The 72,089-nt window shown below is 40.6% G+C and overlaps 1 protein-coding gene across 1 annotated transcript; it reads left to right on the top strand.

Annotated features, from left to right (window-relative positions):
* Positions 1–32,278: 32,278 nt before the first annotated feature.
* Positions 32,279–65,787, top strand: LOC148035545 (uncharacterized). The gene is made up of 5 exons (XM_087677500.1): positions 32,279–32,865; positions 54,980–55,012; positions 55,278–55,528; positions 65,247–65,424; positions 65,624–65,787. Exons 1-5 carry the CDS (start codon positions 32,324–32,326, stop codon positions 65,685–65,687), a joined length of 1,068 nt encoding a protein of 355 aa, XP_087533626.1. The 5' UTR covers positions 32,279–32,323; the 3' UTR covers positions 65,688–65,787.
* The last annotated feature ends 6,302 nt before the right edge of the window (positions 65,788–72,089 follow it).

The raw sequence follows: 72,089 nt of genomic DNA, 5'->3' as shown, positions 1-72,089 counted from the left end.
TTGATGATTATTCACATAAGGTTTGGGCATAACCTATTAAGTAAGGCTAAGATGGCAAAGATCCCTTATGCAGCTGCAATGGGTGATTTGATGTATGCTATGATAGCCACTCACCCTGACATAGTATTTGCAATGGGAGTTGTGATACACTATATGGCTACACTTGACCGATGACATTGGAAAAGTTTAGAACTTGCTCCAAAGCTAGGATATGTGAGAGATGCCCATGAAGTAATTGTCAACTTTGAGCCAACACCCAAGAATCTATGTTAGAGATGCCTAGGAATTGATGATGCTATGCATTAATGGATGTGATTGTCAATGCAGAGCTAAAACTAATGAAATTATGTGAGAGAGAAAGTATATGCATCACTTATTGCCAAGTAAAGCTAACGATGGGATTTTAACTAGTCGTCCATATTTCAAGAATGTGTATTATCCATTTTTTTGTATATGAGTTCATTACATTTTTTTGGAACATCACGATCATAGTGATCATAGAACACTCAAATAATAATCTACCAAGGTACCCAATGATTACTAATAAAAGCCACTCCATATATAAAAAAGTTAAAGTATCAAACTTGATTTGAAAGTACTGTACATCAAATCCATGCCTTATATACACACATATATATGTATAGTAGACCATAAAATCAGTAAATTTGCAATTACACTATAATCAGCATCTCTACCCAACACTTCCCACCATTATATGATGCCAATTATCATTGGTGCATTGTGCATATTTGAGTATTACCAATTAGCATAAGCTAGATCTATAACAACTGAAGACTAAGAACATTAAAATGACAAATTATACATATGCATCAATGATAGTATTAAACAAAAACACAAGTATTGATAGAGGAGCATTAGTTTTCATGAGTAGAATAACTAAAAAGGTAAGGTCAGAGAGACCGCCATACAAACTATGAGGTTAATGATACCAAGGGCTATTTCTAGGTACTATTATCATCATCAATATTTGCCTTCATTCCTAGCGTTCAAAGATGATGATGTCCATAGAAATATGGCTTCAACCTTGGCCATATGCATCAATAGTGAAAGGTCTTCATAATTACAATCATCATTGAAGAGATGATGAACCACTTTGATCACTTAAAAAACATGGGAGTCTCAAGATTGAGCACTCCAAGCAAGCAGGAACATCAAGAATAGTGGGCATATTGATATTGTTCAAAGGTCATACATGGCTATATTTGGCCAAGCTATGATGTCATGATGTGTTCAATCAAAGTAACACAAGTATCTAAAGTCATCAGGATACCTACTTTGTCAATGCTCTTTGTCAATGCATTAATGTTGTTGGTAGGGAGAAGGTCAAAGGAATGTATAGTTTACATAGCAAGTAGGCAGCATTTCAAATTATACATGTGTCATTGTGCCCCAACAATACCACTCTACAATGTGGTCATAATGCAAGTAGGCCATGCATATTAAATAGTTTTGAAGGCATTGCTCAATTAGTCCAGTCATCATCAATTCCAAAGATCTCTCTAATCAATCAAGTCATCAGTTTTGAAGGTATCTCTAATTGGGCTAGTCATCGGATTACTTCAAAAGGATGGTTTGTGTAGCTGTGAGTCTAGCCGACTAAGATAGATCTATAGCCAAATATATGGATTAGTTTAAAAGTATGGTTGTACATAGTTGTGATTCTACATAGCTACAAATCCAACCTACTAAGACAGATATATAGCCAACATATACATACATGTTTTGAAGCACATGTGAGATGCAAGTATATGCAATAACAAGCTTAACAGTGATATTCGAGTGTGAAATCAAGAACTAACTAAATATGATGGTCAACATCATACTAATATGGCATGTGAGTGAGCCATGTCACTAGTTGCTAATACTTACCTAGTTTGCTCATGTCAATACGCACATTCCCAAGTAGTTGTTGGGCTAAACAAAAAAGAGCATGGGTAAGATGGCCATACGGAATGAGACTCTAAGAAAGGGTATCATCTTCGAGATCTATCGCATACTTACCATGATCTACATGGTACAAGTAGCTAAATTGTTCATATACATCTCAAGAGTCTCAAGAGTGTCGTGCTAGGAAGTGCTCCAGGAATCTTGTCATCTGTTCCAATGTATTTTGTACACCTTACACATGCTCCCTAGTTGTCTTAGCAAAACGTTCTTGCATGGCAACCAACTCTCACACCTACACTTGTTGATCCTCAAACCCATGTTGTTGACCACCCTAATCAATGGTCTTGATAAGATTCCTACTAATCTTGCAAAAGTCCTTCTTTATCAAGTTGGTCCTAGTCTCCTAGGCCAGCCCTTTTCTTTGTAGTGCAATTCACATCATTCACTGCACTGCCACCAACAACTCTCACACCAAAAGTGGTTGTTACTATTTTCTTTCCATTTCCATTGAGGGTGTTTGCAAAGAAACAACTAATGTTGTTAGACTTAAATTCATCATTGTAGAAATGATAATATCAAATAATCCAAAGTAAAATCCTATTGCAAAAGTACATACCAATCTTTATTGAGAAGAAGAATCTATGACTGTTGGGTGGACCAAAAACTACAAGGACATCCTCTACAAACCTTTCTTGGATGATATTGAAGAGTTCCTCATCAAAAATATTTGGAAGACCCTTCTCCTCCCTCTCTAGGTGTCCATTTGCACCCATTTGGTACATCCAAACGGTGCCCCCTTGTCCCCATCGTGGATCTTCTTGTACTAGGGAAAGTAGTTCTCCCATTTGTCATGGAATTGCAATGCAGTCTTTTGCACTCCACCTTCCTCGCACCAATATACAATCAATCCACTTCCATTGGTTGTTAAGAGAGAGAGTATTTTGCATCCCCTTCATAGCTACCATCTCATCATCTAGCCTCAACAAGAAACATGAACTGCTCCATCATTCAACAATGCCTGCTCCCAATGGAGATCTCCAATCCTACCAACTCCTTCCATCTAGCTTTCCCACCCACCCACTTTTTGAGCTTGTGGTTGGTGTTTGGGGATGTGGAGGTAACAATGGTACTCGAATGAGTACTAGTAAGTGGGGTCACTTGCACATCATCTAGGGAAGGTGGTACAAGATCTACAAGGGGTGGTGCAGGCCTTGGTTGTCATTGTGAGGTTATTGACCTAGTATGTGGTGCGTATGACTATCCTGCAAGGGAGGTGGGTCTACAATGAGAGGGCACAACAAAAGATGGAAACATAGTAGGAATCGGCAAAGGAGGAGAAGCCATGCCAAAAGATCTAGAAGGTGGTGATATGAAGGATAGTGTGGCACTAAATTACATTGAAGCATGCAATGGAGCATAGGGTTTGAAGGAGTGGGAGAACTATGGTGCTAGAAGTCTATGTGGAGGTGTTTGTGGAACTTGAGTTAGTTGAGACCAACCCCCATCTTCAGGATGTTCATGGTCCTCATCGATGGAGTTGATGAGCAGATCATAGTATGAGACATTATGACCTACCAAAATGATATAAAATTTCAAATGACATCCACCTTGAAATGGTTGTGACCCTTGAAAGTACAAGTACAAGAAAAGCATTATTCAATGCCTTGGATCACATGTGAAAACTTTATGTCCTCATCAATTTCACAAACAAAGTTAACAAGCATGAATATGAAATAGGATAGCCTTTGAAAAGAATAGATCATGGCATTAATACAAATGTCAATGGACCAACTTCATACTACTTAACACTTTGAAATAACACATTATGTCATTGATGCATCAATCCCATTTTCACCAAGTTATTGGTAGTCCATCAGAGTCTTTATTGATGATTTTTGTATTTATAGTTCTAAGGCTCTACATCTAGGGAAGGTGGACGAAGGTTTAAACTACCTCGCACAAATGGGAGGGCAGCTAAACCATGAGAAGTGTCATATTGGCAATTAGCCTTTGCTTACAGGCTTGCTCATGAGAAGCATTTATGAGCTTGCTAGTTTTGAAGCCATCGGAGCACTAGCAACATTAGGTTGAGTTAGTTTAGGGACAGCCAGTTGCGGTTTTGGTTGGTAGACCTGTTGAAGTTCGATAGGTTTGGTTTTTGCCTGGAGAATTTTAGTAGGTTTAGATGGCTCACCAGTCTTTGGAGATGGGCTCGTAGTACGCATAAGAGGGTGGCTTACCAGCCCAAACTTCCTCTGCAACCTGGAAATCCAAACCACTAGAAGGCGATCGGTTTATGACATGCACTGCCGTACTAACTGCCTTAGTCCAAAAGCTCTGTGGTAGGCCTGCATGGCTAAGCATAGAGCACACACGCTCCTGAATAGTCATGTTCATGCGCTCAGCCAAACCATTCTGGGGTGGGGTGTAAGGGGTGGTCAACTGATGCTTAATACACCTGTCATCACACAACTGCTCAAAGGAACGTGAGACATATTCTCCCCCATTGTCAATCCTAAGGCATTTCAACCTATACCCAGTCTGGTTCTCAACAAGAGCAAGCCAACGCTAAAAGACTGCCAAGACATCAGACTTCTGCTTTATGGGATAAGCCCACACTTTCCTAAAAAAATCGTCAATGAAGGTAACAAAGTACTTCACGCCACCCATAAACATATAAGGCATGGGCCCACAAACATCGGAATGCACCAAAGCCAAGGGCTCACTCATGCGTGACCTAAATGATTTCTTATGCTAGACCTATTCTGCTTACCATAAAGACAATGATCACACGAGTCAAAACATGCATAGTCTAAAGGCGGAAGATACTGCAAACTAGAAAGCATTTTCATTCCCTTCAAAGACATATGCCCCAAACAGGCATGCCAAAGTGATACATGTGGGATAGAACCCACTGACAAAACATGATCAACTGTAGGACCATTCACTACAAGAGGATAGAGGCTGCCAGCCTTGGCACCTCTGGCCAGTACAAGTATGCCTCTGGTAATCTTCCAGGCAGAGTCTCCAAAACCAATGTGAAACCCTGCATCATCAAGCTGACCTGTAGACATAAGGCTACGCGTAAGCGCAGGTACATGACATACATCCCTAAGCACAAAAGAACTGCCAGTGGAAAACTACAACTGTATGTCACCACGGCCCACAATAGCCAAAGACTTGTCATCTCCAAGCCTGACTGACCCTGATACAGTGCGGTAGGAGTGGAACCACTCATGATAAGGCATCACATGAAAAGATATGCCTGAATCCAAAAGCCAACACTATGCATATATGCTAGGAGTCTCAGTCAACTGTGAGCTATCAGATGAACTAGCTGCCAGGATAAACTCATCATCGTCAGATAGCTCCTCAGTCTGCATAACATTGATCTCTTTGATCTTTACACTGGACTTCGCAAGTACAATACTGCGATCAGAAGACTTTTCATGCACTTTATCCTTCCCCTTGTCCTTGCACTTCTCATTGTGCAACTCATGACACTGTGGTCTGATATGGCCCTTTTTCCCACAATGATGGCAAGTGACATTAGCGTTGCACCCATGCGACTTACTACGTAACTTTCCATGAGATTTGGACTGAGCCTTCTAAGAGTCACGGCCACGGCCATTCCCATGGTCATTCCTGTCATTCCTACCTGCCTCTTACTATCAAAGCATGAGAAACACGAGAGGCATCCAAGTTCTTCCTATTGATCTCTTCCTGCAGAAGAGCACTCTCTACTTCAGACAATTTCAACTCAGTAGAGCAGGAGCACACAAGGCAGTACGAAAGACATCCCACAACTCTCCAAGAGTCCCAAGAAAAAAGAGTGGGGTCACCTCATCGGGAAATGTGATACCCTGCGATGTCAGATTCTTCAAGATCACATGGAACTGGCTCAAATGAGCAGCCATCATCGCATTCTCCTTCATGCGTAGATCCATGAGCTGCTTGAGCCAATACATCTAACTAGCCAGGCTCTTCTTATCATAAAGATTCTTGATCTTTCCCCATAATTGCCATGTGGTCTGTGCCTCATCCACTACATTGTAATGAACCTGCTCAGTCAAAGAGAGTATAATTATGGACTTACAGTATGCATCCAAGTCAAACCAGTCATCATTGCTCATACTTGCAGGCTATTGCCCGCTCAATCGAAGTGGCTTTACATGGTTCTTCTGCACCAAGACCTGCCAAATCTGGCTCTTCCAATAGCCATAGTTGGTACCATCCAACTTTGTGATATTAAATATGGCATTATCAGTCAAAGACGAAGCCATAATGCAGGTTGTAAATGTAGAGACAGTTCAAAACTGCTTGTTGTTTTCTGCTGCTGTAAATAGCCAAAAAACCACTAAATCCAAGGCAAAATGACTGGGAAACTGACTGAGAAGCTGCTCCCCACCAAGTACGAGGTACAGTACACCAAATCAGGACATTTCAGCACGAAAAATACAGCTCAGTCCACCAATAAATTCTTGCTGTAATAAATTGCAGACCTGCAATAATGAGAGCAAACTGTCCCAGAACTAGATCTAAAGTCAACTAGACAGTGCTAGATCCAAAGCCGGCATGAAAAGGACAAAGCAAAGCCAAATGACAGTGAAAATACATGAGCTTAACACCGAGACATGTCAAATAGTAAGAGGCACACCCCCAGACAATCTAGGCAAGATGTACCTGCAACTGCCAAAATCTGACACAAATAGGTATCTGCCCAAAATGAAAGCAGATCCAAAGCAAGAGACTCAGCTCATAAGCAATCCAGAGACCAAGACATACATCAATGCAACATCCAAATGTCGGAGGGTAATCCCAAAGTCTCCAAAAACATTTACTCAAAGTCGTAAGCTGCTCCAAGACATGAACTGCTCAAAGTCGGTCATGCATACACTATGCTCCCACTGGCACAAACAGCGTACATGCGAGCTAAAGAGCTCAAACAACCCAAGACAAAGTACCAGTGACAAGTGACCAAGTCAATGCGTCAGACACATCCAAGAGAGCATGACATACATGAAGCAATTGTCATAGCAACCACTGAGCAAGACATAATCCCAATGGCAAGATCTCTGTCAAGTCAATACATCCAGTAGCAACCCAAAGTCAATATCCCTGTGAGTCAGAAGTGCTCAAAACATCCAAATCGGAGCTCCAAAATATCTGTCAAGCATGGATGAACTAAGAGGCATCAACCACGGACCAAAGCATGTAATGCATAGAGCTTATCCGTCAAGTACAGACAATAGGCATAAGCGGCCCAAATGCCAATCAAGTCGACCAAACTGCCAATGACAAACCAATAAGAACGGAGCAAATGTGATGCTCAAAAGCATTCCGGAATCACGATCATGAGTTCAAAGTCGATCCCCAAAGTGTAATACATCATGGCATAACCCATAGCATACATCAGGTATCGATAGAGAAGCAATACATGTGACAAATGAGCTTCAGCCTGCTCATGTACAATAGCTCTAAATAGTCCAAAACTGTCAATTTTCAGCCCAACAACAATGCCAAATCATGGGCAAATTGAATGCATACATTCCCAAGACATTCGGGCATCAAGTAGGCCGCATACGAGCATCAAATAGCACAACCGGAATGGAGTGTAAGCAACAAATGCTAATGCCAATGTTGCTGCCCTGTTTTCAGCCTATTATGACAGTTTATGACAGTCCCAAATCTGAAGAAATCAGCCCCGAATGATCAATACTAATGCCCAAAGCTTGAATGACATCAAACATGAAGTCTAATAGCCCTCTTGATCAAGGTAGAGAGCAAGAAGCAATGGCCAAGTGTGGAGCTGAAGTAGACGAGTGCTAATAGCCTGGAAAAATGGCACAATCTGCCCTGTTGGTGTTGAACTTGCTGCTGCTCCATGTGGGCTGAAAGGGGGTAATGGGGGGCTCAAGAAGGGCCTATCAAAGGCCTATGACAAGCCTCTTTGAGCCTTGATAGGTGTAAGGCACAATATGAGGGGAATAAGGTTCAAGGGTTTGAAGCCATGGCTGGCCTTGCTGTTTGCAACTTGTAGACTAAAATAAAACCCTAAAAGAATGATCAAATACCTCAGTACCAATTCCTTGAAGGTGCCTCAATAGGCCGGGAAGGTGCTCGGGAAGCCGGGGAGTGACGGGAGCTCGAGGAGATCGGATATGGCTGCCGGGATGGAGATCCAATGCAAGAAGGGAGTCAGTGCGAAGCTAAGCAAGCACCAAGAAGAGTTTGAGCATTCAAAAGCCAAGCTCTGATACCAGTTGAAAGGGATGAGAGGATCGAAAGACCATGCATGAGCTATGGCAGAGAGCAAGAGCAAGAAAAGAGAGAGAGACAAATGGGAACTCCAACAGTCACAATGTGTGATCGGGCCTTCCTTTATTCACTAGTCACTGAAAGAATAAAGAATAAGTGTGACGGTGACGGGCACCCACCACCTGCAGTGTGCAGTGGCGGGTACTGTCAGTGTAGTAATACACGAGGTGGCACGGCGGAGGCGCCTTTACCCCAACATGCCCACCACCTACAATGTATAGGTGTGCAGATATGCGAGTATTATCAATGTAATTAATATATGTGCAGATAGGCACAGATGCCTTTACCCCTAACACAAAATGTTGCCCCTCCATCAATGCAATGCAAACTAGCTGTGGCCCAAAGATCACATTGCTATTGACCCCACAAAGGTGGTAGCAATCATTCAAGCTATTGTACTAGATTTACCACTTGTAGATCTTTAATTCTTGGGACAAATTTGGTGACATGGACACCACCTACAACTCATTGCATATTTACTAGCTCCCTTGAATCAATTAGCACATGTGGCAAAATTTGTTTTTTGGTGAAATGAGGAGGAAAACCTTGCATTCTAATGCCTTAGGCCTTGAGCCCCCACAGTGATTTCCCCAAATTAAAAAAAACAATTTCATATCTTTGTTGATGCTTCTGATGTGGCTATTGGCAGTGTTCTCATGCAGAAAGATTCCAATGGGTCGTTTTGCCCAATCTTTTATGATGCAAGCCAGAGATTATCCAATGTAGAGAAGAATTACTCCATCACTAAAAGATAATGCTTGTGCATAATTTATTCCATCAAGAAATTTTGGCATTATTTGCTAGGATATGCTTTTACTTCCATGTGGAACACTCAGCCTTGGATTATTTAATTAAGCAACACAATGTGATAAGAAGATTAGCAAGGTGGATTCTATTGTTGCTCTAAGAATCTGAGTACAAAGTGATACATCGATCACAAACTCAACATGTGATTACTGACATTCTTTTCTCCCTATATTTTGGAGAAGTACCAATAGGTGTTGATGATGATTTTCCAAATGCCCACTTATTTGCAGCAGAAGCAAATGAATTAGAGCCCTAAACTGCCTAATCCACCATGGGCATGGTATGAGGAAATGTTGACCTTCCTAGAGACTTGAGTACATCTGGCCCATCTCCAAAAGGTTTAGTCAAAGCAACTAGCTCTCCAAAGCTAGTGTTTTGAGGCCATCATGGGCCAATTGTATCACCACATCCTAACTAAGTATTGCAAAGATTAGTCTTACCAATGGAGCAATTTGCCATTCTAGAGGAAGCTCATCGAGGTGTTTTCGGTGGCCATTTTGCCACTAATATGATCATCTAAAGAATCTAGCAAGATGGCTTGTGGTGGCCAACTATGCATGGCAATGCACGTAAGTGGGTCTGGCAATGTGATTCTACTGGGTCAACCCAATGCTAGAGATCACTTGCTGCTTTAGTTAATCCTCCTCTCGGAGACCTTTCAAAAATGGGGTCTCAACTTTCTTGGTCCCGTCTCCCCAATAATTGCATACACTGAAAGCAAGTACATCTTGACAATAACTAATTATTGTATCAAATGGGTGGAAGCATGGGCTCTTCTAGACAACACCATCAAATTGGTTGCCAAATGCTTATTCAAAGATATCTTTACTTGGTATGGTACTCCCATTAAATTGGTCAGTGTGATTGAGGTAATAAGGTCGTCAAGGAACCGACTTCCTTTTTCTCCTCATCATGCACAAGAAGTCATCGCCTTATTATCCACAAGCTAATGGCTTAGCAAACTTGATAAATAAAGTGCTTTGTAAAGTTTTAACTAAATTGGCATATCAAAATCAAAAACACTAGGATACCAAGCTTTCAACTGCATTATGAACCTATTGCACTTCAAGACCCTACCAAAATGATACCATACAAATTGGCATTTGACCTAGAAAGCATCACACATCCGAAGTATATAGTACCCAATCTATGGATTGCAATACAAGGATGGCTCATCTTGTAGTAATCTCTTCCCTTCCAGATGGAATCCCTCACCCAACTAGAAGAATATCATATATGCAGTGCTTACATCTTATCTAAAGTTTAAGCCTAGCAAAAGCATCAAATTGATAGGCTTTCCAAGAACCAACTCTTCTAGAAGGGCCAACTCGTCCTAGTCTTCAAGATTTGGATTCTTGCAAGCTGAATTTCTAATGGAGTGGTCCCTTCTGGTTGTTTCATGATTCTAATATACTAACTCTTTCTATTTGATAGACTTATAGGAAAATCCACTACCAAATCCTGTGAATGGATTCCGACTATGCCATTATCATGCTAATGGCTTCCAGTGTCCATTTCCCATTGACCAAAAATCCCTTACACCTTCAAACTCCAGTCATTTCACTCCACTAGTTGCCCATTGACTTGGATCTAATAGTCACCCGTATAAGTGACATGGATTCATTGATAGAGTTGAGTCATTTTATGATACCCCGACAACGACATGGTATCTCAAAAAGCTCATCTTTATCATGCCCTTTTATGGCCTATTTTGCTGATATGGTGAACATGCATTGGCCACAGCACATTTCCATTGACTCAACCCTTTTAAGGAAGTTTCTTCCTCTCATCGCTCTTATTTGTCATCTTACACTTATGATCATCACCTTGCTTTGCAGATCTTATTTTCCTTCTTCTATGTTCTCTATGTATCTATCTTCTTGGTCCTCACTTCCATGGCTACCTTCCAACTATGAACGACAAAATAGGAGGAACCCTCCCAAGTAAACAAGCGTCTCACCTCTATGACACTCACAAGTCTCGATGACACCTCCTCTATTACCACCCCTTCCTTTGCAACTCTTTCCTAGCAACTAGTTCTCATCCCTCCGGATTTTAGGTGGGAAATGGTGCACTGGTCCCTGAACTTCATTAACGAGTTCTTGACCCATAACAACAATAGCATCAAGAGCTCACCACCCAAGTGGACCACCCAAAGTAGGCCAACACTACCCTCTCTAAATAGCTCCAATAGAAGGATGTTGCACTCCGTGAACACCAACAAAGGTTGGAGGCATGCTAGTAGGCACTGTTGGCCTTTGCAAATGACATCCGCACCAAAGTGCAGTGAGTGGAGAAGGAAAATATCTTCCTTCATGTGTGTGCAGGGGGAGCAAAGCACCCAGATGGTGCAATGCCACTCAGCCTAGAGACCATTGAGGAGTTCAAGTAGGATTACAACAAGGAGTGACTCGACCATTGAAAAACACTTAAGCGAGAACTCTAGGCCACCATGAAAGACTCATGCTCCCAACTCCCACCCTTGCTTGACAATTTGGATAATTCAGACATGCATATCAAGTCCATCCCTTCTGCCAAACCTCAATCCACCACCACTCCGCACATCCACTAGTAGCAAGGCAAGAGTGCCCCTATTGGTTCTATTGTGTTTCACTAACACTCCACTTCCGGCTCTACTGCCAAGTTCAAACTTGTGGCCCTACCTCGAACCAATCTACCCACTCTCCAAATCCTCATAAATTAGCCACCCAGGGATCAAGGGATAGCATCCAAGCACCTCATGCCTCCGCCATTAGGGAAAGGAAAGGAGCTTGCCATGAAAGAGCCTGACGCCACCATGAGTGATGAGGATGCATCACTGAAGGCTTTGGCTATGGAATTTTTCAACTTCTCCACTTGCATTAGTTCCACATATCCAAAGTGGCAAATGATGGTGGAGCACTACCAAGTACTAGAGCAGCAAACACCGAGGTAGAGGAGCTGATTTAAGTCCTACAAGAGGCAGTGGTGGACTTGAATCAAGACTAAAATGCCAAATCCAACCTTCTTTGGCAACACATTTCAAAGGAATAGTGGGCTAGAGTGGCTTGGGAACTGAAGAAAGCTAGAGTTCCAAGTCCTGATCAAGATTTGGCAGATCCATACCCCACCAAAAATGATGTTGAAGTGCTCACCTCTAGCCACCCAAGAGCCAAAGCTAAGAAAGAGCCGTGCTCGAATCAGGGAGAAGAATCCCCAAATCCTAATGATCCAAGTCAGAAATAAGGAGATCCTAACCTTGATGATCCACCCTCTGAAGACACCTCTATTTCCAACCAAGATATCATGTAGCTAGTGAACATTAACTAGCTCTAGGCCCACCTCATCAAGTCACAAGCCATGTCCCTCAAACATTGGTACCACATCCATGCCCTTTTGAGCATTGAATTCATGCATAGGTAAGAACAGAATGGTACGTAGGCCTACCTTGCTAGAATCACATTTGAGTTTGACTAGCTCCAACAAGAAATCCAATTGGGAGCAATCTACTTGGAAAAGCTTGTAACTAAGCTCATCTTCCACAATGTGTTGTAACCCCCTCTCTAGACCCTATGAATTTTTGGCTGCAAATAGCACCACTTGTAGTATAACCCACTCCCTCCACTATGATCCCAACCACCCAATCCAATAGCACCCCACTTTTGGTCTCCACTAAACCTCAACCCACCCCACCCTTTACTTCCTCCCATCCCTCCTCTAGGTCTGGCACCCATTACCCCATTTTTGCCCTAGGACTAAATATAGCAAAATGACGCACCCTCCACTAAGGGGATGAAGGCAACATCAGCAAATAACTATATGGGTTTGAGTCCATTATGCGTGTCACTATCAAGGCCAATGGCACTTAGCGGCATTTAAAGCAAGGCAACCACCCAGTGGCACATCGATGAGTAGGTAGGTGTAGTAGCAGTTATGGCCATGGGTATGGCACGAGGCTAGAGAGAATATTGTAGCTTGCAACTTGCTATAAAAGGGAAAGATTCACCCAAGCAAAAGAGAGTCATTAGTCTATCTTTTTGGTTAGTCCCTATTAGTTTGTATGTTGGGTCACTTAGCTCATTCTTTGAGTGGCATCCTATGTGCTATGACAATAGCATAGCTGGTCACTCCATATGTCCTAAGTCATGGTCATTTGTAATAGTACTACCATTCTTTGTTGTATTACTACATCCCTAAACATATGCAATTCATCACATATTATCCTTGAGTATTTCAGATACTATCAACCCCATCTCTATTGAGAATATTGTATCGAATTCAAATATTAATATGCACTTTGAAATACTTGTTTGAGTGCATTGTCTCTTTCTCCATATTGTTTTGACTATGTCTATCTTTGTAACTCATATGCTAACTCTAGATTAGGATGTTGATGTCCACCTATGTCAGTTCTGAGTGTGATTGCACTCTACATTATGGTGGTGAAATTACACTCCTCTTCTCTTCTTCTCCTCCTCTCCCTTCTTCTTTTCTTGTTTTGCTCTTCTATCTCCTCCTCCTTCTACTTCACCCCTTCTCCACCTTCTACTCTTCTTCCTCCCTCCCTCTCACTCCCTCTCTTTCTCTCTAGCTCGGTGTGGGCAATGTCTCAATAATGCAAAGGATTACCATTATGGCTTTTAGGTTAAGTCTTATATAGCCTCTTCCCTGCCTTCTTTAGCAATGAAAAAGCACTCTCTCTCTTAGAATAATGCATTAGTGTGTTAACCTTCTAAAAAAACCAATGTTATCTCAATTGTCATAAGTCTTCTTATAGCCTTATGAGAGGCTATTATCCTCTTGTTCCTCCTCACCACGATGATCTCTTGAACTTTCTCTTACTTTCTAGTAATGCTTTCAAGGCAGTTTGCACTCGTCCACTCATGTGGAGGGTAGGAAGCTTCGATGCAATCATCATTGGATTGGAAGAGGGTGGCCCTATCAGATGACTGTGACTTGATTTTTTTCAAAAGTCATTCTTCTTTTTAACAAACTTTGTAAATTATCCCCACCCCCCCTTTAACTCTCATTAGTATTGGTTTATACATGGGGAGGGCAGCAAGGTTATTACAAATGAGGGATGAGATTAAGGATCCTAACTAATTAAGGAAGTATGTTTGCATAGTGCATAGCACATGGGCATTTATAATCAGGCTAGGCTATTCAACATCAGCTGCATTTTCACATGGAGTTGAAGAAGTTTCTATCAGTGTAGATGTGAAAAAGTCTAATAGCAACTATGAATGTAAAGGATTTTAGGAGCAATGGTGGTGGATAGAGTTCCTTGGGGTACTTTTTTGGATCAAATGAATCACCAAAACTACCTACATAGGATGATAAAGAATCGGCATTTTCACCCAAAGCGAGCACACTGTCTTTTGAGGAATCCTTTGCTAGAACCCAAGAAAATTCCTCCTTCAACACTGGCAATGGCAAAAGAATAAGAAAAGAAAGAGATTGGTGAGCATTCAAAAAATGGTACCACCGTAGCATTTTTGTGAAAAATACAAAGTTTTGACCCAATTGTCAAGTTTGAGTGAACAAGGTCCGATGTAGGAACTTGCAATACAAATCATGAAGACTCCAGGCTTTCAAAGAGGCATTCCAAAATGCACAAATTTAATAGAGATCGTGATGGTTTTATTGATAATGATGGATTCCTAGATCAAACATATGATACATGGATAATACATGGTGTTAATGCCTGTTGCGGGTATTTGTGGCTTGTAGCTTTGAAGGCTGCTACTACCATGGCTGAAAGACAAAATTATAGTGGTGAAGCAAAGAGATTTAGAGAAAAGTTTGATCAAGCAAGGGATGTGTGTATGAGAAGCAATTGTGGAATGGTGTCTATTATAACTATGATAATGGTGTGAGCAGTAATAGACACTCAATACAAGCATATCAGCTAGCCGATCATCAATGATGCACATATGCTTTAAGTTTACCACCCTCATTTGAAGAGGGAAGGATCAAAAGTTATTTGGCAAAGTTTTATGAGTTCAACATCATGAAAGTGAGAGGTGGTAGATTTGGTGTTGTAAACAGTATGCATCTAAATGGTAAACTTGATGAGACGCATGCAATCTCATGAGATATGGATTAGTGTGACATATACTACACCTACCACTATGATTCATGTAGGCATGGTAGAATAGGTTTTTACTATTGTTGAAGGAATCTTTCATATTGTCTAGTTAATGCAAGGGGGGAACACAACAACAACAAATGAGAGGGTTGGTTTGGTGGGCTTTCTAGCCAATCTAATAGCATGTTTTAGGGACCTGTCGAAGTTCCTGGTGGACTAGGCTATTGTGTGTTGAAAGGGAGGTCGGTGATTAAGAAGTCACAATTCTGGGCAAAATATAGTCATGGTGAGAAATCATAAATGTGGAGAAGAATTGGCAATGCTTCATGTTAATGGGAGATGTAGTTGTGATGATAATGCAAGATGATGGAAGGTTCTCTACATTTGCAGTGCCAATCAACATGTTTTCTTTGAGAAGTTGGCCCTAGTTTATGCTTATGAGTTTTCTTTGTCCTGTCAAAGGCTTGCATGTCGAGGGGTGGTGGCCTACTTAAAAAATCAAAAGCATGAACAAACAAGAAGAAAAGCCACAAGGCTTTACTGTTTTGGAAAAGCTAAAAAGGTTTTCTTAAAGTGTGTCACTAGTTATGACAAACTATAAAATGAGAGGTTTTTGATTGAAAGGGGTCCCTTCTCTCCACCTAGTGAATGTTCATAAAAGAGTGGAGAGGACAATGTTAAAAAGTCAAAGGAGGGTGGCCTTTGGTTCAATAAGGAGGTGGAGCCAATTGCAAGGTTGAATTCGGAAACTAGAGACAATTATTTGTGGTGAGATAGGAGTTAAATTTGATATTGCTAAAATCATTATAAAAGTGGACTTAAAAAATTCAAGCTCAATACATTCGGTTTTTTTAAAGTGAAAAAGCATGCTCTATTTTTTATAAAGCTACAAGAGACACTATTATTATTTTATGGTTGGTTTGGTTGGGTGATATTTTATTCAAATTTCTTGTTAAGTGTAAGATTATTAGGCACAGTTGTATATTCCTATCGACACTCCTTGTCATCTTATCTTCGGGTTTTGAGGTGCATTTTCATAATTCACCACTCATGTAACAACATAAGCTCCATTTTGGCAATGCAAGTTGAAAAAGAGTTCTAAAATGTAAATAGTGTGTGCAAAGTGAGAGAATGCCCGTCTAGGCTAATGCAATAAGAGGGTATCCAAAAATTTGAGACCATGTATAAAAATTGAAAAGTGAATGAATAAATTCATTCTTTTGGTGTGCAATCTTGAGAGCTCTCATCTTGCTTATTGCATGTGTGTGTGTGTGTGTGAAAGGGAGAGTGTGAGATGGAGTGATAGACTGGTTGGAGAAGCTCTTGCTTTCTCTTCTTCTTCTTCTTTTTCTTCTTCTTCTTCTTCTTCTTCTCCTCACCAAGCTTGCACATCAATCGAAGCAAGGGAGATGGAGCTCACTTGAGTCGCATTGCAAGGATCATGGAACCATCGATGAGCCTTTCATAGATATACTACAACAAGAATATAAATCTAAGAGTTTGCTATATTTGTCCCAATAGTTTATAGTGGTTATGTGAGAGGTAGCCATAGTTGTGTCACTTGAAATGCTTGAAACAATAAGTGTTTTGTTAAGTTTGGCATGTGTGTCTTGTTAAAGCGATGATAATGCATGCAAGTGGTAGATAAAGAAGAGAGTGAGGAGGAGGTTGCAACCACCTCTCTCAACCACTTTCCCCCCAAATTGCATAATTCCCCATTCCCATCTTTTTATATTTCCTTTAAATATTTGTTGTATATGGATTTTTTTTACACATCACAAAAAGGTCTCTTCATTGCAAACCAAAAAACATTATAACCTTCCAATTTTGGATAAGAAACACAAATTTACTATTGTCATGACTTTATAATGTTTAGTCATGCCTTTTACAAGGCTTCATGTAAAATTTTACAACAAGAGTTACAAGATTAAATGATCATAGTCATGAAAATACGTCAATGAAGATCTTATGCTATGCCTAAATTTGCATAAATTTTGAGGGTTATCATTCCTCCTCTTCCAAACTTTTGAGCTCCCACAAACACTTTGAAAGGAAAAATTTTCCTCAAAATTATCCTCATATTAATGAAGAAAGGTACGACTCTTCACTTAACTTCACATTGTATTGGACCACCGCATTTAGTATATGTCAAAGAATGCCATATTCTTCACACAATTCACTTTGCATCTCAACTTCAACTTCCTCAACACTAGCATTCAAAAAAAAATTCCACTTTGACTTTAAAAGAGCAAGGAAAAATACCCTCTAAATGAACACAGGTATTGCCACAATCTTCAGCAACAAAGAAGGCAATCTAAACCACCAACTTAATCATGGAAAATTGTCCCACAAAAAACTATCTTTAAGTACATCCTCGCAAAATGTGTTTTTTTGTATAGCTCCACCAAAAAAAATTATTATGTGCTTTGATTGAAAAGATGAGGAAAAGGGTCTTACTAAGTAAGTAAAACAAAAATCCTAACTACTAAAGGATTATTATATAATTGTAAGCAAAATGAATCATTGGTGAAAAGAGGAAAACTTATAGAATAGATTTAGGTGTCAAGAGCATGAGAACAAACCATATGAAATGTTTCTATGCAAGCTCAATTTGATAATTTTTGTTTTGCAATATTTTCAAAATAAGACTATGCCAAAGAGAGGGAAAAAGGTTACCACATCAAAATAAGAAAGACAAGGACAAGGATGCAACCGTGTGTTACTAGTAACGAAAACTTTCTGATGGTGAATCTGGTCAGGACAAGATGGTAGGTGATGCAAAGATGGAGGATCTATGACACTCTACTTGTAAGAGTTAGAGTAAGCACACTACTACATGGACAAGTTGATGGGGATTAGGCTATGAATAGTGGAAAGTGTTGATGGAGGAATACATGATAAGGAGGAGGAGAAAGACGATAGAAATTGTCTATGTTGGCAATGATAGAAGAGAATAGGAGGATGTTGTACATGTTTAGGACATGGCAACTTTTGGTGTTTGGGCTTGTTCCAAATAGCAATGGAGTTTACTACAAGTGCTTTGTCTCCTCCATTCACACCTTTAGAATCAACTCTCTCAAATAAAAAATCAACAATGATAATTATCTTCTAAGGTAGGTAACCACCTATATTTACCTTGTACTCAGTGCCCACACAAATGTACATTGTAGGTGGCAACTGCTCATCATTGTCAACTTTATTCCTTGTTCTTTATTGTGATAGAATAATAAAGGGAATGTAGGTCACACACTGTGACGTTGGAAGTTTCCACACATCAATCTTGCTCTCTCTTTTGTTCAAACCTCCATAGTTCTTACTCTTGCTTCTAGTGGTGCTCTTCTCTCTCATTCTTACTCACCCTTTCAATTGGTATTAGAGTAGGTATTTGAGGAACTTCAACAATTCCACTTCAATCCAAGAAAGAGAGCTTCAACCCCAACTTCCATGGTAGCCATAATAAAGAGCTTACCTTTCATTGTACGGTAAAATATAAAAAAAATTCCATGTCAAAGTTAATATACTCCAATCATATATGACTTCTAAGTATGACATATGGTCACTCAAGAGGACTCTATTTGTTTATCCAACAAAAATACTTTATCGTGTGCTAAGGGTGATAGTATCAATAACAAAACAAGGCTGCAAAATATACTAATATATGTTATCATGAAGCTTATTATAACATTAAAATTTGAGCCTCAATGTACCTCAACATTGCTAATATTACTTTGTTGTTCATCTCATTATGCACGTCTTGCAAGCTGCTAACTTTTTTGACAAAAATGGAAAATAGAGCACAGAATCCCTAATTAGTATGAGACAATCAAAGGATCCCAAATAAAGTACAAATTTGTTTGCATCTCATAAGATCTCAATTTAGTTTGATGTGTGTATCCTCATCATTTCACTATGCTCTACATCATGGCCCTGACATTCAACATTCTAATGTGTATTTACATTGTGTCTCAACAAAATCACCTATACTTTCACCCTCCTTAAAAGTGTAAGGATGTTACATTATGTTCTTTATTCTTTTATATGTCAATTTGATCAATGCGAGTTCTTATCCATATCCAAAATGCAAAAGTCAAAGAGAGTTCATATCTTTGTGGCTAATTGTAACCTAGTGTGCATGGGCTACAAGGATGCAATTGTCATGGAATAACTCCTTCATTAAATCTTGACTTGTTTATTGTGCGTAATTGAGGGAAAATGCTTGCCATCATTTTGTTATTTCCTACTCTTCAAGGATTCCACAAACCACTATCGAAATGGAAGCTCTGGGATGACATCAAGCATGTCTCTCGCTACTTTCCTCAACACCCTCAAAACTAATATATGTTGATCATGTTAGCACTTCATCCATGACCTCAAAGTTGACATGATTTTTTCTATTGAGAAGAAAGGGCCTTGTTTTTCATCATGGGAGCTATAGGTAGGTGATTCCTATTACATCACTCTGGAGGAAGTTGGTTGCCCTATTATATGTGGATTGTTAGATAGAAACACAATTTTAATTGCAAAAAAAGGACTTCATTATGCTATCATGACACTCCTAAATGGTCTTCTAAGTGTTCCCAAATAGTACAAAGGGAGACCACGCTACAATAGAAACAAACCTACTTCTTGCTATTAGAGTACATATGAATAAAAATATATCTACCCCAATAGTGTAAGGGGATGTCATTGTGCACAAAAAATAGCCCCTCTTGTGTTGCTCAAGCACATGCACTAAAAATACTCCTAGCTAAACATGTGAAGGGCCCTACTCTAATAAACAAATGAAGTCTCCTTGTGCTATTATGACACTATTAATAAATGGTCTTCGGAGTGTGGCGGACAACATGAAGGGAGGCCATGCAACATGAGAAACAATTATCCCTTGCTCTATTAGGACACATATGGGAAAAAACATGCACATCCCAATGGCCGAGGGGATGCTAACATGCATAGGATGGACAACCCCCCATTTCACTAATTAGCCACCATCACAGACATGATAAAAAACCCTTACTTGTGTAAGAAAGGATCTAGAACAAGGTAGGAGCTATGGAGGTTGGAAGGTGAAGACTAAATTCATGTTGACATGGACAATGAGTAGACAACTGTTACACAAGTGAATTAGGTTCCAAGATGGAAGCTTGGATATATGTTCCACTCTCCTCATTGTGCGCATATGGGATTCAAGATATCTCTTCCTGAAGCATACATCATTTGTCTATTTCCCAACACCCCCCTCAAATGATGAGTTCCTACACTTGTTGGCTTGTGCCCCCCCTACATGATGACATGGCCTGGGAGACTAGCTCATAGGCAACCTAGTCAAGTTAAAGCTTGAAACTTTACATCTTTGGCAAGGGTTTTTACAAAGCAAATCCAGTAAGGGAAAAATAGAGATCCACTATGGGGAAAACATATGAAAGATATAATGAAAATTCTTTAGAACAAAATTTCAGAGTTGTTGATGGTAGCAGAAGCTATTGCTTCTTCTTCTTCTTCTTCTTCTTCTTCTTCTTTCGTGAACTAGTGGTGATCATTCTGCATCTATTGTGCTCTTTTCTTTTGGAAACATTCACTGGCTGTATGGCTAGTCTTGCCATAGTAATGACATATAATCCGATCCTTGTTGTTGTTGATGCTGAGTCCTCGACCACGGCCTTTTGATCCTTAAGTGCCCTTGGTGTACAAGAGACTGTTTTTGGTGGTGTATTCCTTTGCATTCTTGCTTTTAACTTTTCTTTCTCCATCAAGTAGTGAATGCTCAATATCTTTAAGTGAGAGACTCGGAACATTACTTAGGTGGACACAAGATTCTCATATGGATCCCTATTTACACTTGCAAGCAATACGCCTATTGCTTCATCTTCATCAATATTCTTTTTAAGAGTTGCAAGTTGGGTTTTTAGGCGCTTGAACTTTTTAATGTGTATGGTCATGGAATTACTATCTTTTACATCCAGTTTATAAAACTGCATGAGTAATTTTACCTTCGAATTCTTTGCTTGGGTACCAAAGATCCTATCAAGTTCCTCCCAAGCAATTCTAACAAGCTTGGACTCATAAAGACAATCTTGTGTATTGGACTGGCAATGACAATGACACCAACTGAAAGAGGAAAGCATCATGATATTGTATTTATCATTATGAAAGTGATAGTCAAGTACAATGTTTTATAGAAGTTGGGTTGTTCCACTCTCCTCATTGTGCATATGGGATTCAGGACATCTCTTCCTAAAGCATACATCATTTGTTTATTTCTCAACAACTTGAACAACACAAAGAATGCCTATTCTAATCTCAAAATCATATCCTCCCATACTTTTGGGGTACTCCTACTTGGTGCTAGATGTGTGCCTAGACAACACAAGGAGAGGCCATGCTGTAAGAGAAACGACCCTCTTTTGTGCCATTATGAAATGCATTGAACACATACTCCTCTACATGAATAGCACCAAATGATCTTATTTTGATTGCAATATGAAGTTTCCTCGTACCACTGGGACATGGAAAATGACTTTTAAAAAACCAAATAGGTATATTTTTTTATTGTGAGAAATAGTATAGTCATTGGTCAATATTGATTTGTCAAAAAACTTAAATGAATTACTATTGGTAGGAAACCAAACAAAGCAAATGGTTTTTTTGAAACTGTGAGAAATTGTATAGTCATTGGTCGATAATGATTTGTAAAATACTTGAATGCATTGCTATTGGTAGGAAACCAAATGATTCAATAGTGGAACACATGCAAGCTAACATTATCACATATATTTTGCCATGCAACATGTGGCATTGGGGATCATTATTGTACTCCAAGGCACTACACTATCATCATCATGATGTGCTATGAATATGCCCCTCATTCTCAATACCCCTAGCCACATGAAGGGGCCTTCTTCTAATCACCAAAATAGTGTCTCCTCACACTAATGGGGTATAGTGCTTAATGTTGGATGTGTGCCTAAATGGCATGAAGGGAGGCCATGCCACAAGAGAAATAACTCTCCCTCACACTATTAGGGCACATATGGAGTACTCATGGAGTATAAACATCTCTATTTTAATAGCATGAGGAGATATCATTACACATGACAAATACCCCCAACACCCCAATGTTATTCATGCGCATACACAATACAAACACATCTTTATCCAAACACTGTAAAGGGACCCTATTCTAATTGCAAAAGAATCCCATTGTGCTATTGGGATATGTAAAACAACTACATAGAAAATAAATAGATTCATATTTTACAGCAAGAAAAAATGTGGTAATGGCACATGAAATACCAGAACGATCAATAGAAAACAAAATGGTGCAATATCGGGACAAATCATCATATGTAGGCCACATGTATGATGACATTGTATGGAGTCATCAATGGAGCATGTGGCACCCTGGATCATCATTGTGCCCACATGACACTATACCATCGTCATCATTATGTGCTATAAATACACCCCTTGGTTGATAACCCTACCCAAATAGTATGAAGGAACCCTATATAAATTGCAAAATGATGTCCTCTCTCACTCTTGGGACATTCCTACTAGGTGCTGGATATGTGTCTAAATGGCATGAAGGGAGGCCATGTCACAAGATAAAGGACCCTCCCTTGTTCTATTAGGGCATAGTGTAAACATCTCTTCTCCAATAGCATGAGGGAATGTCATTGTGCACAATAAATCTCACCTCTTTTATTGTTTAGGCATATGCACAATACAAACACACCTCTATCTAAACAATGCAAAATTGCAAAACCAAGGCACCTCGCACTATTGGGAAATTCTTGCTTGGCATTGGATGTGTGCTTAAATGCCTCGAAGGGAATCCATACTAGAAGAAGCATACCTCCCTCATACTACTATTATGTAAAATTCTCTATCTAAACAATGTAAATAGACAATTTACTTATTGTAAAACTAAGTGACATCACATTTATGATGAGAAAAAATGTAGTCATGCCAATAATGATATGTAAAATACATGAACGAATCACAATTTGTATAACCAAATATTTCAATAGTGGAACTAAAAACCTTGATATTTAGGGCCATGAGATAGATAACAGAGTAGATGCTAATTGAAAAGTTGGAGAGAAATAATAATTGATGTTAGGGGGTAGCTTTTGAAAGGACAAAGCACAACTAGAGATATGGAGGATTTTCCCAATAGAATTATAAGTTCAAAGAAGGAAACAAGGGATGAACAAAAAGCCCTAATTTATTAACCTCAATAAGTGAAGAAGGATGCAAGTTTAAAGCAAAAGCATGCAAACATGAAGTGTCACAATTGCATTATTATTTTTGTAGCATTGATTGAGCTCTAACTCACTCTTGTGCAAATTATAATATATCCCATATTAGGTAGGAAGCCTTGCACGATTGTGAGGTTATGAGCATAAGCCTTATATTCACTTTTAGGTTGATTGGTTTAATTAGCATAAAGTGTCTACATGAATGAAAAGAGAGTGGTCAAAAGCCCATAAGTGGGTAGGGTTCCAAACATATTAGGGCAAACACTAAACTCAAATCCCTATGTATAAAAGCTAAAAAGTGAATAGAAGAGCTCATTCTTATGCGTGCAACTTTGAGAGCAACCATCTTCTTACTTCCATCCAATTTCCTAGTGCACCTTGTTGAGTGTGAGGGAGAGTGAGAGTACAAGTGAAAAGTCTAGAGAGTGAAGTTTCTCTCTTACCTTGCCTTCTTCTCTTCTTCCGCTTAGAGTGTGAGGTTGAGATTTCCATAGCTCCTTCTTCTCTACATTTCCTCTTTTTATTGGAGCCCTTGCAAATTGGATTGGGTGCAATAGAGTAGTGGAGCAAATAAAAGGAGCATCACTTGAATCACGAGGCCACTATCAAACCTTTGAAGGAATTCTTACTATAATGTGCAAAAGGCAAGAAGGTGAGCCTATCATGAACTCTTTGTTGTTTATTTTTTTCTTTGTTAGAAGAGTGAGGAGAGAGTGAGTAGATATGAGATTTGATTGTGAAGCAACCACTTGAGAGATGGTTGAGTTGAAAGGCATTGAAACACTTGAAACAATGCATCATTCCAATGTTCCAACCATTGTGTGCATAGATTGAGATTTTTTGTTCCACTGGCTAGTATTTGGATAGAATAAATCTCTAAGATGCTCACACTCCTGCTATGTTGATAGAATAGGAGGCTTGCTTGTTTGAAATTGGAATTGGGAGGTGAGGAAGTGATCTCCCATTTTCACACTGTGCTTTATTTGAAAGCTTAATCCAAAACTCACATGGCTAGAGTAGGAAATCTAATTAGTGAGAATTGATTTGAAATTATTTGATTGTTTGAGTAGATTACATTAGGTAGGAGTTAAGTGGTCAAGAAAAACTTTGAAAAACCCAAACAAAACAATTATAACCTACCATTAATTGGTGATTACTCTAATTGTTGATTGCTTCAATAGATTAGTCACGCTTCAAAAGTCATTATTTTTTGGCTATTACTGTGTATTAGACAAGGGATGGACAATCAACTTTAATTCTAGAATTCTAGTATGCTCTTTGGATAAAGCTCCCATATTTATGTGATTGCTCCCAAGCAATCCAAGTTGAGTAACTTCACTCAAATACTAACTCTCTACTCAAGTTAATAGCCCTCCACTCAAGTGCACTCAATCAAGTACCAACACTCAAGTCTCCTCATGAATGTAGCTCCCATAGACCCTCAACAATTCTTCTACACTCTACACACCCAAAGTGTTCTATACAAATGCATATCCCATTACTTAGGATATTTGGTGACCAACTTGTAAAGCATTTTCTAGACTAGACCATTGAAAGATTGCATTGGACTATTCCATTGAGGAAGTAGCATATATGTGTTTGATTCTCAACATAGATACTAAGTCTTCTATGATTTACCTTTAAAGTCACCTCTCAAGTCTACGATGATCTCCAATGGAACCCCAAATTTGCAATGATAGGCTCATACATGCACTTGCAAAAATCTTTCTCTCTACAACTTTAGTAGCTTTGGTTTTTTGCCATCTAGACATGTACTCCACTACATAATGATATAGTTTACTATTCCTAGCCCTAGAAATAGAACCAATCACACCTAATCTCTATCTCTCAAAGATTCCCAAGCTCCCTAGATCCATTTTTGCAAATCTTGGCATTTAGCCCAAGACTCGCATTGATGATACACATCACTACTCATGGATGGCTAATACATTCCTTCATGCAATAATTTCATCTTTGTCTTTTCAACTCCAAAAGGACCTGCATAAGCTTCTTCATGAGAAGCCCTCAAATAGTCTTGTGCTTCTTCTTCATGTACAATGCTTCTTAAGATGCCATCAAAGCCTTTGTAATAAAGCACTTGCCACATATCTCATAGCCCTTTGTGCCACTACATGTTTGATTCTTTAGTAGAATTCTTCTCTCAAATCTTGTTTGTAAAGCATATTCTTATTTTGCTAGGCTTTTCTAGCTATATATATTGGTATATAACATGCAGTAGCTCTAACAAGCTTTGAGAAGACAACCTCTTCTACCTCATGAGCCTTATTTATTCTCTTCTCAAGATACATGATATATGGAAAATCTTTTCAATGAGTTATTGATTGGAAAGGACACATAATACCTTCCTTTCTCCCCTTCTAAGTGTCCTAAACCTATTAGCATGGCATCTCCCTTAATCATCAACCTTTTCGACATTCAACCAAGCCCAATACATGGCTATAACATTTCACTTCATTGTTTTTTTGGCCTAAGAATATGAATTGCCATATGTCATAATTATTCTCCATTTTTGTTCCAAAGAAATAAATAGACACTCCAATTTAGATAGATCTTTTATGTGCTTCATCGAAGAAAGGAGTATCTTTTCAATTTTCCAATGTCTGATGTAAGGTAAAAAAAATAACTATCTTTTTCTCCATGTCTTTGAATCTTTCCATGTCAAGAAGGGAACTCATATGAGACAAAATACTATAGAGGAGAGAGAAAATCTACATGAGGAGAGAAAGACTAGAAATGGAGAGAAAAAGAGAAAGAAGCCATGGAAGTTGCAAGAGAAGGTGAGATGAAAGAGATTTCCTTTGTTATTTCTAAATAACAAAAATATGAAAATCTATTACATATTATACCAAGCCACAAGTGTAGTTGGTATCTTATTTTCCCCAAATTATTCATATCTTCCGAGTGCTCTACATCTCATCCCCATCCAAAGGTTTTTGCACTCAAAAACAAAACAAGGACTTGTTACAATGGCTCGAACAATAGGTACTTATTTTAGCATTAGAAACATACAAAAATATTGGGGAATCTCAAGAGTTTTGAATGAAACAAAGACTAAAGAGTGAACCTCTTTTATGTATAGCATTTGGATGTCTTTAAAGTGAGTTCTTGGCCACCGAAATTGCTTGAAAAGATGCCTACAAAGTAGTAGACAACTTGTTGTCTATCATAGATACTCTTAAATAAAATAAGAAATAACTTTTCATAAGCTAGTCCAAATGGAGTGTGCTACAAATCAAAACAAAGCAATTTTGAAGTACTTTCAATCTATATAGATTACACTTCAATGTCATGCTGACCAAGACCATAGGGACTGTGATGCCTATATAGGTGCTATGAGGAACAATTTGATCTTTTGGAAAGAGAAATAGATTGTAGATTGGGTTGATTCCAATCATTTTGAGTACTTGGAAGCCCCTAATTAGAGTTCATATGATAAAGCTATAACTAAAACAAATTGCATCCAAGATCAAGGTCTATACAAAAACAAAAATGAAAATAGGGAAAAGCAAAAAGCAAGGCATAATGTTGAGGCTTGATCATACTTTAAACCTTAGTTTACATCATGAACAAAATGACTTGCAATAATCCTCGCAATTTAAAGATATACTCTATGAGATGATCGACAACTTGTGATGTAATAAATCGAGTCTTGGTGGAAATAAAATGGGCTACCTTGGTGAGTCTATCCACCACCATATATATACCATTCCACCCCTTCTTGGTTCTAGGTAAGCCAACAATGCAATCCATAATTATGTGCATCCATTTGCCCTCAAGGATAGGTACTGGCTACAACAATATCATATGTCTTATGTGTGGTGTGACCTTACTTTGTTGGGATGGCACACACCTAGAAACAAAATCTTTTATGTCCTTCCATAAGCCCTTCCAGTGAAAGCTGTTGGAAATCTTATCCTAAGTGTCTAGATGTGGTGGGTGAAAATTGCATCTCCTCCATAAATTTTACTTGAAATAGGAGGTATAAGGGATAACAATCCTGCCCTACTAAACCAAATGAGATCATTTGTAAAGTGAAAATGAGAGCTTTCATTCATAATTTCTTGCTACAATTTTTGAAATACATGACATAGCTCTTCATCCATAGATAGGCTTCTTACAACTCTTCAATCTAGTCACCATGGAGCATAATAATGGTTGAAACTTTGCATGCCCACATTCTAGGGAGAAAATTAGCCATACATTATCTTTAGCCCACATATGGTAATGTCAAAATCATAGTTTTATAGTGTAGCCATCCACCTATGATGCTTTATGAGTAAGAGTTGACTGGGAGAGAAAATACTTAAGCTATGATCACTTACTTGGAATCTACCACCATACAAATAATCATGTCTTTTATGTATAGCACGAAGGATAGCCAACATTTCTTGGTCACAAATATTCATTGCCATCTTCATTTCTATAAGCTTGCAACTTTCAAATGCAATAACTCCATGCTTCTATAATAATACAATATTTATCACCAAAAGTCACCTATATTGCAGTGTAAAGAGGGATACAAATCAAAAAAATTATCGACTTTCATATATATATTTCTCATGAACCATGTATTTTATGTGTTTTTAACATCTATAAGCAAGTGATTATGTGTGCGTATATGCTTGAAACTTGCTCCAATATATTATGGACATTTTTGAATCATTCGTAAGATTAATGGCAATTGTATTCCATCTCATTAGAAAATATACAACTCTTCTCGTATTATTTTATTAAAACCCTTTAAAGGCAATTCACCTTTTTACTCTAGTTGTTGGATCCACCATAGCTTCAAGAGGATATTGTGGTTTTAATCCTTGAGATTATTCTTGACCATGTATTTTATGTGTTTTTAACATCTATAAGCAAGTGATTATGTGTGTGTATATGCTTGAAACTTGCTCCAAGATATTATGGACATTTTTGAATCATTCATAAGATTAATGGCAATTGTATTCCATCTCATTACCAAATATATAACTCTTCTCATATTAGTTTATTAAAACCCTTTAAAGGCAATTCGCCTTTTTACTCTAGTTGTTGGATCCACCACAGCTTCAAGAGAATATTGTGGTTTTAATCCTTGAGATTATTCTTGACCATGTATTTTATGTGTTTTTAACATCTATAAACAAGTGATTATGTGTGTGTATATGCTTAAAACTTGCTCCAAGATATTATGGAAATTTTTGAATCATTCATAAGATTAATGGCAATTGTATTCAATCTCATTAGCAAATATATAATTCTTCTCATATTAGTTTATTAAAACCCTTTAAAGGCAATTCGCATTTTTACTCTAGTTGTTGGATCCATCACAGCTTCAAGAGGATATTGTGGTTTTAATCCTTGAGAAGCTCAAGTGAGAGCACAAGAAATCAACAGCAATGGAGTAGTAAGCTATGGCAGATGGAGCAACAGAGCTAGAGAGAGAGAGAGAGAGAGAGAGAGAGAGAGAGAGAGAGAGAGAGAGAGAGAGAGAGAGAGAGAGAGAGAGAGAGAGAGAGAGAGAGAGAGAGAGAGAGAGAGAGAGAGACTTAAGATGTGGAAACTCCAATGATCACAATGTGTGACCGGCCTTCCCTTATTCAAATATTACTAAAAGAATAAAGAATGAACTGACAATGATGGGCACCCGCCACCTGCAATGTACAGGTCTTTGGGTACTATCAGTGTAGTGAATACATAAGCGGCATAGGCACAAGTGCCTTTACCCCCAACAACCTCCCACTCAAAGGCAAATGTGTCCCTAGTGAGGAGAGAATAGGAAAAAAGTGACAAAGTACAAATGTACATAAAGTACAATAGGATGAGAAAAGATATCATCTCATCCAACACCCATTGACTTCTTAAGGAAGGCAAAACACTCTACTAAGAGACTTTTAGTGAGCATATCTATAAGATTTTGGTTAGTTGAGATCTTGATAAACTCAATGAACTTTTCCTCAATGACCTCTTTGATAAAGTGATAACATGCCTCGATGTGCTTTGTCTTTGCATGGAAGACCAGATTCTTGGCCAACTGAATAGCACTCATAGAATCCGAATATAGTATAGATACCACATCAATAATATCAAGGTTCGCCACTAGATAGCCTAAAACAGAGCCTCCTTGCAAGTCTTAGTGGCTGCAATATACTATGCCTCTGTAGTAGATAGGGCCATGAATTTTTGCACCTTGGATATCGAAGAAATAGGACCTCCAACAAAGGTGAACACATAGCCATAGGTGGACTTCCTACTATTTGCATGTCTTGCATAATTAGAGTCAATGTACTCCATGACTCCTATATCCTAGCCACCATAATATGTACATATATTTGTATTGTCTTTAAAAAACCTCATGACACCCTTTCTTTACGACATCCCAATGACAAATGCTGGGTGTAGCCTTATGGTGTACCACAACTCCCATTGCAAATGCTATGTTGGGTGCATCCTGTTTTTCTAATGGAATTTGCAAGTATCCTGTAGCCAAATCAAGAGATGTAAATTATTTTGAGTTTCCTAATTCATCCAACAAATCATCCAACCTTGGAAGCGGATAGACATCTCGAATGGTCATTTTGTTTAAAGGTTTATAATCCACACAGAATCGATATTGGCCATTTTCTTTTTTCACTAGATGTGGTTTAGCTGCCCATGGGCTTTTTGATGGCTTGATCACATCTTTGGCTAACATGTCTTTAACTATGTCATTGATTATTTGAATTTCCTTAGGCGATCTCCTACGCATGGGCATCTTGATTGGTGGACGAGGATATGTTGGAATGTCATGAGATATGGGTGCATTGATGGTGGTCTACTTAATTGTTGTTGGTAATATCTAAGAATATCGTCTGACTATTCTTTGTAGTGTAGTTGTTGTTGTGTTGGTACCTCTCCAAGTTGTACCTGTTGAAAATAAATAGTTTTTGGTAATGTGGTGAATGGCATAGGTGCAGAATTAGGGAGTTCTAATTGCTCATCTTGAAAATTTAATATTGCATGATGCTGCCTAAGCCAGTCACAACCTAAGGTAATGGGAAATAACTAATGTGGGAGTAAACATGCGGCATGATACAATGTTTGGCATGCTAAAGGTAATGATGCTATGGCTTGTTGTTGTGTGTGATAGAGATATTGAGTGTCACCAAAAAGTACTGAAATGGGATGTGCTTTTTGTGTTTGAAGTTGTAAATTTTGTGCTAAAACTAATAGAAGAAAATGATGCTCATGAGTCTAATAATACGGTTACTGTGGTGTGTCCTATGTGGAGTGTTATTAGTGCTACTAAACTACTTGTGTTTTGAATTGTAGAGGCTTGCCCATGCCAAGGACCGTGCCCCAACAGCCATTCGCTCAAAGATTTTTCGAGAAACTTGCTAGTGTAGCTACATTGTTGGCTATAAGTTGAACATTTGGACTTGCTGCTGTCTGACTTTAAGATGGTTGCAATACTTTTTCACATGGCCATACTTATTGTAGTAAAAACATTTGGGATGGCTTTGTGAATCTCTGTTTGGTAATGACTGTCGTCAACTATCTGTGCATTTTAAACATCAATTTCCATTGGAGTTGGTCCATCCAATGTGAGTTTTGTCTTCAATTTACTCTCTGGAATTTCAACATCTTTAATAGTTCCTTCTATCCATTGTGCTGTTTGTATGGCATCATGTAGAGTCTGTGGTCCTTGATCTCGCACTTGTCGTGCCACATCTGGTCTTAATTGGGGCCACAAAAAGAAGAGTTTCATGGATTTAGACATTGTAGGATCTGCCCTTGGGATGATTTGATTGAATTTGATTGCAAATTGAGCAATGGTTTCACCTGGTTGTTGTTCTCACTTTCTTAATTGCTTCAAGGCTGATTGTGTGATGTTTTGGTGGGCAAAGTGCCTTATTAAAGATTGTTTAAGCTGTGACCAATTGAGTTTGATGTGTTTTGGTTGTTGTACATACCAGGCAGCGCGAGCAAACTTTGGGATTTGAAGTGGTTATTGGTCGTTGTTCCATAAAGGCCAATAAGGTATGATTTGTAGCACTCATCTATTGTAGCATTGAACTAACAGCATTCATCATTTGATCTAGGTAGGTTGGTTGTTCTTGTTGTTGATACATGGGTTTGTCCTGGTGGACAGATCTCGCGCTATTAGGGTTGAGTGGCGATCTTGGTGTCGTCATCTCGACCAAATGTGACGATCCAAATGAGAGAGAGAGGGAGAGAGGTCTAAACAGCAAGGCGTCAATCTAATTGCCCGCTTCCCTTGATTACTTTCCTTCTTATTGTTTCTTCCATTTAGTTACATCTTTAACCGCATCAATTAACAACCCCGGTTACCACAATATATATATGTTAATATATATAACATTGATATATTGTATGTTTAGTGCTAATATAATACAATATGTTAATTATCGTATTATCATGTGCACACACACATATTATATATAGATATGAATTTACATTATTGTAATAATAATAATAACTACATCATATCATACAATATATTATATATAGACTGTAAGAAAATATCACGGTGCATTGATACAAATTTATATTATTGTATAATAATGCCATCACTTATTAATACGTTCTCGTGGGTCCTCAGTTTATCTATTTTCGAGCTAATGATGTTCTCGGACGTGGACACTTGTGGTATTCATGAGTCCTTACGGGACGATTCTGTCGTCTAAGCCCGTGGGAGCGTAGAGAATGAGAGTCGTCCCACCCCTTCATTTTAGAGTCTCTGATCTCCTGTATCCGCCTTTCTACTTATGGGATAGGAGGAACGCTCACATACGACAGATGTGGGCAAGGTCGAGGACGTGGGAATTGTCAGGGGCTGAAGTTGCGCTGGGGGCCATGTGGCACCCGCCCACCCCGGCCCTGCGTTATTAACTAATAGTAAACAAGATAATAAGTGGCCACAAATGCCGCTAGTTTGAATAAATCAGCATTGGCAACCATGCCTCGTGTTGAGCAGCATTTAGCCTTGTCCACGCAACCAGGACTATGGCACGGGCTAAAACAATGTGCCGCTGCGAATTCATATAGCCCTAGGAATATAGCCCCGACAATGGCTGCATGCTGCCCATCCTCCTTTTTCAACCCGCTCTCCGTGTCCTCTGCTTCTCTATCTTCAGCGCCGAGTTCATGCTCTTCATCGCTGCCGCTCCTTCGCCATGCCAGAGCCCGGCCTGCGCGGCAGCCTCTGCCTGTCATGGCATCATTCCCAGATGAAGAGGAAGATGAACTATCCGCCAAAGTGCAGCAGGCCGACTGGCGCGCCTTTCGAGCGCGCCTTTTACAGAAGACTTCAGCCATGGACGAAGCCGCAGGGGCGGCTGCTGCTGCTGCACAGTCTCAACCCTCCACGAAGAGTCTCGACCTTTGGGCTCACGCTCTCCCCCAACCTGAGCCCGGTTGCTTGTTGCTCGCCAACCCTACCGCATTCTTGATGAGGCAGCAGTATTTCCACCAAGCGGTCATCTTCTTGTTCGCGCACAGGTATTTCAATTGCTATTAGTAACGTGTATTATGCCTCCGATTACATGCCTCATAATGAAAAGCCAATCTCCATTTTATGCATGGTATGTCTTGGTTGTGTCTCAAAGTCGGTTCCATCAAAGCTAAGTTATTGTTTGTTGTTCTGACAGTTTGCCATAAATGCACCTTCATCAGACTCATATATAGCTGGAACTAGACTATTGAACCTACATTGATGATGGCTTTGTCCCTAGCTAACTTAGACATAGAGAGTCTACCTTTATATAGCCCTAAAAAGTGCTTCGAAATGCACCTGGCCACCTTTAGAATAGACAGCTCTGTCCGACTTTGGACCATGGAGAACTGGCATTGGTGTCTGTACTTGTTGTCTTAGTTGAGGCGTCTGGGCTTAACCCCAAAAGGAACTCAATTCCCCAAACAAAAAGCTTGCCGAACAGTTTGTGACAAGGTCCCCTCCCTCCCCACCCCCACCCCCACCCCCCGTGTTCCCCCCCCCCCCCCCCCCCCCCCCCGCCCGTGTCCCCCCCAAAAAAACCGAGAAAGGCTGCCGACCATTTGTTGACAACTCCTTCATAGAGTCATATTCGAGATGTCCTAAGCAAAAACACCAAAGATGCTCAATGCTTGTAGGCTCCCATGTAATAGCTAAAGCTTGAGCGGTAGAACTCAAAGCCCTCGGCCGTGGGCCTAGAAAGAAATTGTGTCATGTAGTACAAGCCACTAGGTTGTGCCTAAGTGCAAGCAATTACTACACTAGTATGAGAGTCAAGGATCTCGATTGTGGTCACTGTGATAGACATTGCTACAGGCTTTGATTAGCGCCAAAATTGACGTGATTGTGAGCTTGAATCATGATTGAGGAGTTGTTTCCAAGTTGGACGTGCTCGGTTGCAAGGGCTCGAGAAATGGGAATGTCCTTGATGGAGGTCATATGATGTCTAGCTCCACTGTCCACAAGTTGAGTAGTTAAAGTACTTGGTTGTGATGAGTGGGCCTCTATAATCACCTTGTCAGGAGGCAACTTGTAGATGTAGATGAGACTCGCAATCTCAAATGTCTCTATGGAGATGATGTGGGCCTTTGTAAACTAGTCGGACAAGTCCTTTGGCGTCGAAAATGATTTTGACTATGATGGTTGACCGGTGGCAACGTGGGTTTGGTCTTGCCATTGCCCTTGCTGAGGGTTGCGACCACCTTGCCTCTCTTGCGGGGGGGTTGCCTAACTAAGAGGTGGAGGTTTGAGTCTTAGTTTTTGATGCTGTGTCTTTTACCTTTGATCGACACTCGTTGTCAAAGTGGCTAGCGTTTTGATAGTGTTGGTAATATCGATTTTTCATTGGTACTTTTTTCCACCTAGGTTTTAGAGATGAGTGGATGCTTCCTTTGGTCTCACTAGATTGATTCTGATTTTAATTTTCTTTGGTACATTTTTCCACCTAGGATTTGGAGATGAGTGGGTGTTTTCTTGGGTCTCACTAGATTGATTTTGATTATGTTTACCTTTTCCTTATTGTCTTTTGAGAAGAAACAATGAGAGCTCCCTTTATAGAGGTCAAATTATGAAATTGATCAAATAACAAAGTGTAATATAGTAGCTGACACTCAACCCATAGAAAGTGGGTATAGTGAGTTGTGAAATATCCTATTGCACAAAATGGAAGCATTTCCTTAGTAGCTTGTTAGAAACAATGTGACTTGATTGTCCAAGGACTTAGGAGAAGTCCCCATGGCAAAGAACTCAGTAAAAAGGTGCCGATACTTAGCCAACTTGATATTGAAGTCATCTTGGTTAGTGATTTTAAAGTTTTGGAGATTATGATTCAAATTGATATAATGGGTCTATCTTGAACCTCATAGCGGTCAATCAAGTGTACTCAATGCTCAGATGTTAAGTCAAAATGCTGAAGTTGTGAATGAAATTTAGGTTATAGGCTTTGTATCAGCTCGACAATAGTGAAGGTATTTTTAGCCGTCCACGAGTGGACAACCTCGTATGGAACAAGTGCGAGATTAGGTTGGGGTTCTAAGCCTTGCACAAGATCCCGTAGGTTTTGGGAGTCAAGGACATTTCTCATCAAGTTTGACCAAGTAGTGAAGTTCGACCCATTAAAATGAGTCTTATCATTGAAGGTATGTTTGGTTGATGAGGAGGAAGAACCATGAGGTGTTGGATAAGTGGAATAAGAAGGAAGTGATGGAGGGGGATACGTAGAAAGGGGAGGTAGGTAGATAGAAATAGGCTTATAATGTCTAATGGGCGCTAATTGATGCAGAGGCAAGGGAACATGGATGTTTCCATTAGGTGTTGGTGGAGGTGGAGGCAATGAGACATGTAAGTCTTGTCCAACAGGCGGTTGGGGTATGGCAAAATGACGAGAAGGCCCACTAAGTAATGCCACAGAGGCAAACTTTGGTACCAACTGATCCGCACTCAGTGAGGGTTGAGTGGCATTCCCAAGCTATGGAAAATCCTAAAGTGTGGGGATGGGAGGATGAATCTCCATCACGGAGACACCACCTGATTGAGAAAAAGGTAAAGTTCTAAAAGGCATGCCTAAGGGTGAAGGACCACTCTAGTGTGATGTGTGAAGACATAAGGTGCACTTAATAGAGGTTGAAAGGATAGTGTAGTAAAACTAAAGGGTGGGAGATTAAATGGACTTGTCATTTGTGTAGTTATGGAAAATATATTAGGTTCCTTTTGTCCATTAAATGTAAATGATGAATCACCAAAATCAAATTGACCATGAGATGTAAATGCAGAAAGAAAAGATGAAGGAGCACTCACCATAGATTCTTGCGATTTTTGTTTATCTTTTCTTGAGTTAAAAATATCTTGTAGAAAAGAGGAAGTAAACTCAAAAGATTGAGAAGTCATAGCATATGTACCTAACATAGGAGTGAATGAAGGTAGAGAAGTGTGTGGAAAAGCTGAAAGAGGTAAGGATAGAGATGATGGTGGTAGAGAGGGAAATGGTTTGTACTCGATGCCAGTTTTCATGTTAGGATGGCCAGTCCATTGTGGAGCTTCCATCTATCCTGCAAAATCATTAGACCGGTGCATCGAATCTAACGGGGAAAACTCAAATTTATCTTCAATCTGTTGTTGAGTGCGATACATGAGAATGAGATTGTATTCGGTTTGTGATATGTCATATGGTTTGTGGACTCCATGATAAAGACTTTTTGACCATGTTGGATTGAGGAGCAAGCTGTGAAGTCCACTTCGTCATGTGTCTTGATGTGCGAGGCTCCAGAGCATCATGATGATGTGGTGAAGTTGTGTTTGAAGACATCTTGCTCTCCTGTTTTTCCTACTTCTTACAAGGGCTTCTAGATTAAAGGCCGAGGTTTCATGGAAGAGAACCTTGCTCAGATACCATGTGAAGAAAGACCCTATCATAGAAACATGAATGAAAAAGTGTGACAAAGCATAAACTCAACAAAACACAGTTAAGGATAGGGTAACTCAAAGATAATGAATAGAGGGGAAATGTGAATGAATGATTTAATACCAAGTATACAATGCTCATGCAACAAACAAATTGCGCAACAATGACAATTGTACTTTGAACTCGTGTCTTCAGGACTGAGGCAAAGGTGCTGCGTGGGAGAGTGTGTTGTACTCTTGACAGATCCTAAAACATAGAGGAGAGAGAATAGCAAACAAATTTTGATGATGACGTGGTTTGTTAGGTGGTAGTTGGGAAGATCAAATGCCGCCTTTTGATGATATTTGAGTGCAGGGCAGTAGGTGGAAGGGCCAAATGCAGCAGTGTGAATAGTCACCATGCTAAAATTAGTAGTAAATACAAGGCAGTTGATTGGCAATCTAACATGCAGCCATCCGAGGGGTAGAGGACATTAGGCAACAGCTCTAGGGAGTGTAAACTACGAAGGGGAGGCTGGAAACAAGCACTAGACTGATGTAGATAGCAAAGGGCAATTGCGGTTGAGTTGCCCTCCGCGAACAGGGTGTGGCAGTGAAGCTAGAGGGCTTGAAATTTGCAAAAACGAGATTGGGCTGAATGGAGCGTAACCTACCTATTTATAGGAAGTTTTAGGACTTCATATTGCGCATTGTTTAAAAACTCTCTTGAATTGTGCACCATTTTAGGGTTTTCATGAATTAAACATTTTGGGGTTGTTTAAGTGGCTAATTTAGCATGTAATGCGTTGTCCTTTATGAACAGGGTGTGAGGGGCGGAGCTAGAGGGCTTGAAGCTTGCAAAAATGAGATTGGGCTGAATGTAGCGCAGCCTGGCTATTTATAGAAAGTTTTGGGACCTCATATTGCACACCGTTTAAAAACTCTCTTGAATTGCACACCATTTTAGTGTTTTCATTAATTAAGCTTTTTGGGGCTGTTTAAGTGGCTAATTTAGCATGTTAATAGCTTGTAGTAGACCGTCGGTGGTCCACATCGCCAGCCCAATCCAAGTCACTCCAACCTGCAAGAACCAGATCTGAAGCATCTGTACCTGTGGGGTAAGAAATCCCTAAGTCAGAGGTCCCCCTCAAATACCGAAGAATCCTCAGGGCAGCCTACCAATGCACTTGTTGGGGTTCAGTTATGAACCCTGCCAAAAGACCCACAGCAAAACAAAGATCAACACGAGTGTTGAGAAGCCAAATCAAGGATCCAATCAAGTGATGGTAGCGTGAAGCATCCATCAGGGGAGAATCTGAGTGTGAAGTGGCCTTTCAATTCGGATCCATAGGAGTAGTAATGGGCCAACGAGTCTCCATCTCAAAAGTCACCAAGAGCTCTTGAATGTACCTCTGCTGAGAGATGAAAATCCCCCTCTGAGATTGATAAATCTCGTGACCCAAGAAGAAATGAAGAAGCTCCAAATCCGTCATCTCGAATGCTTGATGTAAAGTTGTCTTGGTCTCTAGGACCTGTGCATGATCCCCTATCAGAATCAAATTATCAACCTACAACACAAACAATACACGACCAACCTTGGAAGTGTGCACATAAAACTGTGGATCGGCCTTAGAGCGCCGATATCCCAACTTCAACTGAAGAAACGAATCAACCTTCTCGTTCCATGTACGTGGAGCCTGCTTGAGGCCATACAAGTTCTTCTTCAACCTGTAAACTTTCCCATCGAGGATCCAAAGCTAGGAGGTGCTCAACATAGATCTCCTTCTGCAAGTCACCATTCAGAAAGGCCAACTTCACATCTAACTGATAGATAGGCCATCTCCTATGGCCAGCCAAGACAAGAACAGCTCGAATAGTCGCCATACGAGCAGTGGGGGCAAAAGTATCATGGAAATCAATGCCTGGGCACTAAGCAAAACCTTTAGCAACAAGGTGAGCCTTGTGCTTGTCCAAAGAACCATCGCTAAGGTACTTGGTCTTGAAGACCCACTTGACACCAATCACCTTCTTGTGAGAGGGACGAGGCATAAGAGACCAAGTGCCATTCCTCTCAATAGCCTCCAACTTGGCTTCCATGGCCTTCTGCCAATGATCAGACTGCAAAGCCTCCTTCACTGAAGTGGGCTCTCGATCCTGCATAACACGGGTCAGCAAACAATAGTTGGGGCAAACAAGCTCCGAAGAATATGCTTGGTTCCTCCGTAACCTCTGCGGTCCATCTTGCGGTTCCTATTCCTTAGGGACCCCCTCGATCCCTAAATCTTGGAGTGTCACGGGCCCAACGGGGAGGAGGACGAACTTCTCCCCGTTGCTCTCCATCTGCTGAAGACTTAGGAACTTCCACCGGCGGAAGCTCCTCGGGGGTGGCTGGTGGAAGAGAAGACTGTGAATGAGAAGAAGAATCTCCATCAAGAGGCTCTCATTCCAAAGGAACTGTCTTGGGAGTCCAACTCTCCCCTGGATCTCCAAGGATGGGGTGCTCCTCTCCCTCCTCTGTGGCTGGAACTTCCACGAACCGCATATCTAGGCTCGTGTAGACATTCCGCTTGACGGGATCAAACAAATGATAACCTTGGGACTAGGAGCTATAGCCAACAAAAATTTGTCGTCAGGAAGCCGCCTCGAACTTATCACGCTGCGTCTTCGGAATGTGCACATAAGCGTCACACCCAAAGATCCTAAAATAAGAGACATCAGGCTTAGTCCCGAAGTAAGCCTCAAAATGTGTCATCTTGTCAACGGCCGAAGTGGGAGATCGATTGAGGATGTGAACTGCGGTAGCCATTGCCTCGGCCCACAGAAACTGAGGTGTCTGTTGGTGCTCCATCATGGTGCACGCCATCTCGATCACACTTCGGTTCTTCCGCTCCAAAATGCCATTCTCTTGGGGAGTGTTGGTGTTAGCAAACTCCTGGTGAATGCCCCTATTTGCACAAAAACGAGCAAACTCATTAGACATAAATTCATCTCCCTTGTCTGAATGCAAGGTCTTCAGTCGCCGGCCAGAACAGTTCTCTTCAAAGAGAAGTCAATCCTTGAAGTGCTTCAAAGTTAAGAAATAGGCCCAAGTCATCCTGTTGTAGTCATCTACGATCAACATGAAGTACAAGCTCTCCTTCAAGGACTTGGTCCTCATTGAACCACAAAGATCCGTAGATACAAGCTCCATGGGTGAAGTAGAGCGCCTAGAAGCTTTGTTGGGAATCGTATCCCGATGCAGTTTCCCACGAATGCAGGAGACACATAGCTGATGGCTTACCACTGTGTTTGGCAAACCTCGGACAAACGACCCTCGAGACGCCTTCCAAAGGTACTTGTAGTTCAGGTGGCCAAACCGAGCATGCCATAACTTGGACTGTGTCTTAGAAGTAAGAAGAAGAGAAGTAAGAGGTGAAGAAGACTTAAATTTGTAGACGCCATTCTCCTCATACCTTGCAAAGAGAATCCCTCGATCCACGATCAAGGACTCGAACAGTATCACTGTCAAACTTCACCAAGAGGCCAAGAGCACAAATCTTATAGACCGAAAGTAAATGATACCCCAAACCTGGCATATGCAACACCTCAGAAGTGTGGGTATCACCATGTCCATTTGGAATAAGCTGCATCTCACCCCGCGCAGCAATAGACACAAGAGAGCTGTCTCCAATGAGAATCTGCCCACACGAAGGTCGCAAATGGGCAACACCAACGGGAGGAGGAGTCATGTGCCGGGAGGCACCACTGTCCACAATCCACTCACGAGCTTGGGGAGCTGTCATCGCAGCATCAGAAGTCTTCGGTGTAGAGTCCTCAATGACTGTTAAGTGTAGAAAAAGAGCTGATGAGGGTGCATCTACCGCTCCAAAATCCTTCGTGTCCTTCATCAACAAGCTTCGGCAACTTCAGATGCAGGTTCAAAATGCGGGGAAGCCTATTTCCTCCGAAGACATGGCAATCACTTTACTATCCCAGTTGCCGCCACGATTCGGTACCTTTTATTCCACTCTTATTGCATCAAGGCAGGAATCGACTCTTCGGTGGGAAGAGTTGGTTCCTATGGTCTTGGACCAAGAGGAACAATTAAAGTGTCAAAGTGCTTCCAAATCGGAGGCATTGGTTGGTCAAGCCTCTCAAAAGAAGGGGAAGGACCAAAAGAAGAAGGAGGAGGACAACAAATCCAAGAAGGACAAGGAGAAGGAATCGACTTGCCATATTTGTGGAAAGACGGTCATTGGAAGAAGGATTGCCCCGACAAAGACAAGAAGTCTTATTCACGGACAAGGTCCGCATTTGCACCTCCAAAGAAACCCTCTTCATCAGGGTCATCCGGTTGTACATCTGATCGAGCTCCAGCCATATCTCGCAAGTCATCGTCAAGTGCTCGATATGAGCTATCATGGTTGTAGTGCAAGACAGAAACAAAAAAGATCGAATCCTGGCATTCAATTTGTCCCAATGAGAGTGTGCCTAGGTCAACTCCGCGTGAGTATTGGAAGAGAGTTTGGACTCATCCCTCACTGAGGGCCTGTTAATCTCCTCCATCACCAATTCCGCCAAATCATAAGACTCGAAAATGGCCAACATCATCACCCGCCAGATGCGGTAATTGTCACAATCAAGCTTTTGATTTGATGGAAGAGCCGGTAGGACAATTACCTTCCTGTCCATTATCTCTTGGAACTCCAAATCAGTCTCTGTAGACATGTTAACCTGAAATATTTGCACAAGCGCAAAATCAGCCCCCTTTGACTGTGAAAACGCAGCCTTCTAGGGCTGGTTTCTCCGCTGCCCAAACCTTCTTCACCCGCTAGAGGCGATGAAAAGGTAAAATCTGCAATGGAAGGCCTCAAGCGCAGCCTTCCTCCCCTTTGAACAGCAATAACCTGCAGCAAATTCACTGATTAGACTCCTTTCCCGCACGCCCATGCTTGCTTCAGCCTTGATCCGATGCGCAGCCCTCCCGCTCGCCCTCAAATCCTGGAAATGCAGCCTTGTGTTGCGTTGAAATCTCCTCTTCAGATAGGTTCAGCCCTCAATTAGTCCATCTTCACCGCTCTAATACCATGTCAGAGCGCAGCGATGCGAAAGCGCAGGACAAAGACTGAGAGAGAGTGAACACAGAGAGGAGAGAGAGAGAGAAAAGGAGAGTGTAAATGCAGAAAATCTGCGGTGTAATATGCTGTATAAGAGTGCAGAAATACAGAAGGGGGCAGAGGAAATGTCTGCGTATGTCTCGGACTTGATGACCTCGATCTCCGTCAGCCCGCCGAGCACAATCTGTCTCAGCCAACAGATCTCAAGATCAGAATATGATCACAATGTGCTAAGGGACTGCTAGCCGACTGACATAAATCTGTTCGACTGCTGCAACTGCTGGCCAGCAGTGCAAACTGTGCCACGTGGCACCTTGTCCGACCTGCTGACACGGCATCTTGCCGTACTGCTGATGTGTCCTCTATGATTGCTGACATGACACTTTGGCCATACTGCTCTGCCCACGGCTGTCCAGGGAATGACTCTCTAACAGGCTTGTGCGTTTACAATCAACCTAGTGAAAAATGCGACCTAAGTGGGAGTATAAACCAGAATTCAAACAAAGGAGACCTACCTATGGAGTTTAATAAGAGTGGAGGTCATGAGGCCTTCAAAAGTTGATATTGGAAGGTATGAAGTAGGGACATCATGAAATGTGCTTCAATAGGTGTGGAATATGAAATGGCTAAAGGCTTAAGATGTTTCAATATTTGAAAATTTTTAGTTATGCCGTGTATTAGGGTGAATATTGTAGCTCTAAAATGTCTTGTAAGACTATGGAACTTCAAGAGCAGTGTGCCTATTGGCCATAAGGGTAGAGTTCATTGATGAACGAAGTTCAAGGGAGCGAATTTTACTAAGGCTAAGGATCAAAACTTCTTAACTACTTAACCGCATGGAGTAGTTAAGAAGAGAGCTGGCCTAGCCTATAAAAGAGAAGCTTGTCAATCTTGATGAGATGAATTGAAGCTTTGTTTCCATCAAGCATCTCTATCTTTCATTTCTACTTTTATGGTTTTATGGATGTTTCCATAACCTTTCCGTGTCCCATTTCCCATTTTGTGTGGCTATGGTTCAAGGAGCTGGTTTAAGTAAAGTTCAGGTACAAAAAACTACTACTAAATTTCAAGTGAATAGCCATCCAATTGGAGTAAAGAAGAGAGCCGGCCTAACCTTTGAAAGAGAAGCTTGTGAGTCTTGAGAGAAGGATTAAAGCTTTGTCCCCATCAAGTATCTCAATCTTTACTTTCTAGTTTTATGGTTTTATGGTAAAGAAGAGAGCGTCCTCGACTCTACTAAAGATAAGTTTGTGAGTCTCCACAAAGCTATTAGTAGTCATGGTCATCTCCTTGTTGCGAGGCCTACATTGAGCTAATGAGGCACATTAGGAGCTCTATCCAATGTTAGTTAGATTTGGTTAGTTTGTTCTTATTTGGTCCATTTTTGTACAATGTTTTTATTTTTGGGTGTGAGATGCCTTTCTAGATCTATTTTAGGTCTTGCTGCCTATGTTTAGGTCACTTTGCTAATGGGTTGATCCTCTCATTAGTCATTAGACTTCTTTTCGTGTTCTGCCTTCATTCTTCCCACCTCCTCATTGCAACCACACATTGTAGGCTGAGTTCATCACCTTCATATTGCTTTTTAGTGTTCTCATCTCTTTTTTACATTTTCCTCTCTTCTTGTGTAATTTTTTTTGTGAGAGAGAGAGAGAGAGAGAGAGAGAGAGAGAGAGAGAGAGAGAGAGCTGGTTGTTGCAAAGACAAGTGCGTGAGAGGAGACTTAGGAGTGTTCTTTTTGTGTGGCTTTAGCTTGTAGTCTTTTCAAATCCATCCTAGCGGTTCACATATCCTTATTTCCCACAAGGGTTGCCATACTAGTACCTTGGCAACCTTGATAAATTCCCTTCTTAGATAATTGAAAATTCATGTCACGCTTCTGAAAGAGTCATGTCTAATGTTTGTAGGGGCTATTGACACGACTACTTGCTTTTGGAGATGTGAAGTATGAAACCTTGCTTATGGAAGCAATCTTGAGTAAGCAAGCATCTAGGGTAGTGTTTAATTTATTTGTTGCCCAATAGATTTAGTTGTGATTGGCTAGAGTTATACAACCTAGACATTGATTGGAGACCTTGAAGGGTAGAGCAAAGGCAAAGGACATTGAGACAAGAAGAAGCGTCTGCAACCAGTTAATATTGGAGCCAAAGTCTTTATGCATGCAACTAAATGGAACCATGCATCCCTAATCTATGCATCGTCAATGATTCTTCCATGGAAAAGAGCATACAAACATGGTCGGTCTAGGATCTTGATTATAAGGATGTCCTTGTGAGGTTTGGGCATTACTACTCCCTTTTTCCTTCAAAAAAGGACATCAAAGACAATGCGAGCTAAGACTGGATAACCTATTTTAGGTCTAAAGTAAGGGTCTAAATTGAATGCGTGTGAATTTAAACGTGAAGTGAAAGTGGGAGGGAAGGGCGGGAAATGCGAAGGTGAATGAGACAAACCAAACTCATACTCAAATGAAGCGAAGGATGAAGGATTATCTTGTGGAACATCTTTGATCATAAAGATTTTTTTCCTAATCTATACTGATACTGAATTGAGTCTCCTAGGTTGTTTGTGCTGGAGTATGATGTCCATTGGAGATGGATCTCAAGTGCTGTAACCATTAGTCCGAGTTGAGATGATGCTGAAAGTGGAAGGGCAGCAGGCCAGAAACCAAAACACAGCAGTCTGGGCGCTGAAATTGGTAAACACAGCAATTTAATTGCTTGAAGATGATGGCAGCAGATCACTGGAGGTTGTAGGAAGCTAGGTGACACTAGAGGAAGGTGAAGACGATGTTGATTGGGTCAGCACTGCAGTAAACACAAACTGCAGCATGCACTGGAAGTGGTTGGACAGCAAGGCGGCTTGCTCAGACTATAAAGGCAGCTGATGGGAGGCGTGGAAATTAGCCATTGGTTCTTGGCAATAGAGGGTGCCAATGGTGGTTACTGAGGTGGCAATAGTCATGAAGGGCTAGATAGCTAGTGGAGGGAGATTTGGTGGCTGAAACATGCAAGAAAAGGGGTGAGACTCAAGTGATGGGCAGCGTGCCTATTTATAGATGAGTGGTTCCTCCCAAATTAGGGTTTAGCTTATGGGTCACATGTACTCTCTAAGACCGTGCACCATTTAATAAATAGGTAATTTACATTTTGGGGCTGTTTTAAAGAGGTAATCAGTTTATAATGCATTTTTAAAGCTCAATTCAAGCTACCTATAATAATTAGTAAGATCCCCAATAACTCTACCTTTCTTCTCCAAGTAAAGAAAGAACTTGCTCATGACCCTTTTGCTCTAGATATCAAACACCAACTATAACAAGAAAGAGAAAATAGTTTTGAAGATTTAGAGAAAGTTTATGGGCTGCTCTATTACAAGGGACTTCTACGTACTATTAGAAGCAACCAAATTGAAAATATTTCAAGAGAGACATGATTCTCCAATAGCAAGATATTTTGAGTAAAAAAGATAATTGAACTTATCAAATTGAATTTTTGGTAGCTTTCAACTCTATTCTTGTAGTGGTTAAGAGATCCACAAACATGGTACATTTCATTTGACATCCAAAGTAATCAATTAGGAACGAAGAACAAGGATCTTCCTATGAAAATATGCTAGGGTTTGTGTTGAGGAAACACAACATGTATGACCAAGATCGAAACACAAAGACTTTAATAGAGACAAGCAAAACTCAAACCCTAAATGCAAAACGCCAAACACAGAAACTCAAAACTCAAACATAGAGACAAACACAAAGAGAAGAAACTGTGAAGTGAATGAATGTTGTAAATGAATGTAAAAGTACAGAATGTCCAATGGCAAAGCAATGTAGTGTCGGAGAGTGACATCCACCGAAGACGGATCCTAAGTGTAGTAACTACTAGTCGGAATGTCGCAGTGCGGGAAACTCCAAATATTGATCAGCAAAGTGTCAGGGAGCTGAGATGACAACAGGAGAGGTCTTTGCTGATGTAGATGGCTTTGTTGGACAGCAAAAACGCAAGTATTGTAGCAGTGGTGTGGTGGAGAGATAGCAGCAGCTTGTCATTTGGCACCAGATGTTGAAAACGCAAGCTAATCAGGTGCTACAACGATGCAACAAAGGAGACCTCCAAACAGCAAGGCAACGGCTGAAAATAGGCTACCTAGGTTGGATAGTGATAGGTTGCAGTCAGTCATGGCTGAACAGCAGATGATAGATGGTTGATGGTTGAAATCCACACGTTAGAGTGAGGAACCTGCAGAAAAGGATTAGGCGAATGGTGGGCAAATCGTCTATTTATAGATGTTGAAGGGTGCCCCAAAGAATTAGGTTTTGGGGGACCATTGAAACTCTCTCGAACCATGTACCAAATTTGCATTTTTCATTAATTAAGCGTGTTTTGGGGTTGCTTAGAAATGCTTATCAGCTGTAAAGTGTGTTTTAGCTCAACTTCCTTGTAAATATCTATAGTTACCATGGATTGCGCAATGACATTGTCCTTAGATCATGGGCCGTAGCTCATATGGAGTTTAAAGCAATGGACAAACAGAGATGGTGAAGTCTTAGAGCAGTATCTTCGTTGCACAATTAACTGCCATAATGGATGTGCTACCTTTGGTTGAGTTTGTTTGCAACAATAATTTTCATACTTCTATCCAATATATGCCATTCATTGCCAACTACGAACATCATCCTAGAATGGATATTCACGCATGTCATCAAATAAACAATCTAGTCACCAAAGATTTAGTACAAAATTATTGAATATTCATGAAGAATTAGCCATACAAAAACAAATATAAGCACAATGCACATCAATATTGTGTACAACATTTGTTGTACATGTTAGAGATTCAGAGTGAAGCAATGTGGAAGCAAATGACTGTGATAAAGAGTGAACAGAGAGAGAGAAAGAGGCAGTGAAACACAGAAAATCTATAGTGAAGAATGTTGTACAAGGATGCAAAATTATACACGGGTGCAGAGAGAATATCTGCGTATGTCTCCACCTTGAGGACCTCGATCTCGGTCAGCCTCGAGTGCTCTCTGTGTCACCAACAGGCTGAAATCTGTGTACTGGAGAGCTGTTATATATTGCAAAAAAGAAATGCCAAATAATGACTAGGTTGGTTGCATTAAATGCAACCGACTGGTGCAGAATTGTCCGACTGCAAACTGCCACGTGGCATTTTCCCTGGCAGCGATGACGTGTCTCTTGCTCTGATATGCTTTGCACACTGTAACACTTTTGGCTGTCCAGAGAATGACAATCTCTAACACCCCCTCTCAGATCCTGGACAAGTCATAAGGCTAAGGGATCTGGCATGTCTTCGAAGAAGAGCTTGGGGAAGCGCCTTTGTGAACAAATCTGCAAGATTGTCCTCTGTCTTGTAGTACTCCACATCTATAGTTGCATCCAGAAGCTTCTTCCTAATGAAGTGGTATTGGAACTCTGTGCTTCGTTCGGGCATGGAATATGGGATTCCGTGCCAAAGCAATACAACTCTCATTGTCGCACGCAAGATAGTAAAATGAGTTTGGGGCCAGCCAAGCTCCAACAACAACCGCCGAAGCCACATAGTCTCACATGTGGTAGAAGACGCAGCCCGATACTTTATCTCAATTGAAGATAGGGCTACTGTGGGCTGCTTCTTGCTACTCCAAGAGATAACACCAGCACCCAAGGTAAAACGATAACTTGTAGTAGACCGCCTTTGATCCACATCGCTAGCCCAATTTGAACCAATCAACTTGCAAGAACAAGTTCAAAAGCACCTGTACCTATTGGATAATGAATACCTAAATCGGAGGACCCCCTCAGATATTGTAGTATCCTTTCAGCAGTCTGCTAATGCACCTGGTGAGGTGCACTCATGAACCTAGCCAAGAGACCTACAACGAAACGTAGATCAACCCGTGTGTTGAGGAGCCAAATCAATGAGCCAATCAACTGACAGTAGGGAGTAGCATCCGCCAAAGGAGAATTTGTGTGTGAAGTGGCCTTCTAGTTCGGATCCATAGAAGTAGAAATAGATCGACAATCCTCCATCTCAAAAGTCACAAAGAGCTCTTATACATATCTCTGCTGAGAGATGAAAATCCCCCTCTGAGATTGATAAATCTCATGGCCCAAAAAGAAATGGAGAAGTCCTAAATCTGTCATCTTGAACTTCTAGTGTAGGGCTGCCTTTGTCTCTTTGACCTTTTGGATATGAGCACTTGCAATAATCAAGTCATCAACATACAAAACAAACATCACACGACTACCCTCAGAAGTGTGCACATAAAGCTGCGGATTGGCCCTAGAGTGCCGATATCCCAACTTGGCTTGGAGAAACAAATCAATCTCTCGTTGCAAGCACGTGGAGTCTACTTCAGGCCATACAAGGCCTTCTTCAACTTGTAAACTTGCCCATCTGAGGAACCAAAGCCGGGAGGTTGCTCTACATAGATCTCCTCTTTCAAATCACCATTCAAGAAGGCCAACTTTACATCCAAATGGAAAATAGGCCATCTCCTGTGACTAGCCAAGGCAAGGACAGCACGAATAGTTGCCATGCGATCTGTAGGGGCAAAAGTATCATGGAAGTCAACACCTGTGCGTTGTGCAAAACCTTCAGCAACAAGGCGAGCCTTGAGCTTGTCCAAAGAGCCTTGAACACCTGACCGAAAGGGAAATGGCAGACTGGTGTTTCGGCATCTTGCGGTTCATTTCGAGGCAATCCAGCTCCCGCATCATGGTGCATGCGATCTCGATCACACTTCTGTTCTTCCGCTCCAAAGTGCCATTCTCTTGAGTGTCGGTATTAGCATACTCCTAGTGAATGTCTTTATCTGCACAAAAACGAGCAAACTCATTAGAAACAAATTCACCACTCTTTTTTGATCGCAAGGTCTTCAATCTCCGGCTAGATCTGTTCTCCTTGAAGAGAAGATAATCCTTGAAGTGGGAGAAAGCTTGGGATTTCAGCGTCAAGAAGTAGGCCCATGTCATCTTGCTGTAGTCATCTACGATCATCATGAAGTACAAGCTCCCCTTCAAGGACTCATTCTTCATTGGGCTGCAAAGATCCGTAGATACAAGCTTTGTTGGGAATAGCATCCCTATGCTGTTTCCCATGAATGTAGGAGACACATGGCTGCTGGCTCACCACTATGTTAGGCAAACCTTGAACAAGCGGTCCTCGTGACGCCTTTTGAAGATACTCAATAGTTCAGGTGGCCAAACCGAGCATGCCATAGGTTGGACTGTGTCTGAGAGGTAAGAGCGGAAGAAGACTTCAATTTGTAGATGCCATTCTCCTCATACCTTGAAGAGAGAGCCTTCCTTGATCCACGATCAAGAACTCGAACATTCAAACTCCACCAAGAGACCAAGAGAACAAATCTTATGGACTGAAAGCAAATGATATCCTAAACCTGGCACATGCAACACCTCGAAAGTGTGGATACCACCGTGTCCATTTGGAATCAGTTGCATCTCACCCTGTGCAGCAATAGACATAGAAGAGCTGTCTCCTATAAGAATCTCCCTACGCGAGGGTCGCAAATGGGCTACACCAACGGGTGAAGGAGTCATGTACTGTGAGGCACCACTGTCCATGATCCACTCTCGAGCTCGAGGAGTTGTCATTGCAGTTTCAGAAGTCTTCGGTGTAGAGTCCTCAATGACCGCTAAGTGTAGAAAAGTAGCTAATGAGGGTCCTTGTCGGGGCAATCCTTCTTCCAATGGCCGGTCTTACCACAAATATAGCATGTCGATTCTTTCTCTTTGTCCTTCTTGGTTTTGTTGTCCTCCTCCTTTTTCTTTTGGTTCTGAGAGGCTTGACCAATCAATATCTCCCATTTGGAAGCATTTTGTCCCTTCAAAATTTCCTCTTGGTCCAAGTCCATAGGAACCAACTCTTCCCAACGAAGAGTTGACTCCCGCCTTGAAGCAATAAGAGTGGAATAAAAAGTATCGAATTGTGGCGGCAATTGGGACAATAAAGTGATCGCGTCTTTGGAGGAAATGGGCTTCCCCGCATTTTGAACCTGCATCTGAAGCTGCCGAAGCTTGTTGATGTGTTCCCGAAGCAACAAAGACTTATTCACGGACAAGATTTGCATATGCACCTCCAAAGAAACCCTCTTCATAAGGGTCATCCGATTGTGCATCTAGTCAAGTCCCAGCCATATCTCCTGAGCTGCTGTCAAGTGCTCTATATGGGCTATCATGGCTGTTGTACAAGATAAAAAAAGGAAAGAACGAATCCTGGCATTCAGTTTGTCCCAATGAGACTCGGCTTTGGTCAACTCCGCACGAGCATTGGAAGAGAGTTTGGACTCATCTCTCACCGAGGGGCCGGTTGATCTCCTCCATCACAAGCTCTGCCAAATCATAAGACTCCAATATGGCCAACATCATCACACGCCATATGCGGTAATTGTCACCATCGAGCTTTTGATATGATGGAAGAGCCGGTAAGATAGGCACCTTCCAGTCCTCCACGTTAGTCTCTATAGACATCTTCACCTGCAATGCCTGTAAAAATGTAAAAGAAACCCCCTCTGACTATGTGAAGGCAACCTGCTAGGGCTCTTGTCTTTGCATACCGATCCTTCTTCAGCCGCCGGAGGTGATGAAAAGATAAAATCTGCACTTGAAGGCCAAAAACACAGCCTTCTTCCTTCTCGAACAGCAGAAAAACAACAACAGCTTCAGCAAATCTTCTCTTTTCTCGCACGCCCATGCTCGCCTCAGCCTTTTTTTGATGTGCAACCCACTTGCTTGTACTTGAACGTTGAAAATGCAGCCTTGTGTCGCGCTAAAAACTTAGACGTTTAAGATTATTGGGTAAGTCAATCCAATTACTTTCGATTCTAGCAACCATATTCTATGAAGATTTATCCAGCTTTCCTTGTTTTAGGCTTGGCACCATGTACCCAAGGAAGATCTTTGCTACAACCAGCATCCAAAGAGTTAAATGGTCAACCAAAATACAAACTTCATAAAATCCTTGTTTCAAGGATCTCATAGGGATGACTGCAGTACTTGGAAAGGTTATGATGCAAGTGAACAAGTGTGGAAACCTTACTTCAACCTGCAAGGAGCACTTTTCGAGAGTCTCATCGATAACATCCATCAAAACTTATTTCCTTAGCAAGAAGCAACATTGCTTCTCGTAGAGTTTTTTGCTAGAGGGTGTAATATTATGAATATTAGATTCTAGAAGGCTTTCTCTAGAGTGTATGAACATTCTAAAAAGAAATTCTAAAAGCTTCCTTTTTGCTAGAGTTTTTTGTTAGAGGGTGTAATGTTATGAATATTAGATTCTAGAAGGCTGTAGATTTCTCTAGAAAGTATATAAACATTCTAGAAAGAAATTCTAGAAGCTTTCTTTGAATTAGTCTTTTAGAGGATCGTACATGCCAGAAGTGCTTATATCGTCGTTGATGTCATCAAGGTTTATGTCATTGCTTAGAGTTGGACTAGAAGTCTTGTTTTGTAGTCTTGCCAATACTAGTTGTGAGGCTCTTGTGAGGCAAGTTTGCTTCCAGTTTATGTCTTGTACTCCAGTCTTGTCTTGTATCCAAGTCTTGTCCTATATCTCTTTCTTATATATCAATCTTGTAATCAAAATATACTGTGCTGTTTTTAATCTTGTTACCATAATGGTGTCAATTCTCCATTGAATCATCATCTTTTGTTTGCGTGAGATGTATGCAAGAAACAACTTGCTTTTTTATTAAGCCTACGTGTCATGCTCATAGCACCATGTTCCATTGTTGTACATTTTTGCACCTATCTTTGTTGGCCTTACCCTAGCATTTATTTACAATTGAGTGTAATACCCTTGGTCTCGTTTGTGGTTTCTTTGGGGCGAGACCTTTTTTGTACATGAAGGTGGAGCTATACTCTCACTCTCTCTATTCCTACCTTGGGGCTTAAGCATATGTTTGGGCTAATTACTCTCAAATTATCTTGAATTAGGGCATAATTGAACTCCACAAAAACAACTCCAAATTATTTTAACAGAAAAGATATAGTTGATATAGATCAAAAGGCCCAAAAATCTTTGTAAAAGGAAATGTCTTGGGCATTCGCACTTGTAAACGTTATCTTGATCATACCATCTTGCCTCGGCCTTCACCATTAACCTTATTGCTATTGCCATTACCAGTTTGCGCCAAAGTGCCTTGAGCTGTTGTGAGACACTTAGCTTGCATGTCTAGCCAGTGTGGTGTCTCAATTTACCATCGCGAGCCTTGGGAGCTCTTAAATGTAGTGTTTGCATCATGTAAGTTGAAAGAACGTGATAAATGACAATACTTTGAACTATCCAACTTGAACAATTTATCAGCATGAAATTTAGAGAGAGAGAGAGAGAGAGAGAGAGAGAGAGAGAGAGAGAGAGAGAGAGATGACACCATGTTGAGAGTGGAACCAAGTGCTTGAATCGTGTATTGATTTGCTATAATTCTGAAAATTAGGGTTTCAAAACTCTTTGTATACTTAGGGTAGCACATTAATTTTCTTCTTTAATACTTGGACTTAATCAAGCTAAGTGAAAAGAGCTTCTTAAATAAGTGCTAAATAAGCATGTGGCTGAAATTTAGTGTTAGTTTGTTGAAAATAAAGAGAGAGACCTTCAATATATAGGTGTGTAGCTTGAGTGCTCAAAAGTGGAAAGTAAAGGCCACAAATGACAAGTGTTTTGTTGAAAATGGCAAGTATTGAGCAAAATGGCAAGTGTAGGGACACTTGTCTCTTCAAAATGATACATGTGCTATTCTAGATGCCACATGTCACTAGAGAAAGAAACTTCTAAACATTCTACTCTAAAAATCTCTCAAATGGTTAATAATTTGAGATAGTTGTTGAAGACAAAATTGTTGCTTGTAAAATTTCGGAGCCTAGGATTTCCATTTGAGCGACGTTCAAAAATACTAACATCCTAAAATTTAGTAGTTGCTACATTTAGATTTTGGAGAGCTTGATTGTATAGGTTCACTGACTCCTGGTTTGTTTCTTTGATGATGAGCATCTAGTTTTGCCTCAAAAAATTCTCACTATGCGGGCTTCCAGTCAATGTAACCACGGAGTGAAAAAATCTTAGTCCTCCATGACAGCCATAGAGGCTGCATTTTATTGCTGCCAATCTATGTCATTAGCTGCCCCATCATATCAGTTATGTTTTAGCCTCTTATTGCTGTGCTGTTAGCCCTAGAGACTTTTCCATATCTAGATTGCTGTGGTGGATTGCGTTCTGTTTCCATTCAGTGACTAGTGCAACATCATCTTTGTTGGTGGACTGCTCCTGTTGCCTACAAGATTTGTCGCGGGCACGACACACACTCTCTTAGAGTCTCTGACGCCTCTCTCAGCTTACCCTTGCTCTAGTCTTGGAGACCTAAATGCTTGAGGCCTCTTTGTAGCATTCTCATTTCTATACACGGTCTTCTTCATTGAGCATTCATCAGATTGATCATTCCTAGTACAATATGTTCATCAGTCACAACCAGACTATCTGAGAATATTGGCTGCAGGATCTACAAGTTGGATAGGTTACTATTAGAAGGGATCTTTGAGGATACTGTTAGAAGTGAGGCAGCAATGGAAGCATAAACATATGCTGTACTAAATAGTTGAAACACGAGACAAAAGAGAAAGGGAAAGAAAGAACACAATACGGATGAGAACTCAGATCTATGCTCGGAAAATGGAATCCATATATCAGACACGAGTCATCACTGCACTCCACTTGTGATAATCAGGTCCATGGAGACCAGACTATCTGAGAATATTGGCTGCAGGATCTACAAGTTGGATAGGTTACTATTAGAAGGGATCTTTGAGGATACTGTTAGAAGTGAGGCAGCAATGGAAGCATAAACATATGCTGTACTAAATAGTTGAAACACGAGACAAAAGAGAAAGGGAAAGAAAGAACACAATACGGATGAGAACTCAGATGTATGCTCGGAAAATGGAATCCATATATCAGACACGAGTCATCACTGCACTCCACTTGTGATAATCAGGTCCATGGAGCTTGTCATCAATGGATGTGCATGGAGGAGCCATCTGTAGAGGATTTAGAGTAGTAGAGAAAAGAAGGTATTTGGAGAGGGAACAGAGCTAAAACACGAGCACAGACTGCAAAAAAAAAGAGTTCACATACAGTATAACCCAAAATTTGACCAAAAGAAGACAAAAACTGCTACAAAAATTCCAAAAATCAATCAAAAATTGCTAAAACAGCAAAAACGGCCTGAAGGTACAGTCGCCCAGCTAGGAAGGAGTCAAGAACACCAAAACACAGGCTGAGTACTGCCACAAATAGGCTGAAAAACTGTCACAGCAGTTTGAAAACTTGAAACGCAGGCAGTAGAGGGGGTGTAGTGAGCAAGCGATGGCAAATCTGCAGAAAACGCAGGTAAAACCGGTTGCCTGGTTGGAGAAGCAGTCACCTAATCAGCAAGGGTGAAAACAATTTTGAAATCAGCAAGAAAACACAGTAGGAGCACAAATCCTGAAATCTGATACCATGTTAGAAGTGGAGCAACAATGGAAGCGTAAACATATGATGGAATCCATATATCAAACACGAAACTGTTGCATACAACAGTGAGTCAATGGCTGTGTGGGCATTGGCACAGGCTCCTCTCTCCACGGGACCTCCAAGTGGTGAATTGATTGACTGAGGAGGAGCATCCCAGAATATATAGGCATAATGGCATAAAATATAAGTCGGCCAGCATTAATGCTAGCCGATTGGCAGCAATAAATGCTATAAAGCATAAAATGCTACACAAAAAATGCCTAGAATATCTACATAATGTGCCCAGCCCACAATACATGCTCAGACTCACACATGAGCTGACATACTCTGCTAATAGATACATAGTCTACTCTGCTACCAGATTGTCCTTTGTTCTTAGCTAGTGGTGCTTCTAAGGTGGCATCATGACTTACAACAGTGGATCAATTCTTGCCACTGGTCTTCCACCTTTGCTTCCTGTTCTACACAGGATTCCCCCAGTTCCATCTTCAGCTTAGTTTCAACCATCCACTCCACAGCTGCCATTGTCGGTTTTCCCAAGCCCTACTTGCCCATTTGTACTATGTAGACATGCCAACACCAAAGAGGGACAATGAACTTGAGGAGCATAAGGCAGAGTTGCGTGATATGGGTGCCTAGGAGGATCTAGGGATTACAGAATCTAGTGTCCAGTCAGCAGTTATCCTTTTTGAGTTCCACGATGATTTGAGACTCTCATGCAGGTCCCAGGAGTATGGGCTTCATTTTCTTTCTCGAGTCCCAATAGATGGACTTGGCTCTCTTTTGTTTTTTGGGGGAAGGGGAGGAGGGTGACACTTCAGCATGAAATGTTCCATAATTGGAACACAAAACTGGTGTCAATGCCATTGAACTTACATGAATAAGGGGTGACATGACTGGAGTAACGAGGTGGGTCTTATGCTTTATTTGCCAAAATAAAGGATATTTAAAACTGCTAACTTGTAGAATTGCTTATTGTCAGTTTTTTGTAGAAACTCTTTTTTGACACAGAAGGACAAACAGTGTTATATTCATGTTTAGAGACTTCTCATAGCTTTTAGGTGCTGCTCTTTGCTTTTTGTGCATGATCTAACTTTCATTTTTGTTCATGTAAACTGAACAGCAAAGAAGGGAGTGCAGGCTTGATATTGAACAGGTGAGCATTCTCCCTACCTGGATTTGTTTAAAGAAATTAGGTTATGAATGTGGTATGTACTATGCTACCTCAAAGGACTTAGTCATCAGCTTTATCTCTCGCTTTTTTGAGGAAGAAGGTTATGCATAAATTTCGAAGTGCTGAAGTATGCTGGCTGTGCATATCTGGTGTGATTGCTATTACTGTGTTCACAAGTTTTAAATCACAAAACATCTATGAAAACCTAATCTCCAGCATTTTCGCTCTTCTGCTGCTAGCGTTACAGACCCACAGAGTACAATCTTGGTCAGCTAGCTGGTTTTGAGGACCTTCTGCCTGATTTTTCAAGCTGCCCATTATATATGGGTGGTGATGTTGGTGCAAATGCCTTACATGTTGTACATGGTGTCCCTGGGATGAAGGACACGATTGAAATTATACCTGGTGTTTATATGGGAGGAATAAAGTCCATGAAATCAAGTGTACAGAGTGGTGAAAGTAATGCCATGGATTACCGCTGGTTTGTCCGGTACGCAGGTCAGTATTTGCCATCTCAGTGAGTTCATGTTAGCAGTTTACTGCATGAGATGTGACTGAGTATTTCTGCTTTCATACTGCATTGTCTTTCAGGTCTGTTGCCTTTAAACATGCTGCTTGCTTTATACTTCATTTTAACAAACAGGAGATTGGGTAGCTTAAGGGAGTGGTGTTTGCTTTCACTCTGGGTTATCTTGCAAGGTCTTCCACAGTTGCTCCAACAAGCTATTCACAGACTCTAGAATCATAGCTAACAGTCAAAAGGAAGCTTTTTACAGTAAATTTTTTGCTTTTGTGAGAAAGCTATGTTTTTTTCATGTTGCTTTTATATCTCGCGTTTTTGCTTCCAAAAATTATTAACCTATGATCTTTGGGAATTTTGTGTTTTTGATGGTTAGTTCGTGTTGTTATAATCTTGCAATTCTAGTTCTAAGTTAACAATTAATCTGGGTTTTTATTATTGGTAAGCATGATAGTACATGAACTTTTCCTATCCAAATTAACTTGTGATCTGTGGTGCTTTTAGAATCCAGAACAGCTTTTGTGTTTAACAAGAGCACATATTGTGCATTGGACTTCCCTTTCTCTCTTCTGCTAATTCGAGCCCTTAACAAAAGAAAAAGAAAAGGAAAAAAAGAAAAAGAAACTTACTCAAAGTGCTAGCTAACTAGGGGGTTAATTTTCCCTTATGAATAGGCAAATCTCCCTAACCATTACTGCAGTATGCCCTTACAGGCATTGCTATAACCTCCTTGTTAGTGGTAAACTGTTGACTGCAATAGAAGTGTAGGGCACTAGATTGCAAAATTCTGTTGGGCAGAATCCAGATTGGTTTGTTTTTACCTTGGTGGAATCGTAGCTGTTTTACTTAGATCCGGTATTCTTGATTTTGGTTAGTGAGAAAAGGTGGAGACAAGTACATGAGTGTTGCAGTGTCCATATGCAAGAGCATTCTCACTCCATTAGTTGATTTCTCTTGCCAAATTTCTGTTTTAAGATCAAGTGCTTGCAAGTTAAAATTTGGTGCCCTTTGATTTGCTGAAGTTGGGTTTCATAGTTTCGTTGTTGGGACATCAGCACAACTTCCTTAAGGGTCTGGGTTTGCGGTTGCTCAAAATGCAAGCACTTAACGTTGTAAATTTAGCCAGACAGTAGAAGCATTTAGGAAGGATGGCTCACATAGAATAGAACATGTATTTTTTTGAAGGACAGAAATCTCTTGGATGTGATGTATTTCTAGTCTGCTGATGAGGTAAAGAAGGAATTGGAGTTTGGTCCTCCAGTATAGAGGGATCTACTAGATGATGTTGCTTCAAAGTCTAGGGAGCCTAGAGGATTGATACAAATGACACCATTTTATTCAAAGCACAATTGCTTAGTACATTTGACATGTTTACTCAGCTTTCTAGTGCTGTGGAGACTTCTGCTTAGCTTATGAAGAATCGTAAGTTTGTTGCATTGTTGGATTCCTTAGACCTGGCAAAGAGGATGCAACTGGATACAATCATTTGGAATCCTGGTGTGGCTGGAAGACAGCCCACTGGACTTAAAAGTCTGTTTTTGCTGCGGCTAATAGACAAGTTCACAAAAATTTTCAGCAAGCACAGCATGTTAGCATTCATTGCATTTCTGCTGTCCTCTCTTGCTCATGAGCTTCATTAGACAAGTCTAATGGAGACATTGGAGCTTTGACATCATGTGATTGCCATGTAATTGTGTGGGCAGCCATTTGCTGCATTTTTCAATCTGCTTTCAGTCAGCATTTCCAGTCATTCAAGTGCATTTCCACATGTTTGGAGTAGGGTGGCACTTCCCCCACCACTTGGCCAGTTTTGGAACATGCGATGGGAGCGATAGGCCCATTTTGGGCAGTTGGAGGTTAGCCAATGGTCAGTAGGTTGGCTAGATTTCTCCATTACCACCTATAATTCCCTTCTCTGATCATTGACATGGCATGCAGGGAGGGAAAGTAGCCCATGCAGGTAGAGATAACTGCAACACAGGGCAGGACTGTTGCAGTAGGTCTGCAAAAGGCAGCAGGTTGGCGGGAGTTGGTGCGGGTTCTGATGGACATGGAACAACAAAGATGACTAACTGCTGATCAATGAACTGGTGCAAATGTTGGAGCAGCAGCAAGAGCACTAGCAGGATGGAAGTAGAGAAGGTTGAGCTTGAAACTGAATGGTGTTGGTGGAGGTAGCAGCTATGAGTTGAGAGGATGTTCTGATACCAATGTTGGGTCAATGCTCAGCTATGAGTTGAGAGGATGTTCTGATACCAATGTTGGGTCAATGCTCAGCTGCACATAGCAGCAGAGGTGAGTAACTCCTAATTGATGAACTCTTGCAGATGTCGGATCAGCAGCAAGAGCGTGAGAAGGATGGACATAGAGAAGGCTGAGCTCTAAGCTGAATGGTATCACCGGCAGCAGTGGCTATGAGCTGAGAGGATGCTTTAATATCAATGTTGGGTCAATGCTCAGCTGGATGCGCATGTGCGCGCGCGCGCGCCCACACACACACACACATCAGCAAGAGAGAAGAAAGATTGCTGAAAGGTCACATCCACTAATGTGTGAATGATAGAAAGAAAGTACAATCTGTAAGGTATTGTAGTAGCGCACCTAGAGTGGGTGCTCACATGTGAAAAAAGTGATTTCCAGCCAAAAGGTTAAAAGTGCCTACGGATAAGGGGGACAAGCTGTTGAAATGAATGTCAAGCCATAAACCTTCTCTACCACATCCTCTCACATCTGTTAATAACACTGAGTTGGAGCAAGGCTTAAACACCTTCATTGTTTGCGATTAAGCCTTCTAATGAATGAAATTTTCAATTTTGTATTTTAATAAATAATGTGTGGTATTAACAAAGAATGTGTTGTATCTGTGAACAAATTGCTCAATATTGGTCCTTATATGTGGGAACCACCTATCTTTCAAGGATACTATGCAGGAATCTTTAGTTCTCAAAGTTTACACCTCTAGCAACATTTGATATCATACTTTCCTATGTGCATTCGTGGTTATAATGGCTTTTTAAAGTGTGCCTACCCTTAATCTAAGCTCCCAAGATGTAACCCTACAGTGCTTACTTTTATGGATAACAATGGGTTGGACAGTTGAGATTGATTATGTAACTTTGATGGAGAGAGTATTGACTATTTGAATAGCTAGAATAAATAAGATTTGGGAAGGACTTACAATCACGAGGATGCAAAATTTTAATGCTTTGCTTAGCATTTTATTAAAAGTTATTCAAATGTGTAAATGTAACTTGCACATGTGAGATGCAAGTTAATTATCTTGCAATGTGAGACCCAAGACCTTAAGATATTAGTTGGTGCCAAAGGCAGAAGTTGTAATAAGTTATGCTTGACAGGTATTAGGTGATACCCATTGCCAAAACGTAGCCTAGAATATTTAATTAGCCATTAGTGTCAGTGGTGACACTAGGGACCTTGCATTAATGAATTAATTAATGCTAGTTCCAAGCTAGTGAGTACTCATGATTACTTGAGTGATAAATTGACCTAGCTAATTTAATTGTTGACCAATCATTTTTTTTGAGCTATAAATAATCATTAAATTGATTTTTTGAATTAATATGTTAAAATTTGATTTAATAAGTTAAAAAATGCTACAAATTTTCTTGGAAGGCTATCACTTGGCAAAACTTGTCGATGCAAATGGAAAAAACGTTTTTTAGAGAGAGAGAGAGAGAGAGAGAGAGAGAGAGAGAGAGAGAGAGGTTGTGAGGTACGAAAGGTGCGGTACGATAAAATATGGTACTAAATGGTACCTTATGATTTTATAAGGTACGGTACGATATTAGTACCAAAAAAATCTACTTTAAAAAAAAACTACAAATGATAAGACACATGTTTTCAGGAAAAATAGACTATAACAACCATTACAAAATAAGGTCAATGATCATACATGATACAATTGTCATAGGAGTTAGGAGTTGGACGAGTAACGACTCATGATGGACTCAAGAGTGAGGAGTGGAATCTGCCAATCTAGACACAATCATCAATGATTCATCATCATCATCATCATCATCATCATCATCAACAGAGCACTCATTAAGAGAGTTTGAAGATGATCCCTTGGCATCGGATAATGAGGCACTCTCATACTGATCCTCGATGATGAGGTTACCATCATTATCAAATGATGGCTCCCTAGGCAATGGTTGTGTAATTGTAGGCAAGGGGGGGGGGGGGATTTCATCATCAGGCACCGGATGAGATGTACTAGAGCCTTGCCTCACATATGTGTGCAAACCACTTGAACCACCCCTTGTCGATCTCGTAGGGCGTCAAATGACCATGCCTTTGCTAGCAAGTGCTACAACTCCAACTCCTCGAATTGGTCGAACTTCTCACCCATGAGCATGTTGACTACAAATGTTAGGAGTGTTTGTTGCTATGAGCTCTCTACAAAGCTTTGTAAAGATTTGCTCCTCATGATCCTCCTGGTGTACACTCGGAAGAGTATTTTCTGTCAACTTGAGTGTATCAACATTCACCTATACAATGCACATAATATTATAAATACTAAATTGTTAAGTATAAATTTAAAAATAACAAATTTGAACTTGACTTAACCAAAACGATAAGTGTTTACCTGCTTTGGACTACCCATGGTCATCATGGCCTTCATTATGCACAAGTTAGTGCGGTGTAATTGTCGTGTGCTAAGCCGATTGCGAATCTAGTGTGAATGAGAGAATATGTACTCCAATTCGTCTCACATGTGATTGAAGAGCAATCTTGAGTAATGACTCTCATGGCCAAAGACTGAAGAGTCTGCAACGCATATCCAAAATTCTGCCACCAAAAGAGAGGCTTCACAAGCGACTCTCTTGTCCAACAAGTGGGAGAAGCAAAAGCCATATGACCTCTTTGATCCGCATAGCATCCAAGCTTCTCTAGAACTATGTTGTGGTTTATCCATGGGGATGAGAGAGTCATAGCAATCACGATTCCACAAATTCTCTGCCAGAATTGCTCATGGAGGCACAAGTGTTGCATGGCCTTTACCTCCTCTGTCTCATGCTCATCCCACTCATTCTATAGGGTGGACATCGCCATTAAGTGTACAGACCGCACCTCATAAAGGCACTCCAATAGGAACCACATATAAGCAAAACGAGTTGAAGAAGGCTTCTTCAATTCGAGCGTGTTATGCTTGCGATACATCGCAAGAACCTTCATCTTCATTGTGAAGAAGGTGACAATTGATGTAGCCTTATGCACCACCCTCTTTACCCATTTGAGCTTTTTGATATCCTCCATAAGCAAGTCCAAACAATGACTTGCACATCGAGTCAACATTATCAAAGGAAAACCCGCCAAAAGCAAACGGCCCATGCATCGACAATTGGATGCACTGTCAATAGCAACTTGTACCACATTTGATGAGCCACCTACAACCACATCAAACATGGCACAAATTCAAAATTATGATAAGGAAAGCTTCGGGAGGACATGAATTCAAAATTATAATAATGAAAGCAACAACTTTAAAAAAGACAATCTATACCTCAATGATAGCATGCCGAATGTGGCGGTAGATGAATGTGTCTGTCCCTTTTCTTCCCCTCTTGTTGGTGTTTATGTCTTGCAAAAAATATGTATTGAGAGGGCATGAAATGAGTATGTTGATGATGCCTCATTTCTTACAGCCTCTCCATCTGTCGGTGAGAATAGAGCAACCGTATTTTGTCCATGGGATTGGGCTCTATCAATCCTCTCCTCTTCATCAATCTTCTTCATCCTCATCCCATTGTATGTAACATGGCTCCATCCTTCATATGGGCCAACATTGGTGATGGTTCTGACCATCTTTCTTCATTGCTCATACTTTACGACATTGAACACAAGATTGCACTCAATCACTGTGCGTGCAATCTCAATGTCCGCTTGTTGCCGATCCAAGCATATGGTTGGGAGCTTGAGAGAGAGAGAGGATTGCCTCTCCGGTGTCGATCGAGCCTCCAATCTTTGCCCTTTGCCAATGCCAAAGCCGGAAGCGAATGTGGAGTCGGCACCACCAATGGCGGAGGACTCACTTGCATGGATTGAATATATGCCTATATTTGAGGCTTCCTCACGAGTAGACATAGGTGAGGGTGCCATCGTCAATGCGCCACTTCCTCCTCCTCTGGTGGATCCCCCTCTCATCTTGGCGATAATCTTGTCCGCAATGTGTTGAGGGATCACCTTGCATGCGGAAACTTGCCCCCCGTCTTGGAAAGATGTTGAAGAAGCTGGGTCACACCACTTGTGTAGCACTTCCCGCAATACTTTCATGTCCAATGGTGGGAGTTGGACTTCTTTATGTCCTTCTCTACATGCATGGCATGCAAGTTGAAGGCCTTATGCTTCTTGCGTGTCATGATGCCAAGGTGCTGAGGTGAGGCCTAATGGAAAGGAGAGAGTTGAGACTCCTCACTCTACTCACGATGATGCTTGAAGAGGGAGGGGATGGGACATTGATGCTTGGAGACAAGAGGGAGGGGATGAGCCTTGAGGAGAGAGTGAGACTAGTGTGTAAATGAGCAACCATGGAGAGAGAGAGAGAGAGAGAGAGAGAGAGAGACACGTGGCACCTTGTTCAATTTGTGGCCTGTTCAAGGCTGTCATATTTTGCACCTCCCTTTTTTATTGTTCAGGGTCTCCCTTTTCCCTGTAGGCCTGCTGACGGCCTCTTGTTCTGACAAATGCATTTTGCCTCCCTACTCAAGTGTTTGCTGAGGTGTTGTTGACAACTCCCCTCCCCTTTGGCAAGCTTGGATATGGATTGTGTTGACCAACTTGTTGCAACCTTGGGTCCGCCAGCCATGGACATGAAAGAAGATAGAGTGGAAGAAGACATGTCTCCTTGCATTGACAAGATGGCTTCACTTCTCTTTGATGTTTGGTTGTTTGTTAAATGTAGCAAGCATCTCCATGAAGAATTTATTGCTGCTCTTGAGGCCCTTGATTTTGGTGATTCTTCGCCTTGCTCGTATGCCCAAGTGGCTTCTACTTTGCAGGATTCACAAGAACCAAATTGGGAATAGTTGTTCGAGATTGCAAATTTTCTCTTGGAGGATAATGTCGAGCATATGCCTGTGCGGAGGAGGAGATTTTGGATACACAAGTTCATACTCAAGAGGTCCTTCATTTCTTTTTTGTTTTAGTGAGTGACGCACTATCCTCCTTTTCATTGGTTGGATTCTTGTGCTTGCCAAGATTTGTCAGTGGTTGACAACTACCCTTGAGATGGATTGTGTGGAGGAGATCTTGGTTGGTCTTTGTGGATTCTATGAGGTTGTGCTTCTTTCTACTTCGGCACAAGATCTCCTCCTCATTGAGCAGCCCCTTTTCTTTGATAAAAGTGGGTGCATACTATCTCATGGCGCCTAATGCTTGCTTGAGCCCACAACTCTCTACTTCCACCCATCGCGGAGAGCCCACAACTCTCCACTTCCAATGTTTACTCAAGCATGTCCAGTATGGGTGGAAGTGGAGAGTTGCGGGCTCTCCTCAAGGATGCAATGGTTGCCGTAGGCCACGTGTTGGTTCCCCCAAGTTTGAAGGCAGCCAACTGAAATTGATTGTGCATGCTGTGGAACACCGCTAGAAAGAGACCCAATTGGTTGTGCCTCAATGGTACTAGCATGCGGCCTCTTTGGTCCGGGGGCTTAAGTGGGGTATTTTTGCTGGTCACTATTTCTCATGTGGTCAATTGGGTCACTTCATGGCCAAATGTCCAGGCAGAAAGACCACCGTGGTAGATCAACCAATGGACAAGGGGCAAAACACGCGGCCATCTTTTGCTGAGCAACATGTTATTCAGGACACTTAGCCTAAAGGCAAACAGCCTGCTTATTCTTCAGAGTTGAAAACACAAGGATGGACAGAAGCATGATGCAATAAGGGAAAAGGGAAGGAGACTTCCATGTCCACAGCACCTAACAAACTACCTTCTTTATAGGATCCTCTCCACACCTATTTGCGCCACTAAGATAAATCCTCTAATGCACCTACTACTCGACTTTCTCTTCCTTCCAAGGCCTTCCAAGGATTCGCCGCCTCCCAAAGAGAAACAATAACAATAATAATTGACTTGGTCACTGCTATGTGCCTGAGACCCTCTAGCCCAGTTGGCTTTTGATGTTGCTGGTAGAGTCATCACTCCATGGGATAATAAGTATCTAGGTTCTACCTCCCACCTTGTAGATGGGCCTTTCTCCTCATGGACAGAACATCAAAGACCCAATCTCTTTGCGGTGTTGGGGGACTTCTTTGAAGATGGGGTATTGGAGACATGGGCCACAGAAGCCCAGGCCATGTGACAAAATCTTGTCAAAACTCTTAATCCTTTGTGTTTGTCTAGTCTTGGAGTGTCTCATGCACTTTTGTTCTTTTGTATTTGCTGAATCCATTGTATTTGGTTCATACATGTGGCCTAGAGCTACCTTGCACTTAGGAATCTTGTTGAGAGAGAGAGAGAGAGAGAGGAGGTTACCATTGCCGCTACAACAGTTGATAGGCCATTTCTAGTAGGAGACCCTCCAAGAGCTAGTTACGTACCCAAAAGGGACTACAACAGTAGATGAGAGCAGTTTGAGCACCGTTTTAGCCAAGAGATATCATATTCGGGGTGTTTAATTAGTGGAGATAGCTTTCATGGCTGCCTAGATAGGGCAGCAATTGACTTCTTCCATTTCCTTTTGATAGAAGTTTGATTCCTCTCTCTCTTTAGCATTCTCTCTCATCCTTGCTCAGCAATTTCCAGCAAAATCAGCCATTGGAGGTGGAGATTTTGACTAATCTTTATTGTAAAACCTAATTTATAGCAAAAGTTAGGGTTTGACAACCACCTCGGAAAGCGTGCCTAGAAATTGAAGGCCTAGAGACTTGATTTTCAGTCACTGAAATTGTGGTAAATTCAAAAGATTCAATTGGCCATTCAGCTAGCAAATATTTTGGGCTGAATGTGTCACCCAAGGAGTAGAATTGAAGGCCAGTCCCTGAGCAAATTAGAGGGCAAATTGGTTTGAAGGCTTGCTGGTCATTTACGATAGTAAGAGGCAATTGGAGAGCGAAGGAGATTTAGGGAATCTCATTGTTTTCCATCTAGATTGCAATTCAAGATAAAGAGATACCACAAGGGGTGCCAGTTTTGAGTCAACAAGTTGTCCATTTGCCAAGATTAAGTGGTAACATTTGCATTTTTAGTTTATGTGAATTTTATGCTTGTTGTCACTACCACCCTTTCTGACTTAGAAGGCTGGTTTCACTCACTGGATTAGAACCTTCGTTCCTCAATATGAGATGCTAGTCAGTTCTTTGGCAAAATTCTCAACTGAATGCAAACCAGAAGAAGGGAAGAATTAAAATCAGGTGGACTGTGCTAAAAATGTACAAGTTATTAATGTGAAACAAACAGTCACCTCAGCTTATTTTGACAACCAGGCAGGGTGTTGCTGGACCTGTGCCCAAAGTTTCTTTGAGAAGCATGGTTGGTTTCCACTTCCAATATAATAGGGTGAAACTGATTTACTGGTTGTCTTTTGTTGGATATCCTTGTTGTTTCTCTGGTTTAGGTTGATAGGTTTAAGAACCATAACAAGGTTGCTTTCAAGGTAGCGTCGGTGTTTTTTGTATAATACTTATCTTAGTAGAATGACAGTATGGATCAGTCTAATACAAATTACATTACAGGCTGGGGCCCTGGTCAGTTAGAACGTGAAGTTGCCATGGGTGTATGGTATCTTGCATGCTCTTCTAGAGATACTATTCTAAAGCATTGCATAAAGCTGCCAAAGCCTCTCTGGCGGGAGATACTAGAGCTGATGGGCGATCCATACGCAGACATTTCAAGGCGTGCATATGGGGAGATGTAAGGTGTTTTAATTTCCTGGCATGCTGCTTTTCCCTTTAAGGACCCAATCATTGTACACTATAACTTAAGTTCAATATGAATTGTATATATGGACATGCAGGAGCAACTGGTAGTGAAGTTTGTTTTTTTCAAGTAGTGTGGTATACATTTTTGTCCTATCAAGTGTTGTATCTTGCTAAGCCACACTGTCTTGTAGGGGGGTCAACAAAGTATGTAAACACGGGCACAAAGGAAAGTGTTGGCATTTATATAATATATGAGGGTAAGGAAAGAGGCTTCACAGAAGCAGACAATCACATGGATGGACTTCCATGTTTGGCTTGCAGGAAGCTGAAATTAAAACTAACTGTTATTTGCTTTCTTCTCTGGATGAAGTGGTTCCTCCTGCAGTTCAATACTATTTTAGTTATTGTTGTATACAAATCATTGTATATGAGCTTGCTTGTTCTGATATGCCAACAACCAGTATGTACATTATTCTGGCAATATTCTCGTGTCATAGAATAGAGGGTTGTGTCTAGTTGTACGGAAAGTAAAAGAAGGGCTGAATTGGCTGTAAAAACACAAATCAAACTCTAGAAACGCGCTACTTGGAAACAAATAATGTAACATCCATGCCCTTTTAAGCATGAACCTAAAACTTTACAGGGATTGAACTCTTGTCCACATATCAATTGTCTTTCAAATATAAAGCTAAGGGTTGTGCAGTGATTGAACTTGTATCTACATATCTTCCATGCATGTGATGTCAAATACTACTAGAAGTCTGTACAAGTATGAAATCCAGGTTGTGCAGTGATTGAACTTGTATCTACATATCTTCCATGCATGTGATGTCAAATACTACTAGAAGTCTGTACAAGTATGAAATCCAGTTCTAACTCCAATCTCCAATTCTTGAGGGGATGTTCAACAACTTGTCAGAAGTCCAACCACTAAATGCCACCTTACTATATGTTTGGTCAGGTTATTTGTTTAGTGAACACCTTTGCATTTGAAGTAGTCAAACTTTATAGAAGTATACTTTGATGTGTTGAAAATTTGACCTCTTAAGCATCCATAGATCGCAGATGAGGTTTGATGTTAGTAGCACATATTTTCAAAATTCTTTGCCAATTTTACAAGCTACTAATTTTGGACATACATCTCTTCATTGCCAAATTGAAAATCTTTGATGTATGATATTATCTTACCCCATGAGATAGGAGTTCATGACTTGCTTGCTATGATGTTTGATGTTTGTCACAAGATTAGGTAGAACAACAATGGAACATAGTATTCTTTGATTGACAAGTGAATGATTCATTCGATTTTGATTTATCACTAAAGGCTATGTTATGCACAAGTAAAAATCCCTTAAAGAAAGTTTTAATATGATATTAATGTTGATTGTAATTAGGAATTGCTAGCAACTAATCAAATTCATACCAGGGAAAATCAATCTAGTTGATTACTTATTTTGGAAAGCTTAAACTTTACACATTTCAAGGACTCAAGATTAGGAGAAAAGCCATCAAAATTATCATGAACCCATTACAAGGTCAAGGAATGCTATAACAAAATTGCGAGTGATGCAATTCCTCTCTAATAGCATATGCATGTGAAATTCCATATCTAGGGACAATGTATGTGCATTCTCTCAAAAATCGACAAAGCATCTATGCCCTTGGAGAGAACTGGTTTGCCAAATGAAGCAATTAATTATAGCATATACTTTGAAAATGATCATGCAAAAAAAGGTTGATCAAATCCTAGAGGTAAATGACCCAATAGGGCCTTGAAAGCATCCATTAATTGATTAACTTGTAAGACTAGAAATGACATGGGCTCTCCATTGATATGCTAACCATTGCTAAAAGGAAATAGCACAAGTATCAAACTGTTAAAGGGAATGGTGTGTAGATCCATCCTTACAAGGGTGGGACTAAGACCAATAATCTTGTTTCAATGAGGAAGCTACAAAAGCATCCCAGGCTTGATGATCGGGACCATTCATCACAGAATGAGGTGAAGTATTGAACTCGCCTATCACAAACCTTGGATTGGAGAAGCTTTAGAGAGACATAGTAGATCTTGAACTTAATGATGAAATGATTATGGTTGCATCGATAAATGAATAGCCAACATAAACCCACATCTATAAGGAGCATGACCACTAAAGAAAACAATACAATCCTTACATAGATGGCATTAGCAATTGAGTATTAATTGTGTTTTATGCACAGAATGCATCACAATTACAAAAAATAGCCCACATCTATAAGAAGCATGACCATTAAAGAAAGAATACAATCCTTATATACATAGATGGCATTAGCCATTGAGTATTGCTTGTGTTCCATTGCATAGAATACATCAATATTACTGCCAAAATAGTCAATCTATATTTTATATTTTTTACTATAGGGAAAGCACCATTTTGATTTCATAATATGTAAGCAAGTAGAAGCTATTGCTATAACGCTTTACTTTTGCATTTGTAGACTTTCTTGTGCCTAAAACCTCTCCAACTCATTGTAAATGTGATATGTAGCAAGGTCTGCAAATGGCATCCATAAGGTCTACCCTCTATAAACCAACAACTATTATCTGAGAAGGATGCTATTGTTGTCATTTCAAAGAGCATCCCTTAAAGTAAGCAAACTTTGTTGAGCCTCTGATTGCAAAGTAGAATCTAGAATGCTTCTATTGGCCACACCAACATGTGGTCTCCAAGATGATCTTGGCTTAGAAGAGAATCCTTTACCTCATTAGTGAAAAGTGTGAGTAACATTAGTTGGATGCAATGGAGCCAAAGGAGATTCTTGACACACATGACCTTAGCATAGGCACCCAAGGGGGTGCCTTTGGAGCTTGTTTTTGAGAGCTCACTCTCAAGCCTAGATTTAATGCAAATCTATTTGCCCATTTTACCAAAGAGGCTTATTAAGAGTAAAGACATTATTATCAAGACAAACCTAAGGCTCGTTCACTTGCTAGGCACATGTACATTTAGCTTTAGTTTTCTAATTAGGTCTTATTACATTTATGTGTGACATTCAAAATCAGCTTTCTTAATTAGGCATTTTAGGGATTGGCGTTCGTTTGCATAATTGATGGCACAGACACGAATATAGAGCAAGCAATCCTTTTTCACAAGCAAGTTTCTTAACTTATCTACAAGTTAACCTTTGTCTCTTGCCCGTACAGGAGAAATTATATATTCCCTTCTGCCCAGCAGAAGTACCCGGTCCAAATCACATGGCACCATAATTTCCATCCTTATTTGGAATAGGATCTTTTAATGCCACATACGTTGGGCTCACAACAGTCTTCAACTCCATTCCGGGCTAGGTAAGGGGTGTCCAGAGCTCCACCTGACTCTAAGCGACCTAGGAGTGAGACAACTTCCGTGGTTGGCCTTTTTACCACTCGATCTTCAGCAGCCCGTGAATCGAGTAGTGCCCTCTCGGGTTGAAGCGCGGTGTGGCCTTGGAGATGATCCATTTGTGCAAAGTATTCCTTTTTAATTAATCCAATTAGTAATCAAGCACAATCAAGGCCATCAGTATGATATCATCTACCAAGAAAACATTCATTTATTTCCCATGGCAACTTGTCATCATTGACCCCTACCATGCATTTATAATCAATCACAAGTACTTGAAATAATTATCCAAATCACATCCCAACAATCAGTTTAATGCAAAAGCATTTAGGACGTTTGATCAATCAACAAAAACAATGATACCCTTTTGCGATAACCTTTCCCATCACGTATTTGCTCTCCCCCTTGGGATCAAAGAGCAATTCTGTGTAGAATTTACTTAACACACACTTTTTTCGACTAAGGCATATATGAAGGTTTCAAACACTATACAAAACATAAGTTCAATTAATCACTTACATTGATCAATAACCCAACCTTCTTCCTGACAAGTATAAAAGCATCGGTCTTTCCCTTGGCTCGGGCTTTCCTAACCCCTTGAGCTCTCTACTTGCCTTTGAGGCTCGGAGTTGTTGTTTGTAGATGCCTCAAGATCATGGTTGCATTCTAAGATGAAGTGATGCAACTTGCCACATTAAAACAATGCTAACAAATGTTCGCCATTTCAACTCATAAACCTAGACATGGTTTGCATGTATTCCATAGTAGGCAAGTTGTATTTCTATTTTAGGATGCCAAGTGACGCTCCACCACAAGCTATCTCAATGAGCCCAAAATAGTGTGCCCTTGCTAGATTCTCTAAGGATTATGGCTATTGAGCCTCAAAACTCTCATTTAGATGTGCATGCATTACTATAAAACTTTTTGGGGTTCAAAGGAAACTCTCACTAATATTGTTCATTATGCTACTTGTTATATTATGGACATGGTGTGAGACTAGTTAAATATGAATGGGAAGATTTTATGGATGTTGATATCAATAGGGCAAAGGTGGAGGTGGTCTTATCCCATCTTTCATGCACTAAAAGCCTTGGATGGATGGTTTGTTGAATGAGCTATTTGCAATTGATCTTGACAAGCTTAAGAAACTACTTGCTCCACTTTTTCATCAAGTTTGGAGAAGATGCCATATGCCATTTGATTTGGAAGATTGTAATGTTACCATGACAAAGTGTTTGGGTAGTGCTACCTTGTTGGATGCCAATATTTATATAGAACTTTGCAAATGGCCTTGTTATAGTACTCATGTGAGCATCATCTTCTTTGCGTAGACATTGCTATGTTTTTATTGAGGAAATCAATATCTCACATGGTTTTGAGGTTTTGGCTACAATGGCTTGATAAGGACATGAAAACATAATAAGAAAAATAGGATGGTGTGATTGGGTTTGAGGACTATACAAGTTAATGTCATTCATGGTCAATTATTCTTTCCATTGTATCCATCAATACTTTCAAGTTGCTTGGGCTTACAAGGGATGATTTAGAACAACTTAAGAGGAATGACTTTGGCATACTTTCAGCTTTCATCCCCATGGTTTGATTGGGATTTTGTGCACTTGGATGATTTTCTAAAATGACTAGCCAATCATCTTTATTGTATGATGGTTGAGGATAACAAATGGGTGATTGAGAAAGCAAATGAATTTAAGTTTGCTTAGATAGTAATGCTAAGTGGTGTGATAAGTTGATTCAATTGTAGAGGTCTAACAGGGAAAAGTTTTCATATGGAGACTTCTTAGTAGGGGGTCTTACCAAAGAGAATATATAGTGGTGGTTGCAAGATGTTCTGTGGTAGATGTGACTTCCTAGACTTTCTTATTGTAGGGTCCACTTAGAGAGAGTATGTTGTGGTGGTCACAAGATCTCAAGTGGTAGATGTGTCTTCTATACTGCATGCAATGAGAATCTTGTTCATCTTTTTATTTCTTATCTAGATGCTAGATAGGTTTGGGGTTCCGTTTTCTAAGTATAGACTTTAGTTGCATGTCGATGTACAATCATCCCTGCTTGGGTTTATCATCCAAGGCCACTTTATAGTCAGAGCATCCTTGTTTTTTTCAATTTTGTGTTGGACTTCTCTTTGGTATATATAGTGGACATGCAATTCATTTACTTTTGATTTGGCCTTAGATATCCATGTTCATTTGGGTGATTTCCAAGGATTGGTATCATGGCAAGTTAATTCCATCGTTTTGGCTATTGTGATCCTCATAGAGGTGGTTGCTCCATGGATGTATATCATTTGCTTTACCTTGATTGTGCCCACTTCTTGTTATTGTGAGATGCTTCTTATAATCTTGTAGCATTGTGTTTTTGTACTATTTTTGTTCGATGTATTTTGTTCTTCCTATCTTTGGTTCAACTTGGTTTGGCAAAAGGAAATTTGTAAATATTTGAAATCATTAATTCAAGATTCTTCATGAGAGAGAGAGAGAGAGAGAGAGAGAGAGAGAGAGAGAGAGAGAGAGAGAGAGAGAGAGAGAGAGAGAGAGAGAGAGAGAGAGAGAGAGAGAGAGAGAGAGAGAGAGAGAGAGAGAGAGAGAGAGAGAGAGAGAGAGAGAGAGAGAGAGAGAGAGAGAGAGAGAGAGAGAGAGAGAGAGAGAGAGAGAGAGAGAGAGAGAGAGAGAGCATGGATGCATGCATGCATGTGGGAGCTTGGAAGAGGCTTTCCCTCTCCATTCTCTTGCTTATATTCTTCTCCTTCTTCCTCCATTCTTGCTTATGTGAAGAGATTTTAAGCAATTGTCACTCAAGGGATAGAGAGCACGAGAGACTATTGGTGAGTGTGATCTTGGGAGAACATTCCCTTCTCCTAACTATACTTGAATTGTGAGATCATTAGAGCTTCTCTCAAGGGATTAGACTTCAATAGTGGAGAGGTAAGGTTTAGTGAGTCTATTACATCATGCTTTGAGCTTTCTATTCATTTTTTTGTATTCTTGGGATGAAATGAAGAGAGAATAGGTGGTTTGGATCTTGAGTATAAGCCAACTATGTGAGAGTTGCTCATGTCAAAGAGAGTGGAAGCACTTGAAAGAATAAGATGTTCATCTAATCCCACCATTGTGTTGGGCTCACGTGAGGAACAATACTGTACTTCCATTGCCAAGATGAGACAAAAACTACTCTTGATTTTCTTGTATTCTCCCCATAGTGTGGGAATAGGATGTCTTGATTTCGTAGAGAGGATGACATTATTCATTGCTCTCCCTTTGAGAAAGCAGAGCTAATT

The sequence above is a fragment of the Lygodium microphyllum genome, chromosome 5, assembly GCF_053477565.2.
Source record: "Lygodium microphyllum isolate KBCC chromosome 5, Lygodium_microphyllum_v1.1.10, whole genome shotgun sequence".
Lineage (NCBI taxonomy): Eukaryota > Viridiplantae > Streptophyta > Polypodiopsida > Schizaeales > Lygodiaceae > Lygodium > Lygodium microphyllum.
The sequence above is the reverse complement of the archived record's forward strand: the minus strand, read 5'-3'. Positions and strand labels throughout refer to the sequence as shown.

Bases quoted from the DNA above. Each gene is read 5' to 3' on its own strand.
- LOC148035545 (XM_087677500.1), top strand. From the start codon at position 32,324: ATGCCTCGTGTTGAGCAGCATTTAGCCTTGTCCACGCAACCAGGACTA. The intron at 32,866-54,979 runs GTATTTCAATTG...TAAACTGAACAG, and splicing joins ATCTTCTTGTTCGCGCACAG to CAAAGAAGGGAGTGCAGGCT. The intron at 55,013-55,277 runs GTGAGCATTCTC...CTAGCGTTACAG, and splicing joins GCAGGCTTGATATTGAACAG to ACCCACAGAGTACAATCTTG.